Source organism: Mangifera indica, chromosome 4 (assembly GCF_011075055.1).
Source record: "Mangifera indica cultivar Alphonso chromosome 4, CATAS_Mindica_2.1, whole genome shotgun sequence".
Taxonomy (NCBI): domain Eukaryota; kingdom Viridiplantae; phylum Streptophyta; class Magnoliopsida; order Sapindales; family Anacardiaceae; genus Mangifera; species Mangifera indica.
Genome location: NC_058140.1, coordinates 9,395,354 through 9,467,442, shown reverse-complemented (window position 1 = coordinate 9,467,442; position 72,089 = coordinate 9,395,354). Strand labels below are relative to the sequence as shown.

The following is a 72,089-nucleotide window of genomic DNA, read 5'->3' as shown; positions in this document are numbered from 1 at the left end:
ATGTATGCAACATTTGTTGCTTACTATAAAGTAGTCATATAAGCAATGTGGTTGAAGGATTATATTGTTGAGTTTCAAGTAGTTGAATTCTTCTTTAGGCCTTTAATGATTTACTGTGGTAATAATGCAATTATATTTTTTTTCAAAGAATAACAAAATTAGTAGTAAATCAAAACATATAAAAACAAAGTATTTCACAGTTAGGGACTTAGTCAAGAAATATGGATGTCTTAAAATTTTTTAATATCTTAAGTTAGTGGGAAGAGTCATTACTGTTGTTATTTTCATAAAGTTTATTGCAATTAAGCATTCATGCAAATTTATTGTATGATGTTCATTGATTGATATAGATATATACACATATATTTATATATACGATTTTATTCAACATGTATCTCAAGAATAAAGTTCATCTTGAGTATGATTATTGTATGGGTGATGATATTTTAGTATAAATACAACATATGTCTCAAGAATAAAGTTTATCTTATGTATAATAGTTGTATGGGCCTTTCTTTTATATATATCTCAAGATTATTGGTGAAATGTGCAGATTTCATGGGAAGTTGTTAACTTCGTTTAGAGTTGGAATATTTCTCTTGTTTCTTTTGAAACATAAAAGTTAAAAAAAATCATAAAGAGAACCGATATGTAATAGCATATATTTATTATAATCACATTTGGATATTGTTTATGTCATACTTAAAGATTCATATGATATGAGTGCAAACAATTGTAAATATGGATATTTTGTGTTGTTATTAAAACACAAAGATTATCTTAATTTATTATTGACAATTATATTGATAGAATTGTTTTAGATTAAACTGTTGTTTCTAAACTATGTTTTTTCTTAGAAACTAGTAGCCACTTTAAAAAGAATAAGATGTCATTAATCTGGAAATTTTCTTTAAAGGATTATTTTCTTGAAATATACCTATATGTGTGTGTATAATTTAATCAATGTTGCTCAAGTGGGAGAATGTTGTAATAATGTGGGTATACATTGATTAAACCTTTTTATTGTTTAATAAAACCAAGTAAATATACAGTTCAAAAAGATTTTATTTTATGGACCTAATGTAATCATCCAAAAATAGGTTGATATACTTCATGGTATAATTATTAATATTAGGGTTACAAATGTGGGTTGATGTAAAGTTATTGGGCTTTTGATAGGAAAGCCTAATTGACTTTTTTGCCCTTTTAATAATTAAAAAAAAAAAAAGACTAGGTCCTCTCCCCAAATAATATAGTAACGAGCAACTTTAGTTAGCACCTATTCTACAATGCGTTCTATAAAACTTGAGAAGGATTTTGCTTTGAGATTAACAATCAATCTTCATTAGATCAATAAGATGGCACAAATAGGTTTTTCTATATTATTAATCTTCCAATTATAATGTTTCATGGTTTGATATGTTAAAATTAGGAATTTGGATAGAAGTTTAATGTTTTGTAATTTTACTATTAATAGTAAATATTGTTTATCTGCCTACAATAAGATCTACCAAAATTATCTCTTGGAGAAGCCGTGTTGATTTTGATTGTTTCTTCTAAAATTATTAATTGGGGAATTCAACGAGTCGCCTTTTTCAATATTTAAGGGAAAGAAATAGTCAAACATATTACAATTTTATTTTTAAATTCCAGGTCCAAATAAATCAATTAGAAAGACATAAATTCACATGAAAAAAAAGGGGGAAAATTAGAATTACGAAACATTAGTCTATTAATTCAATGCAAATGATGAGATTAAGTAATATTTATAATCAAGTAATACCCAAATTTTTTCCATATTAATCAAGATTCGTGAATATTTCAATTCCTCTTATTATATCATCAACATATATCTAAGAAATTCTCAAAAGCACCCCTTAGAATAAGAAAAAAGATCGTAAATATGTAATCGTTTCCACATATACAAATAAAGTGCATACGACAAATAAATATATGTGGACTACACTGATGCTCATGAATCAAACACACTAATTGATACCAAACACAAACAGCATAAAAAGGCGCCCCCATTAAGATCAGATGACAGGAGCACCAAAGCCAGGAAGCTGCTGTTGAAATGGATCTTCATAATTTTATTTTTATATCACTGCACGTACATAATAAGTAATAACGATAATTATAGCATAAAAGTACTGCTTGAACTGATAATCATGAATATCTCAAGGATTTGTGGGTGGTGGGAAAAATGGGATTGAGGGAAAAGGAGTTGGCTCAATGGGCAGTGAGGGGACAAGTGGAAGTGGTGGCAATCTGACTTCTGGAAATGGTGCATTTGGAAGAGGAGGAAAATTCAGTCCAGGAATGTTGCCCATGAAAGGATCAGGAGCAGGATTCTGCAACAAGCGACGAGCCCCTAAAGCTCCATTGATGCCAGTAAATGATAGAATGATCAACAAAGCGAAAGCAGTGAAATGAGAATTAGCCATCACAAAGATCAGGTCTATTTTTTGTTAAGGAAAGGAATTACGAAATGTTTTGTTTGGTGGAGAAATGAGGATCCGAGTCTTGGCTTTTATAGAGTATGGGAATATGCAGATTGTACATTCAAAGCTTTTTATCCAAATTTTCTTTATGTTTGATTAGGTTTAACTAAATAAAATAACATGTACATATTTTCTACTAAATAATTAAGTATATAAATAATATATTACCATATAATTAAATGATTTTGAATTAATGGTAAAATAATATTTAATTATGCAATGACATATCATCTGTATACTTATTTATATGTTCAAAGTTGTATATACACATAAAAATTAAAATAAAACTATATGCAAAATAATAAGTATTAATTTATACATTAATAATTACATATTATTATGTAATTAAGTGATTTTAAATTAGAGATAATGTTTAATTATACAATAACACACTATAATTTTATTGTTAATGCACATGATTTTATTCTAAAATTCATTTGATATTCATAAGGAGAGAAGCTTTAAGCTTACTTATAATTTTATACATACATGCATACATACATATATATGTATATGTGTGTGTCATTTTACTTATTTTTTTGTATTTTCCTAATATTAATGTAAGTGTTGACAAAAATAAATTCTTTTTTGAGCCTTTCCCTTCCCCACACCCAGCGTCTTCCCCCCTCCCCCCGGGAAACTAGAAAAAAGGGTTTTTAATGGTAATAAATTTCTGCCATTTAAGTTTAAAAAGTCAAATCTTTACCCTAGATAAAACCCCACCCCACCCCAACCCACCCCCAAAAAAGTTTTCAATGATAAGAAATTTCTACCCTTTAAGTTTAAAAAGTCAAATTTTTACCCTTTATTCACTTTCATTAGTAAATTTTATTAAATGAAAGGTCATTTTATAAAAAAAAATTTCTATTTTTTTTCCCTCTTATCCATTTTAATTTTCTTTTCCCTTTTATATGTTTTTATTTTTCCTTTTCAAAACTTAAGCAAAAAAACTTAACTTTTTAAAAATATTAGAAGTATTAGTAAAATTTTCAAGAATTTTTAAAAAATGTGTTTTTTAAATTTTTAAAAATTTAATATATCTTTTAATAATTTCAGAAATGACAATTTCACACTTAAAAACTAACTAAAATGCAATAAGTGAGAATATATTAGTTAAGGTTTTGATATTTTAAAAAAAATAAACACATATTAGTAATTTGATATTTATATTAATTATTAATAATAGTTTTATAATTTTAATTAAAAAAAGAAAATAGCCATTTTCAGGAAAATACAACTGAATCATTAACAAAAATGTATGACAAGTGTAAATTTGGGTTTTTAAAATTTAAAAAATAAAAATTTGTAGTTTTATTAAATCTTGGATAGAAAATAGTGATTTAGCCTATAAAGTTAATGTTTTACAAACTTTAGATTTATTATTATTACTAATATGAGAAACAATATGTAATTATTTTTAAACAATCAGAGATGGGTTTAAATGGTTTGTTTGGTAAGCCGCTAATTTCATGAACAGCTGTAGTACCCTACTTCATTTAGCTTTGGATTTAAATAGCTTCAGATGCTGTTGCAGCCGTCACTACAATTCTAAGTATTGTACGAGTTTATTATTATTAAACCACGACAATGAAGATTATACAGCCATTTGTCCAAAATATGGCCGCGTGAAATAACTACTATTTAAATTCTCCCATCAATTAATTCGTTGCAAAGAAAGTCCTTGGGACTCCTTTTCAATGCTAGTTCTGACATGGCCCTCACCCTACTTCTCCCTTTTTACGGGACATGTGTCCTCAAACTCTTCTATACAACTGTTTATAAACACGCCAGTCAGTCATATCAAATTAAATCCAATGCAATAATCTGCCGTGTCAAAACCCTTGCGTTGGTAGGTTTTATAGCCCATAATGATAGTTAGGCATTCATTTGCACTTATTAGGCGCATAGCACAGGATTAATTCACCGAAAGCAGTGAACAGTGTTAAGACCAAAGGTTGATTTATGCAAGTAGTAAGAAGAGAAAATAGAGGAATTACAAAAGTTACAGATGTTGAAGATAAATTAAACTGAATCTATTATTCAAATAAAATACATTCTGTTCAGGTCGAATAGAGTCAGTTTACATGACTCACGGTGGTTAAGTTTTCCATTAGAAACTCTTTTCAAAACTAGCCATTTTGATGTTACTACTAAATTCATCATTTTTGGGCTGCTGCTATTTTTCTTCCTCAATCGTTGAACTGGAAAACTAAAGGGCAATGGATTTCTGCAATTCCCTTCTTCAACCCAAGTCTCTATCCAACGGGTGAAATTTTTTATTTGTGTTTATTTGTAATCAGTATTGGACAATGTAAATTTGTTTCACTTGAATTGTCACCGTGCACATAATCCTTTTATAAAAATATAATTGTTTTTGTTGATTGAACGAACAAAGCCAGTTGTTCTCAAAGCCAGTTCTAGCTTAATTTCTTTAAATAGTATCAAAGCTTGATTGACTAACGTCAATGGATAATTTCTTCTCTTTCCCGATGCTTCATCAACTCCAGAGGAGATGAATTTTGGCGATCCTGTATTCAGATCCCAAGTTTATTCAGTTCACAACATTTCCAATTCTGGACAACAGACAGAAAACCTTAAGCTAAATGAAAGGAAAGGAGATCTCATGTTTTGTTTTCAATAGGTGCACACGATCTTGAAGAACACTTAACAAGACCAAACTCAACATTTATTCAAACTTCAGTTTTTCATTTGAATTCAAAATTCAATATTAAAAAGGCCAAAGAACTATTTCCCACCCAAGGTATGCTGTTTTTCAAAAATTTCCCCCATTAACTTTGAAAATCTTTTTTACTCACCTGTGGACAGTTAAAATTAACAGTTTCAAAGATAAAATCATCATTTTGTCTATATTATTAAAAATAAACTTAAATTTTATTTTATTTTCCCCCTTAAACCCTAAAAACTAATAATTTCACCCTAATCCAAGTTTTAAAAAACAGCATTTTCCCCCCTAGGGTTTCCAATTTTTGGATTCAATTTTCTAACGTCGTTTCTTCCTGTCCGATGTGGGCCCCTTCCGATGGCTCTCTTGGGAATGGTCGTCGACGAAGACGAGGTCTTCGTCAATGACAAAGACTCGGTCTTCGTCAATGACAAAGACTCCTCGTCGACGAAGACCTCGTCTTCATCTCAGGACAAAGACGATTCGTCAACGACTCGGTTATTAGTTTTTAAGGTTGAGGAGAGAAAATGATATAACTAACGGACTCGGTTAATTTTAATAGTCTATGAGTGGGTAGATGGGATTTTCAAAGTTACTGGGGGGAAACTTGAAAATACACATACTTTGGGTGGAAAATAGTCCTTTGGCCTATTAAAAACCTAGGTGAACTGAGTTATTTCCTAGGTTTTGAAGCTCACAAAAACCAGTATTAATTTACATATTAGTAAATCTCGTCCCTCTACCTTCTTCAAAAAGGTCTAAAGGGTAAGCTACATAACATATATATTGATTTTCTTCTCTAGCAGCGAGCTCAATGTTGTAGCATCATCCTTTGTAACGATCAAGGTTGGTAAGCCCATCGGTCCACACAGTTGTCCATGTACCAGTAGAAGATTCTACAGCTACCATAGCCCCTGCTTCTTCAGGTGGAACTCCAGGTTGAGGAATGCTGCCAAGACATCTTATTTCCTAGGTTTTGAAGCTCATAAAAACCAGTAATAATTTACATCTTAGTAAATTCAATCTCTCTAAATATGTCTGGGATTTGTTAGTAAAAACTCAAATGCAAGATGCAAAAGCTTTTACTGCACCTACGGCTATAAGGACAAAACTATATGTTAAAGTTAATTAATTGCATGAAAATGCTACCATGTATAGAAGTGTCATCAGAGTTGTAACACCCTCCTCTAGAAATATTATCTTTTAGACAAAGATGTCACTACCTAGGTTAATTGAACATTCATTTCACATATAAACTTGAATAATACATCGTTCATTAATAAATAATTACAAAAATATCTTTAGAATAAAAACATCAAAAACATGTCAAAGGATGTCCAAAACATTATAAAACATTATTTATAATGTCACACAATGTGTAGCAAAATACATCATATAGACCTTTAATAAGCAAACTGAACATTCACATGAATGATAGAAATGTCTTTAGCTATTCTACGCTCGTTGATCATCGCTCGCCTTGCAACCATCATGATCACTTGTAACTGCACACATAAACGTAGGTGAGTGAGTAATAAAGCACCTAATAAATAGAAGATTATACTACTAATTTTTACATAATTTCCAAAATGTCCTTGACTTTATCCATGCTAACTCTTTCAATTGGAATATGTCACTAAACTCACATTAAAAAGATAACATCCATGGAAAAATGTTTCTACTTCAACTCAAGCACATTTAAAGGTTGAAAAAATTTTGATGGTCTCTAGTAGTCAACCTTAACCTGCTGGTTGGTGAGACACTCGATAACATACTTACCTACATCTTTCTTCATACCCAACCATTAGAAACTCCTTCTCAAATCCTAATACATCTTTACACCCCAAAGGTGGGCAGTGTAAAGAGAACTATGAATCTCTGAAAGAATCTTCTACCTCAACTTATTAACTAGTGGAACACATAACTTATCTCTGAATTTGAGAACTTCATCATTACTCTAGAAATCTGTTTCAAGACTATCCTAAACTTTTTGAACTTTCTGCTTACACCAATCATCAATTAAATAAGTAGCCTTGATCTCCTCCACCAATGTGGCTTGATCTCCAATATAGTTATAACCCTAATCACAAACTCAATCTACTTTCAGTCTAGATCTATTTGAATCTCTCTCTGAATCATCAATTGTGATATAAACATTTTCTATTGAGGGTATCTACTATTACATCTACCTTGCTTAGATGATGCTTGATATCAAAAGAATAATTCTTCACTAACTTGAGTCATGTTTTCTATCTCATGTTTAGCTCTTTTTGAGAGAAAAAATATCTAAGGCTCTTATGATCAGTGTAAATATTACACCTTACCTCATATAGGCAGCACTTCCAAATCTTAAGAGCAAATACTACTGTTGTCAACTTTAAGCAGAAGTGAGGTATCTAGTCTCGAAATCTTTCAATTGTCTTCAGGCATATGCCATCACTTTGCTTCGTTTTATTTACATTGTTCTTAAACCACTATGAGAAACAAAGTGTACAAACCATATTGGGATGGGGATAAAGATTGCTAAAACACAGTTAACATGTTTTTTTAAAACTGCCAATTTGTAACCACACACACGCATATGTTTTCCACACACATGACCGTGTGTCACTTTAATTCAAATTGTCATGACACTTATCCATTATGGCCAGTATGGCAACCAACACTCGGACTTCACCATCCCATGCATGACTATCCCTTATTTAAATTTCATAATTTATCATATAATTCTAGCTAACTCAATTATACATCAATGATAATTATGAAAAATGATAATAATGTCCTTGAGATATATTTGTGGGTGTTGTGATTCATTCTTTCTTATTAGAATTCCATCCTCAAAATTTGTTGGAAATAGTTCATGATAATGTTCTCTCATATATTTCTTCATCTCTTAGGTAGCTTCCTTAACTTTATAATTCCTCTAAAGCACCTTGACCAAGGGAAATTTGTTGGTTCCTAAACTACTTGATCCTCTTATCCAAATCTAAACCAGTCTCTTCTTATAATTAAAGTATATAATAAATGAATCTTCTTGATTCTCAATGCATATGAAAGATCATGAATATACTTATGCGACGACAAAACATGAAATACATTATAAATATACTTGCCGACAACGTAAGCTTATAAACTACCTTACCAAACCACTTTACTTTTCCATAAAGGTCGATATAAATGGGGGCTAACTTACCTTTTCTCCTAAACCATATCATATGCATGTAAATGGCTCTCTGATAAAGACTCTATCACCTATACTAAATTCCAAATCTCTATGTCTTTGATCGACATAGCTTTTCTGTCAATCTTAGGCTTGTTTCATTATTTGTTTGATTAACTAGACATCTTCAATCATCTTTTAAGTCCACTTTGGTCCAAAAGATTGTACTAAGACATCTTTCTTACCAAACTCATCCTAGTGTAGAAGAGAATGACACCTCTTAGAGTAAAGTTTCTCATAGGGTGTCATCTGAATCATCATCTAATAGCTATTATTATAAAGGAATTCTACTAAAGGTAGCATATCCACCTATCTTGTCCTATGATCTAAACAACAAGCTCTTAGCATGTCTTATAACAATTGATTATTTTTTTTTGTTTGACCATTGTTCCACAGGTGATAAACTCTACTAAAAGGCAAATTTGTGTCTAATGATCTATACAGACTCCTCCAAAAGGTTGACACAAACTTAATGTCTCTATTAGATACAATTGACTTAGGCATTCTATGTAGTTTAACAATCTCTCTTACATATAACTTCCCTAACTGATCTGTAAGAGTGGTGTCCTTAATAGATAGGAAATGCATTAATTTAGTTACTATAAGCCATAACACATTATATCCACAATGAACCCTTGGGGACACTAAGTAACATATTCACCTATATATCCCATCATATCCAACCACCAGAAACTTCATCTGAAAATTTGATACATCTTTACACCCTAAGGGTGGATAATGTAAAAAGAACTATGAATCTCTAAAAAAAACATCTGCCTCAACTTGTCTACTAGTGGAAAACATAACCTACTTTTGAATTTGAGAACACCATTATTACTCTAGAAATTTATTTCAAGACTATCCTGAACTTTCTGAACTTTCTACTTACACCAATCATCAATTAATTAAGTATCCTTGATCTCCTCCACCAATATGGACTTGATCTTCAATATTGCTATAACCCTAATCACAAATTCAATCTACTTTTAGTTTAGATCTGTTTGAATCTCTCTCTGAATTATCAATTATGATATAAACATTTTTTCCACTGAAGGTATCTACTATTACATTTGTCTTGCCTGAATGATACTTGATATCACAATAATAACCCTTCACTAACTCGAGCCATTTTTTTGTCTCATGTTTAGCTATTTTTGAGTGAAGAAATATCTGAGGCTCTTGTGATTAGTGTAAATATTACACCTTGCACCATATAGGTAGTGTTTCCAAATCTTAAGAGCAAATACTATCGTTGCCAACTGTAAGTATGAGTAGGATATCTAGTCTCGAAATCTTTCAATTGTCTCGAGGCATATATTATCACCTTGTTTCATTGCAACAATATTATTCCCAACCACTATATGAAACATATGTGTACAAATCATACTTGATGTTATCTCTTATACGACCAAAATAATAGCAGAAATCAACCTTTTTTTTAACTTTTGGAAACTCTCCTTGTAGATATCTGACTACTAAAATTGAGTTTCCTTCCTTGTAAGAGTTGTGAGAGGTCTTGCCAGCCTAGTAAACCTCTCTATAAATCTCCTATGGTACCCAACTAAACCTAGAAAACTCTAAACCTTTTTTATAGTATTCGACTTCCTCTAATCCAATACTAACTCTATTATATATTAAGCTGATCAGACTAGATCAAATATAAGGATTTGGCACCTTGGCTATGTGAGCACTCGATGTGCAGTCCACTTGCCTTCACCACTATTGAACTACTGAACATCATTATAAATAGACTCTATTGTTAGCTAGTACCTTATTATAGTTATAATGTCCTACTGTAGATATACCCTTCTATGGGTAGTATTGGGAATGCTTACTCACAGTGCCCTCTTGTAATAACCCTATGATGACTAGCATATATGCATCTTGAGCCTCAGATGATTTCAAACTCGTTTTAGCTTTCACTTTAAATAAATTCATGCCTTAATATAATATTATCTTTTAGAAACATTGGATAATGTTATGTACCCAAAACCTTTATGTTGTCTCTTGGGACAACCCATAAACCTTTATCCCAATTCCTATTTTCTTTCTTTAACTTACCCCTTTTAGATGGACATCCCTCTTGGGATACACAGGCATTTATCTTTCTCTTGTGCATGAGAAATGATTATCCCCTTAAGGGTGTGTCTAAGGATGACAATTTGAGCCCGACTTTAGGGGCTTCGACCTTCCTTGACCTTAATAGGGAGGGTATTCCTAGATAGAAACAGGGGAAGGGACGAGGATTAAAAAAATCTCCGCAATCGAGGATGGGTCGGAGATGGGGATACATGTGTCCCGTCCCTGCCTTGACCTTTCCACGACCCACCCCCATCCCCGTCCCTTGATATTAATATATTTATTTAAAATACTAATATATTTTTATAGTTTTAAATTATTTATGTTTTTCAAATTTATTTAGGTTTTTGTTGTGCATATTAAAGTAGATTATATATTATATTTATGATATTTGAAATAGTAGGTTAATTTTAATTTTGCTTAATTTTGTTATTTAATATATTTATATTGTATTTAGAATGTATAAAGAAGATATTTTTTTTATAGGTATGGAGAGGGGATTTTTCCCCTTGGGGTTGAGGAGAGGATTGGGAGGGGATTTTTCTTTGCGGGGAGGGGATGGGGAATTATTTTTATTCTTGTAGTGGGGAACGGCCGGGGACGGGGATGGGGACAGGGACGAGGATTAAGATCCCCTCCCCACCCCTCCCTATTGTCATCCCTAGGTGTGTCATTTATGTGTTATAGGGATAGAAGTGATCCTTTCTAACATGGGCACCCCTCTTATTCATCTCATGCATAACCCTCGTTCACCTTGGAAACTTCCCATGTTTTTCTCTAAACATACATATTGGCGTGTTACTTTTAGAACACAGGCGTGTTACTTCTTCATGCCATTCATGGTCTTCATTCACCGCGAAACCTCCATGTTTTCATTTTTAAACACACACAGGCATGCATCCTTCTAGGGACAAGCATCTACCCACTTACATACTCATACTTTTCTCAACTTAACTTTACTTTGACCTATGAACTTCTTAAAGGTATTCTAGTCTTTTTAGCTTACACATGATCGTACATATAACATAGATAGGTAAACTTCATATGTTAGTTGACCATTCATCAATCAATAATATCCAATAGTTGTTAGAATGATGGATTAAAAGCTTAATCTAAAATCTAGGTTTTGTACATATAGGCATGTATCTTATAGCACAAGATTGTGTCTCGAGCCCAAAAAACATAAAAGAGTTTTGGATCACACCCTAATTGTTTTTATAAGATTTTGATTCTTCCATACAACAATTACTAATAATTTAACACCACCATATCATCCCTGAACATGCATTTTAGTATCAATATCATCAATTGTGCAAAAGAATTAGCGTTTTTACATAATTTTCAGCATAACTATAGAATACTATCTTTTAGCTAAAACTATACTATCTTTCACCAATAAGATTGACACAAATTTCAATCATCCCCTCAATTCTTTTTGGCAACACATTAACCTAATAAAAAATATAGAGGAAGATTTGGCTGCTTTTGGCAAATATACTTTATCACAACAATCAATATATTATCTTTATAAATCGTTGCAATCAACCACAAATCATCACTTTCATAACACAATAACATCAATCAACATATAAATTGTCAAATTGGTAGAGGCAAAAACCTCAATCCACTATATAACAACTCAAAGAAGAGAGGAATAGTTCCCACTTACCTTTCTAATAGTTTAAAGGTTTAAGGCTGCCTTGCTTCTTTTCACCTTTGTTGCTTCCTCTTTTACTAGAAAATGTCACCAGAATTACCATAAAAATGCTGGGATAATTAACTCAATCACTTACTTTTCCCTTTACATAAAAACATACATTAAGATAAGGATAAAGATTGTTAAAACATAGTTAACATGTCTTTTTTAAAACTGCCAATATACAACACCGCATATATGCATGTGTTTTCCACACAAACCATGTGTCATTTAAATTTAAATTGTCTCAATGCTTATCCATTCTGGCTAATGTGGCAACCAAAATTTAACCTTGGCTATCCCATGCATAACCACCACTTATTTAAATTTCATATTTTATCATATAATTCAAGTTAACTCAATTATACATCAACGATAATTATGAAAAATGATAATAATGTCCATGATTCATTCTTTCTTATTAGAATTCCATCCTCAAAATTTGTTGGAAATAGTTCATGATACTTTTATCTTATATCTTGCTCCATCTCTCAGGTAACTTCCTCAACTTTATAGTTCCTCTAAAGCATCTTGACCAAGGGAAATTTGTCGGTTCCTAAGCTACTTTTTGTCTATCCAAAATCTATACCGTCTTTCCTCATAACTTAAGTAATCTAATAACTAAATCTCCTTAATTTTCAATGTATGTGAAAGATCATAAACATATTTATGTAGCGATGAAACATGAAACACATTGTGAATACGATCTATGCTCGCCGACAATGTAAGCTTATAAACTACCTTACTAACCCACTTCATTCTTCTATAAGGCTCGATGTACATGAGAGCTAACTTACCATTTCTCTTAAACCTTATCATATGCTTGTAGGAAGCATTATGATAAAAACTGTATCACTTACACTAAATTATGAATCTTTACATCTCTGATCGATGTAACTCTTCTATCAATCCTAGACTTGTTTCATCATTTGCTTGATTAAATGGATATCTTCAATCATCTTTTAAGTCCATTCTAGTCCAAGAAATTGTACTAAGACATTTTTCTCACTAAAGTCATCCCAGTGTAGAAAAGAATGACACCTTTTAGCGTAAAGTGCCTCATAGAGTGTCATTTGAATCATCGTTTGATAGCTATTATTGTAGGGGAATTCTATTAGGGGTATCATATCCACATAACTTGCCCTATGATTTTAACAACAAGCTTTTAGCATGTCTAATAACATTTGATTGGTTCTTTTTGTCTAACCATTGTTTTGTGGGTGATAAGCTCTACTAAAAGCCAAATTTGTGCCACTGATCTATGTAGACTCTTCCAAAAGTTGACACAAACCTTATGTCTCTATCTGATCTAATTAACTTGGGTATTCCATGTAGTCTAACAATCTTTCTTACATGTAACTTTCCTAACTAATCTGTAATGGTGGTGTCCTTAATAAGTAAAAAATGCATTGATTTAGTCTAACTATCTACTATAACCATAACACATTATATCCACTACGAACCCTTGGAAGCCCAACTATAAAGTCCATAGAAATATGCTTCTACTTTTACTCAGGCACACTTAAAGGCTGAAAAAATTTAGATGGTCTCTAGTGCTCAACTTTAACTTATTGGTAGGTAAGACACCCGGTAACATACTTACCTATATCTTTCTCTATACCTAACCATTAAAAATGTCGTTCCAATTCTAATACATTTTTACACCCTATGAGTAGGCAGTGTAAAGAGAACTATAAATCTTTAAAAGAATGCTCTGCCTTAACTCGTCTACTAGTGGAACATAAAACCTGCCTCTAAATTTGAGAACACCATTATTACTCTAGAAATTTGATTCAAAACTATCTTGAACTCTCTGAACTTTCTACTTACACCAATAATAAATTAATTAAGTAGCTTTGTTCTTCTCTACCAATGTGGTTATCACCTTAATCACAAACTCAATCTAGTCTCACTCTAGATCTATTTGAATCTCTCTCTAAATCATTAATTGTGATATAAACACTTTTCTATTGAAGTTATCTACTATTACATTTGCCTTGCCTGGATAATACTTGATATCACTATGATAATCCTTTATTAGCTCGAGCTATTTTTTTTGTCTCATGTTTAGCTTTTTTTAATGAAGAAATATCTAAAGTTTTTATGATTAGTGTAAATATTACACCTTACCCCATATAGATAGTGCTTCCAAATCTTTAAAGCAAACATTATCTTTGCCAACTTTAAGCATGAGTAAAGCATCTAGTCTTGAAAAATTTCATTTGTCACGAGGCATATGTTATCACCTTGCTTCATCACATCAACACTATTCCTAAACCACTATGAGAAACATATATATGTAAAAATTATACTTAACCCAATCTTTGATAAGGCTAGCATAAGAACAGAAATAAATCTTTTTTTAACTTTTGGAAACTCTCTTTTTAGGTATTTGACCACTAAAATTGAGGTTGCCAGTCTAGCAAACCCCTCGATGAATCTCCTATAGTACCCAGCTAAACTAAGAAAACTCTAAATCTTTTTTATAGTATTTAACCTTTGCCAATATAATACTACTTCTACCTTGCTCGGATAAACTAATATACCCTTTACTTATACTACATAAACCAGGAACACAACTCTTTCTAACCAAAACTCACATTTTTAAAACTTTGCATAAAGTTGTTTCTCCTTCAACCTCTATAAAGTAAATTTCAAGTGTTCTTTATGATACTTAAAGTACACCAAAATATTGTTAATGAATACTACAACATACTTACATAAGTAGTCTTAGAATAACTTGTTCATCAAATCCATAAGCACTACAAGGGTATTCATTAGTTTAAATGATATCATAACAAATTCAAAATGCTCATACCTTATCTATAAAGTTGTCTTAGGTCTATACTTAACCACTTTTACTTAATGGTAGCTCGATCTCAGATCAATCTTTGAGAATACTATTGCTCCTCTCAATTGATCAAAAAATTCATCAATTCTAGGTATAGCGTATTTGTTCTTCATTATCACTTTATTCAGCTCTTAATAATCAATGCATATTCTCGTAGATCTATCTTTCTTCTTGACAAATAGGATGAAAGCTCCCCATGAAGAATGACTTGGTCTTATAAACCCATTATCAAGTAACTCTTAGAGTTATTTTTTGATAATTAAGGACCCTACCTGTACTAGTTAGATAGGTAAACTCGAGGCATAATAATCAGACTTATAATCATTATACTAGATAAGTAAACGTTTCACAAGCATGATAAAAGCTCAAACGTAGACTTTCTGTCTTGAAGTTCTAATGTTCCACCAATTTTGTTAACCCCTAGGGTCAAGTAACTTTTAGAGTTGCTTTTTTAATTCTTGAAATTTAGCTAGAGCCATTTTGTAAGGTGTCTTTGATAAAAGTGTTATGTTTGGCGGTAGCTCTATACTAAATTTAACCTCTCACTTAAAAGTTAAACCCAGTAACTCTTTTAAGAAAACATCTAGAAACTTTTGAACTATTAATGTCTTATCAATACGGGGGTCTAACTCCACTTTACTCAACACTTGAGCAAGAAAACCTATGCACCCTTTATTTAGCATTTTTCTAACCTTTGTAAAATTGATCATTATACTTTTGATGCATCCTCATCGAAGGCAATTTAATCTCCATCCTCAAGTCTAAACTAAAATTTTTTATGTCAACACTTAATCTCAATTCTATAACTCCCTAAAAAATTTATCCTTAAAATCATATCAAAATTTGGCATGTCAAAGATTGTCAGATTCACTAACAATTGTCTTCTTTTAACTTCAATAGTTTGTCCTAGAAACATCTCATCAATAATCTTTAACCTACTATTTGGTAACTCTACCTTAATTTTTTGAGCCACTTTTGCTAGTTGTATCCTTAATCTCTTAACTATACTCTTGGCTACAAAATAACAAGTAGTGTGACAATCAATTAAAATTTTTAAAGGGGTATTGAGATAAGAAATTTGACCACTCACTATTAATAGGTTAGTTTCAGTAAGTCTTTGAGTGATTGTGTATGCTCTGGTAGTGACTTCCCTCATTGGTTGCTTGGTTTGTGTTAAAGCCTTGGGACAGAATCTGGTTATATATCTTGGTTATTGGCATCGAAAGCATACTTCCTATCTAGTCATACACTCTCCTCTGTAGTGCTTGTCATATCTTTGACATACTATAATATATGGTCTTCTTTATTTGTGTTACTCTTCTAACCCTTCTTGTTACTCTTAAGTTGGAATGGTCTTTTCCTTTTCTATTTGAGGAAATATCTACTTGTGCACTGATATTGCCTAACTGGGCTTTGGAGCTGGTGAAAGCTCTACTCAAGGCTTCACTATAAGTCTAAGGTAGTTGATTTCTCATTGTCACATCTGAGGCTATAGCTAGATCTAGCCCATAAATAAATTTCTTTATCTGTTTGTTCTCTGTGTTAGTTATCCTTAGAGAATGCCTTATCAAATTATTAAACTTGTTGGTATACTCATTCATTGTATTTGTGCCCTGACATAGTGATATAAACTCTTGAGCCCTGATACAGGTCACATTTGTACCTTTTGTACTCTATTCAAATCTTTTTCTAAAATCAGTCCAAGTCATCTTCGATTTCTTAATCATTTCCCTGGCCAAGTTCCACCATACCCTAACATTTGACTTGAATAGGTAAGTGACATATCTAATTCTCTCTCAGTTAGTCATGTGATTATGATACTCTCAACTAACTTCAACCACTCTTTAGTTGCAATTGGATACTTAGCACCTACGAATTTCTTAGGTTGGTGCATAATTGGCAAATTATAAATGGGAATCTCATCAGCTAAACTCTGTGTATGTATCAATAGTGCCTCAACCAGAGAACTTTTATAATCAACTCTCTAATGTCATTGGCATTTAAACCTACTTAGGAAACTAAGGGAATTACCCTCTCACTCTATGTCCTTTATGGGCTTCTTGTCTGATCAAATTTGGTGATTCCTCTTGTTCGCCCATTTTTTAAATAATATATAACTATTATAATACCCCTTTCCAAATTCATACCTTACTAGAATAGATATCCAAAGAGACGTGCTAACTTGAGACTTCTTCACTTAGACATGCAACAGAGATAATAAGCATGCATGATAAAAAATTCTCTCTCATAATCCCAAAAGTGAAATGAATTATATTAAATATAATACCAATCCTAGTGTCTGAAATCCAAAATCGTAAAATAGAGTATACAAATGTTATAAATAAACTCAAATACATAAATATGGCTTAATTTGTAAAATAACCAAAATGCCTCTACCTTATATGTTACCTTAAGCTAACCTGCTATCTTCTTACTAATCTATAATTTTACCTACAAAACCATAAAGGAAGATGATAAGCAAAACACACTTAGTAAGAAGGTGACTTGATAATAATCAATGATGTATAATATATCACAATTAATCCCAATCTTGTATGTATCCTTTGATTAATTTCTTTATTGTATCACAAATATTTTTCTAGCATCCCAGATACCCATTTGAATCATCTTAGTGCCTAATGCCCAATCATCAATAATGGTGTTGTCTTGGAAGACTAGTGCCAAATAATATGCATTAGCATCCTAGATACCTAGTGAGAGCATGAAACATCACAGATACTATATCACATGAAATAAGATGTCAAGTCTCTCCTAATATTACACCTATATCTCGATGTTAAGATGCCAATATAGGTGCATGCACATGTATCCTAGATGCTAAGATGTCTTACGCCAGTGTATAATCATCCAAAGGTATCAAAGTTATACAGACTAACTTTATTGATTTTACGACCACATTACATATAACTTTATGGCATGATCATACTGTATATAGCTAGGTGATACATCATACTATGCACAACTCAATGACAAGTCACAAGATCATAATACATTATTTCTAGTTTTTTACTCGAAACTACTTTAGTCAGATTTGTGTCATCATCCACATAGTTAATCACACCCTGCCCATCTCTCATGCCATTTTCCATATAGTCCAAAAAACTTATCCATTTTCCATCTTGTACGCCTTCGTTAAGGTCTTATATCGTATTTCTTTATAATCCTCCTTTATAGGGGTAAACTAGTCATTTTTAAACTTATATACCCAGATCGAAACTATTAAGGTAGATGCCCTAGAGCAAATTGATTTGACATTTGTAATTACAATTTATCCCATTAATTATTAAAAGAATTCATAGTTATTCAATTCATATGCTTTTCTACTAGATGATTGTGCAAATAACATGCCTTTAGAATAGTATAATTGTGATGAAGGGATCAGATGATTGATCATGGAAACCTTATGCACACATTAGATGGTTATTCTAAAAATGTTCATAATCCAGACATTACAATGACTAAGGGCACATGTAATGGTGATGAGATTATTATAGTATTTAGCGACCCTATTAAAAGGTTGTAATAGTTCTCACATGTCAAAATTGTTTGTTGACAGATTGGTGCAACATATGGGTGTACATTGTAAATGTGTTCATTAGATTGACCTTACCATAAGATATCTATATGGATGACTGCTGCAGTATCTATGGAACAAATCCTCTAAACACCATGGGTGAATGTGATCATTTGACTTAAGGTTTTCAAACTATCTTATGTAAAAATCGATATGGTTTGGCATTATATAACATATTATCATAATAGAGGTATCATAAAGATAGTGAATAGTCATATCGTGAGATACATGAGAGCTATAGTTGATCAATAAAAAACTCATCACTTCTGAGCATAGGAGAAGATATCTCATATGTGAATGCTAAAAGACATTCATAACTGCTTGAATATGTGGCTATAGTGGGATAAGATTTTAGCCTAATTTATGTAAGTTATTAATATGTATCAACTCATATAGAGAAACTACACTAAGATAGACGTATTTTTATGTCTCAGTCTCGAGAGATATTGGATGACGAAAGAATTGAATTACACATAATTATGATGTTGTAAAAGCTTATAAAGATATGCACTAAAACTCTATCATTCGGGGTGGCCATAATGCTTTGCTAAAGGTCAATCTTGGTCTGTGTCTAAATTCAGTTTGAATTTAGACATTATTAATTCGATAAAGAGTTGATAGGTCACATACACTAAGAGGCTGATATGAACCAAGAGGTAAGAATCATTTGACAACAATCTTGAGATCATGGAAAGAAATAAATGTATGGATGTGTTTTGATTAGAATCATTTCATGTGCACATTGTCACATGGCATCATGCAAATGCACTGCATGGTTTTGGCTGGACCTACTTAAGAGTCCAACCAAGCAAGCTCAAATGATGGATACTAGTCAACTGGTTGAGTTAACTCATAAGTAAGATGTTTTAGTTAAATAGGGATTCTTCAAAGTCTTTGTTTGATAGAAAGTTTAGGTTGAGTTGGAATCCTAATTTAATTAGCATTGTTACACATTAAAACTTTCAATAAATTAATAGTCTTAATTTAATAACTCTTAGACACTTGATCACCTAAATAGTTAAAATCTTAACTAACTTAGGATTCATACACACTTTATAAATAAAAGTGTTTAGTTTGAAACAAATTTTTTTAACACAACAATCTAAAACACATACATCCTAAACAAACATCTTTATGTCTAGAATCTTGTTGATGCAAGCTTTTATTATCATGATCTAATTTTCGAGATTAGTAATCTTATTTCTAGATCGCCTCATATTCTTGCTCCACATGGATACTAAGGCATAGCCTGAAAAGGGTTAGATATCGATGTTTATATAGCCATGTGAAGTCTGAGAGAAACAAACAACGTAGTTATAATTGTTAAACACCTTATGTGTGTTTAACATGTTCATGAATCTATGCATTCAAATGGGTATCCTGGATGAGTTTTAGGATTTTTGATTTTTTTTAATTTATAATTTTGTTATGCTGCTAGTTAACGAAACCCTAAAACCTTACTACGGTATCAGAGCCACCGTTTTGGCATACTTTCATGCAAATATACTTACAAATTTTGGTTATTTTTACATGTTGTTTCATGTAATTGATAAATAATCAAAACTCTAAAATTGGTAAAATTGATTACAATCGTGTTGTTGTACGATTTGTTGAGTTCAAGAACAATGTAAAGATGTGTTAAATTTATTGAATGGATAGTCCTATAATTTTCTTGAGTTTAATTATTGATGCAGGATTAAATTCAAGGTTAATAGTTGGTTTGTCACGCAAGCATGGTTTATGCTCCATCGTTGCTCACATGATGATTGGCTTGCCTTTGCATGATGACTCTTAGATTTCTCATCACTAGAAAGTCCAAAAACTGAGGTTGGAAACATCACCCTACATGGTTGGAACAAAAACTAAATAGGGTGGCATCGTACATAGCAAAGGTTTTCTATGCTATAAAGCGCACTTGGATAGAATCGATTATATGAGTTAATAAGGGTAAAGGCCACTTAGACGTGGTAGGGCAACCTTTACCCTATGTCGTTCCTTAGGTTTGAGCTGATGTGTCATCAAAAGGTATTTGTTTGGGTAGTTTTATTTAAGCTACATGCTACTACTGGTGTACTTGCTACACGTTGAACTTGTGCATGGTTGGGCAGTTTTTTTGCCAAAATTATGATTGTTTTTTGTGCAAACCATGTATTGTGGTCCTCTATCATGCCTTCTGAGATGTCTACATGCCCTTCAAGATTGGGATTAGATTTTGGTTCGAGTTTTGTTGAATTGGAATCAAAACTTAAATTTCCTTAAGTTTTGGGGTTGAACAATTATTTTGCAAAGTTTTAGAGATAAAAATGTAATTTAATACTTGGCTAATTAATAATTAAAATTTAATTTTAATTAGATGTGTATATATGGATGTATGTATGAATGGTGCCCAATACACAACCAATAAACCGATTGAATGTTTTTATTCTATTTATTTTATTTTCTTTGGGTTATAATTCTCAAACTGGGCATGTGCCCTGCCTTAATTCCCCCTCTTTTTTAGTTTAGGTTGTTATTTTATTTCTTAGAATAATGTAACTAGAAAATAAAGTTATGTAATTATTGAAGACTGAAGACAAAAATGACAAGTATAAAGATGAAGACCCAAAGACAAAATATTCACCTAAGTTAACTAATCAAACCTCTCTTGGCTTGAGAGGTTTGACGTTAGTTATGGTTGTGTACTAATAAGTTTTAATTTTATGTTGTTAAATAGATGTGAATGGTTATATTTTTTCAAATATTACCTTACATGCGACATAAAATTTGATGCGACCAATTAATTAAAAACCCTCAATTTAAATATAAAGTCTAAGATTAAATTGTTATCTTCTAATATGATGCTCTAATTAAGCCTCTGTTCGTTGGAACCTTATTCATCAAAACGGAGGGTACCTTTTACAAGGTGGAAAATTATGAGATGTTCATATTGGATCTGATTTAACTAGTTTACTTTGCTTGTTCATCAAAGCAAAAGTGAAATATATTAGAGGTATGAGTAGGGAATGCATTTGTCAATGCAAGATAATATGTAGTATCTACCTTGCTAATACCAAGAGTCACATTTGAGGCTGTATGATTTATTGGGCCAAAACTTGATTTGAAATCATGAGCTTTTGGTGATTAATTTAAAATTTATCTATTTGATTATTCAAACTTGTTCGCCAAAGCAAAGAGGAGAATTAATGTAATGGAGTCTTAGTCCACTAGAAAGTTTATCGGAACTTTCTTAGTATAATAGTGAGGGCTATTAACTTGAGAAAAATAGTGTGAGTATTTTAATTAATTAATTCTATAATTAAAATGAATATTAATTATGAATAAAATTACTAATTATCTTTATCTGTAAATTATAGATCAAATTATCAACATATCAAACCTTATATATCGATCAATTTTCGAAAAAGAAAATAGGTTCATTAGAAGCAACTTTGTTGTTTGATATAAAAATCTTTAAATTATTCTGTGTTAGGAAAAGAGGTTGTACATCCTTGAGGGCTTATTGGTCGTGAGTCTAGTCCCAATGCCACCTAGGAGGAAAAAGATATTTCTAGTAAGTATCTTAATAACTCCATGAAATTCAGTTCCTTATGCTAACTTTCATGCCACTTAAGCTTCAAAAACAACATGAGGAAATGGATGTTTTATCCATATTTACACACCTTTAAGAGTTGTATGTCACTCATATAAAAACTAGACGATATAAAGTGTCAAGTGTATTGTTTGGTTGCAAACTCTTTGAGGGAAGACAAGTTGGACCTTATGTGGTCAAGATGATAGGTTATATTGAGCGGATAGCAAGTTTGGGTTTTATCATGGACAATAAGCTTGCCATTGACCTAATGTTGAAATCCTTTCCTAGATCATCGACTAATTTCATCATGAACTTTAACCTAAACGAAAAGGAGAAAACCCTTAAGGAATTGTTATTTATGCTTAGACAAATTGAACAAAAGGTATGAAAGATAGCTTCAACTAATATGTTTGTAGTTGAATCTCATGCACCTAAATCTAAGGCTAAGGGCAAAGGTAAAGCCAAGGCTAAGTCCAAGTCCAAAGCAAAAACGCAAACAGATATTGTTGATCAGCCAACATATGGTGTAGGAAAGAGAAAAGTTGTCTACTTCTATTATGGAAAAATTGGTCACTAAAGGAGAAATTGTAAGACCTTCCTAGAAAACAAAAAAAAAAAGGTAGCTTATGCCTCTACTTCAGGTATGTTTGTCTTTAAGATAAACTATTCTCTTTGTTCATCCTAGGTTATACATATAAGATATGGTACTTATATTTGTTCTGATATATAAAAACTATGGCACAATAGATTGTTTGCCAAAAGAGAGGTTAACCTATAAGTTATAAATAGAGCATGTGTTGTTGCATTAATCATAAAAATTTATTATCTTAAGTTACCCACTGGGCTTGTTTTAGAATTAAATAAATGTTATTATGTTTCTTCTGTTTCTAGAAATTTAATTATATATGTGTTTTAGATAAGGAAAGGTATTCATTTTTTATTGCTGGTGGTATTATAACTATTAACTTTAATAATATTCTTTATGGAATGGCTAATTTGCATAATGGTTTGTATATTCTAAAATTGGATAGTGAAATTCTCAATATGCAAAATAATAAATGTTTGAAAGCAAACGAACTAAATACCATATATCTATGGCATTGTAGGCTAGGCCATATAAGACCGAAATGTATATCAAGACTTCTTAAACAAATAGTCTTGCAATCATTTTACTTCCAATCTTATGATGAATATGAATCATGCCTATTAGGTAAGATGGTGAAAACGCCTTTCACTATGTAGTGAAAGGGCGACTATACTATAAAGGATCATTTATAGTAATGTGTGTGGGTCATGACAGTGCATACTAGATATAAGGAAGTCTACTTTGTCACATTTACTGATGACCTTAGTAGATATGACTATGTATTTTTATTGAAACACAAGTCTGAATACTTTGATAAATTCAAAGAATTCAAAAACAAGGTAGAAAAGAAACTTATGAAGCAAATTAAAATCCTTCACAATGACTGTAGAAATGAATACTTAAGTGTTGAATTAAGAGGATACCTGAAATAACATAGAATAGTCTTTCAACTCACTCCTCTTGCTACATCACAATATAATAGTGTATCTAAACGGAGGAATAGAACCTTGATGGAAATAGTTAGGTTCATGATAAGTTTTATTGATTTACCTATGTCTTTCTAGGGATATGCCCTAGAAACTATTGTCTATACACTCAACTATGTCCTATCTAAATTTTTGGATAAAACTCTATATGAGTTATGGATTAGGTGAAAGTCCAATCTAGAACACTTAAGGATTTGGGACTGTGAATCTTATGTTAAGAAATTGACTTCAAACAAGTTGAACGCTAAGTTTGAAAAATGTATCTTTATGAGGTACTTGAAAGAAACTAAGGGGTACTACTTCTACCACCCATGAGAGAAGGTAGAATCGATGAAGTTCTTATACCATAAGATACCATAGAGTTTAGACAGGACGATGTTTTATCACAGATGGTTGATCATAAGGAAGTTCCTCAACCTCAAGAGAAACAACCTTAAAACATACAAAAGCTACATAGATCTATACGAGTATATCACGAGCCAAAACGATTTGGTTTTCTTATGACACATCACAGTGAAGTATTGTTCATATTTGATGACAAACCTAAGACTTATGATGATGTTGGCTTAAGTCTAAATTATGATAAATGGTTAGATGTCATGAAATGCAAAATAGACTTTATATATCAAAACCAAATATGGACTTTGGTTGATGCATCCAAAAGAGTAAAACTCATAAAACGAAAATGAGTTTTCAAAATGAAAACTAACATAGAAGGTAATGTACATACTTATAAAGCATATTAACTATGATGAAACTTTTTTACTAGTCGTTACACTTAAATCTATTAGGATTATGATTGTTATTGTTGTATACCATGACTATGAAATCTTTCAAATGGATGTCAAAATTGTCTTCCTGAATAATAACTTGTAGAAAACATCTATATGGCATAACCTGATGGATTCATTCTTGCTGGACATACTAATAAAATATGCAAGCTGTAAAAGTCCATTTATAGGCTTAAACAGACTTCTAGAAGCTAGAGTATTCGTTTTGATAAGCTATATGAGAGTTCAGTTTTATCAAAAACGAAGATAAGCCATATTTGTATAAGAAGGTCAATGGGAACATAATTGTACTTCTAGTATTGTATGTCAATGACATTTTGATTATTGGAAATGACATGCAAATTTGTAATTAGTAAAGGTTTGGTTATCCAAGTGTTTCTTTATGAAACCATAAAAGACTTAGGAGAAACAACTTACATTCTTAGGATTAAAACTTACAGAGATAGAAAACATAGAATGATTGGTCTAAACCAAAACATGTACATAGATAAAGTGTTGATGAGATTCTTTATAAAAGAATCCAAGAAAGGATTTATGTCTATGTCCTATATGTATATCTTTTAAAGGAGATGTGTTCATCGTTACAATTTGAAATAGATAAGATGAGTAGGATCTTATATGCCTTAACTATAGCATCAATTATATATGTCATGCTTTGTACAAGATTTAATGTCTCATACACCTTAAGCATTAGTAGTAGATATTAATCTTATCTAAGTTAAAAACACTGGATGGTTGTTAAGAACATCCTAAAGTACCTGAAAAGAACTAAGGATGTGTTTTTGGTTTATGGAGTGGATTTTGAACTCACTGTTAGAAGCTATAGTGATGCCAGTTTCCAAATTGACCAAGATGACTTTAAATCATAATCTAGGTTTATGTTTTGCTTGAATGGTGCCCTTTTAGAAGCAATAAAAGAGGTAGTATAGATTAAAAAGTTCATGACAAAACTTGGAGATTCTAAGCATTGTTGAGCTAATTGAGCTCTATGTGACAATAATGGAACAATTGCTCAAGCCAAAAAACCATAGTCTCATCAGAGGTCCAAGCACATACTTGCTACAATCTACCAACCAATTACAGATAGGATAAAGTTGTCACTTGCTACCATCCATAATAACTATCCTCTATATCTCCTTACCCACACTCTCCAATAGGGGTGGCTTGTCCACAAATAATGGTTGCTTATTAATAGGAAAAACCTCAATTGGGTGTTTCACATTCTCAAGTACCTTATGGTTCTCCCAAAGAACCTTTTTAACTATCTATTTTATTACTAAGCTTACAATTTATGGCACTACATCTACACCAAATACCTATCCTTTCATCTCTCTTTTTAACTCCCCTTTCCCTGAGGTAAGGACATTTTAGTCATAACTCATTGCCTTTTATGTCTTCTCATACAAAAATCAATATTCAAGCTAAGGCAAACAAACCACAATTTAAATATAGGTTAAATTAATACTTACAGCAGTCAGTGAGTAAGAGCGATTAACATCTCATAAGGGGCTACTTAAACATTTATGCACATTCAAACACTTAACACTTTCAAGTTCCCAAAATAATTCTTTGATACCATAAAATATAACACCTCTTTTCGGATACATACCTTTGCTTGAAATAGGCATCTGAAGAAATGTGCTAACTTAAGACTTCTTCACTTAAACTCGTAGTGAGATAATAAACATGCATAATAAATAATTCTCTCATGTAATCCCAAAAGTGAGATGAATCATATTAAACATAATACCAATCCCAGTGTCTAAAATCAAAATCATATAATAAAGTACATAAACATCACAAGTAAAGTCAAATAAATAAATATGACCTAACATGTAAAATAACCTAAATGCCCTTACCTCATGTTTTGCCTTGAGTTGCCCTATGAGCTCCCCACTGCTACCTTACTACTCCACAATCCTACCTACAAAACCACAAAGCAAGATAGTGAGTGAAACACACTCAGTAAGTAGGTAACCTTATAATATTCAATGATGTATACGTATCACAATTAATCTCAATCTCATATGTGTCCTTTGATCAATTTTTTTGTGGTATCATGAATGTTTTTCCAGCATCCTAAATGTCTATCTGAATCATCTCAGTGCCTTATATCCAATCCTTAATAACGGTGTCACCTTGGATGATTAATGCCAAACGATGTACATTAGCATCCCAGATGCTTGGTGAAAACATGAGATATCTCAAATGTCTATCATATGATGTACCTAGACATCTCAATTAGGTTAGGCCAAATAGAGGCTCGATCTAACACTGTAGCTTGTCAGGTTGAAATATAAAAAATAAAATAAAATAAACTGGCTTCTACTCTAGCAGACTGACAGAGCAAAAACCTTCTGTTTATGGCAGAAACTTTTTCTACCATAAACAAAAGTGGCAGAAGCCATTGTTTTATTATTTTTTTAATTTTTTAATTTTTTTCTTCTATATAAACAACTCAAATCTTCTCTATTTTCTAATTTTATTTACAAATCTTTTAATCTCCATTCTTTCATTATATTTCTAGTCTCATTTTCTCTCGTCAACTCTTTTTCAGAAACTGTCTAAATTCGTAAAAAAAAATTCTTTATGTTTATAATTTCGTTTTCATTTCAATTTTATCATTATAAAATATTATAAATGAATCAAATTTCAAATGAAATCAATCTATTGGAATATTATCAAGCTAGAGCTAATGATATTATTGATGATGCACAAGGTGGAATTGGCAGAGCATCAATAGGTGAAAGTGGTACAAACATAGCTTCATATTTGACAGAGAGAATAAAAAAACAAACATCAATGGTATGAGACTTCAATAAAATAAAGGAAACGATCGAAAGAAAATTAATTCTCTATGTTGTATGTAAACATTATGGTTCTTGTTTAACATGTGCAAGTATGAGTGGCACGGGACATCTTCACCGACATACTACTAATTATTATAAAAAAATTTCACACTAGCTCAGAGGGCAAAAACATAGTTAATATGCCTTTTTTAAGCTGCCAACATATAACGCTACACACAAGCGTACGTCTTCCCCATATATGGTCGTATGTCACTTAAATTCAAACTATCACGATACTTATCCATTCCGACTAATATGGTAACTGACACCCGGGATTAACCAAAACGTGCATGACCACCCTTTACTTAAATTTCACAATTTATCATATAATTCAAGCCAACTCAATCATACATCAATGGTAATTATTGAAAATGACCATAATATCCTTAAGGCATACCTATAGGTGTTATAGGAGCTTTACAACATTTGACAATGAAAATTCCAAATATTTCTTTTAAAATAAATAAGTTAAGTCAATTTTTAAATGCCCCAATAATCTTTCAATGGCAAGTTTATAAAAGGGCTTTAAGATATATTAAAGAGTCATTTCAACATAGATCACTACTTAAATCAAGTTTATTACTTAAACTTTAGATGTTGATTAGATTGAAAATATATGGGATAAAAGGTTCATAAGTGATCATTATGTTTATCTTGGTGGTAATCTCATTTAGCATAGTTCCTAGAAAACAAAGAGTGCACCTTTTTCCTTTATTAAAAATGAATATAAGGCACTTAGTCCAGTATCCATTGAACTTGATAATTGCAAAATTTGTTTAAAAAGTTAAAGGTTGCCTATGCAAGACAAACTATTATTTGGTGTTATAACCAAAGTGTTGGTTCTTTGGTCTGCATTCTAATGTTTCGCAATCGTACAAAACAAATTAAGATTAATATTCATTATATTAAAGAGCTAAAAGTTAAAAATTTTATGACAATGTAATATATACCTACTAAATTTCAAAATGTATATATCTTGAAAAAGACCATGTTAACTTCAACGTTTAAACTTTTAAGAGAAAATCTTAAAGTTGTAGGTTGGTCAAGAGTTAAGGGAAAATTTCAACATTTTAATGACATTCTAATTGACATATTATTGAAGCCAGAGTTAGATTCAAGCTCAATCTCAACTCGACTTAAGAAGAGCTGAGCTAAGTTTTGAACTCAGTTCAATACAAGTACAAAGGAAAAAATAACTAAAACGATATCATTTTGATGCGTAGTGATCAAAATAATATTGTTTTATTTGATTCATACTGAATTTTTTTGAGCTTGTGAGCTTGGCAAATCAAACATCCCTCAAACTTGAGCTTAACCTTGAACTCAAAAATATATAACTCTCAAGCTTGAGGTTGAGTTCAAATTCACTTGAGTCAAGCTCATTTTCAAGCTTAAATAAGCTCGATTCGAATAACAATAAAAATTGTTCAATAAAAAGAATACAAGTAATATCCTAAGAAAGATATCTAGATTTGTTCTAGGGAGGAGTTATGAACTTACTTTTAATTGTTGAAGCAATAAAGATTGTCTGATGAAGAGAACAAAAGTAATATATAAAGGAGTATTTATAGGTTTGTTATAGTAAATTTTATTCCCTAATGAGAGAAGATTTTCATCTTGTATCAATTCAACTTATAATTTTGCAAGTCAATCATTTTGTTCAAGGGAAGATGTGAAGACAAAGGAATCACTCCCCCTAAAAAAAAAAAAGAGAAGGAGAACTAAAGGAAAAATGAGCAAAAGAAAAGCAAATATACAAGTGTCTGGATTTTGACTGAAATAAAAGAACTATGTGTTTGAGAACATAATTCCCTATTGAGTTTATTCAAAACCAAGCACTCTTTGGCCATGTCCCAACCATAAGACAGACATGATTAATTTCTTGAACGTATAAGACCTACATTAGTAGAGATTAGGAGTATAGTCTTACTTATAGGTTTAGGGTTACAATAATACATAAAGGTTATGATAGGGAACAAGGTGTACATATGCTTAATCTAAAGTGCAATAAAACTTAATATAGAGGTTGTGTGAGAAAGCTTTTGGTTCTAATTAAGATAGTCAAGCAAATAACCAAGTTGTGATCAAGTGTTGGAAAGTCTAGGGCTTTATGGGAAAATCTTTTAAAATTCATATTTTTATTGATTGCATAAATAATTAAGCTCAAGGGGGACCATAAGCTATGCAATTTACATATTCTCCTTATGTTTCAATTTTTAACTTGCTTGAGGACAAACAAAGGTTTAAGTGTGGGAGAATTTGTTACATCCAAAATATATACCTGCATACAATGTCTAAAAGCATATTTATTTGCATTTTAGTAATAAATTTATTTAAAATTTCAATTAGATTTTAATAATGTTCCTAAATATTTTATTATTTAATTATTCTATTTTTGTTTATAGGAAAATAAAATGGAAATCAAGAAAAAATTGTAGAAAAAGAATGGAGAAACAGAATAAATTACAAAGGTTTCCTAATTGTGTTAGGAAAAGAATAGGAAAGAATCAGGAAAGGAATCCAGTAGTCTTGATCACATGAGGAGAAAGAACATATATAAAGTTGTTCAACTCATTAGAGACACTTTCTCTCTTCCTCTAGAGTTCATAGCAAAAGCCTCGAGCAATTCATTACTCGCAATTCGTGAGCCATGAGAAATACTAGTTTTAATGCACGATAACAAGAAATAGTGATAATTATACATTTGGAGCATGCATACACATCTATATATGATCTTTTCATCTTTTTTACTCTGAGTCTAATGTTTTTTATACATTTGCTATTGCGCATCTATCTTTAGTATGAATGACTAATTTTCTTTTATTCTAGGAACTAAGGGGAATCCAACAATCCCTACAAGTTTATAGTACATTATTTTATATTCTTATAAATTGTTATGTTTTGATTCAATGAATGGTTATTTTTTGCTTGTAATAAAGATAAGGAACCATCTTTGCACATGTTAGTAAACTCACATAGACTATGGAAAGGTAGATACTAAGTTAGTATATGCATTTATTAAACCTAGAAAACTGATACTAGAGATAGGTCAATTTTTTGCAAAGTAATTGGAATCACAGAATGTAATGGGTAGTAATCATCTAAGTAATAACGAAAGTATAGGCTCATTTGATATCTACACAATTAGTCAACCTCATAAGGGAAACTAGGTTAATATAGGATATCCAATCGGAAATCACAATTTGATTAATTTAGTAGTTTTATCCAAACTATAGATCTTTGTAGAGATTATTGATGAACCTGAAGTCCTAAAAGTCCTTACTTATATGAATCTCAATAGTTGCATTTTGATCATATTTCATTTATTATTTTAGTCACATATTAGATTGAGCAGTTTTAGTATTAGTAATACTTGCATTCGTATATATTACAATCTTTTATTATGACCCTTTAGCTAATACAGGCTTAAAAAAAAATTAATAATTAGTTTCCCAATCCATATGGAATCGATATCTATTATATTATTTGATGACTCGTGTACTTGTGAGTAAGACACAACATCCCTTAAGTTAAGGTAATAAATTCTTTGGCCTTGATGTAACCACTTATGCACCTCGAATATCTTTCTGAACTCTTACCATGTCATTTTTGAAATTTTGACTATCTTTCAAACCAGGTTCCACTATGCTCTTACACTAGACTTGAAGAAATATGTGACATACCTAATCCTCTCCTAGTATGTCATCTCATACAGGGTCATAACACTTTCAACTGACTCTAGTCACTTCTAAATTATAACTAGATTTTTAGCACCATCAAATTTTTTAGGTTAGCCATGCTAGGCAAATTAAAAATAAGACACATCTAAGTTTTGGTTGTCCCTTGTAACTATGTAGATGTTTCTTCCACTGAGCCTTATGCTTGCAGTGTCGGTGCCTAAACTAACTTATTAACCTGAGTTAGAGCACTTCTCTACTCCCTCAACACTTTTAAAATCAAATTTCTAATATCTTCAACATTCAAGCCTACTTAAAGAACAAAAGGAACTGTCTTTTCACTCTAAGTCCCCTATAGGTTTGTCACTCTATCATCTATAGTGTTTCTCTTGGTATGCCTCATTTTCCTAAAAACCTACAACCAAAGTCTCCATTTAAACTTAACAGGTATTATAAAATTTTACTTATAGTGATCGACTGCGAGTGTGGTCAGCATAACATGAAAGACTTACATTCTTACTTTATTTAGCTACACACATTCTTATAACATCTTTTAGGTGCAACAATCATGCTTTAGTACTAACTTATAATACCACTTTTAGAAATACTATCTTTTAGAGGAAGATGTCATTACTTAGGTCATTTAAGCATAGATTCATTTTTAAACCATAAATAAATCATATAAAACCTTGAATAAAATCATTATTTATGAATCAAGTAAATTACAAAAATACCTTTTTGAAAACATAAGTGTTGAAAACATACAAAAAATGTCTTCAACATAAAATCGTTAACAATATCCATAAAATGTGTAGCCAAAACATAAAAATAACTAAATACATAAACTGGTAAGATCGTGTAATGATAATAATTCCTTCTATTTCTTTATGCCCTTTAATCATCGCTCACCTTACAGCCATCACAACCATAAGTACCTACACACATGAAAGTAAAGGAGTGAGTGATATAACACTTAATAAGTAGGAGACTTTACTGCTAATTTTTAGTTATCCCCAAAATGCCCTTGACTTATCCCATACTAACTCTGTTATTGGAGTTTATCACTAAACTCTTATTTAGATGATGTTGGGTCCCATATCTCATATCTATACTCATACTAATCTTGGGAACATTTAGGTTACACTTTATAACTCTTGAGTTGAATTATGTCTTATTTGATCATTAACAAACCACTTTTTGGAGTCTCACTGCTGTGACCATATCATCTCTAGGTGAAAATACTATTATATACAAGTTACATCCCATACTTGTATACTAGGTTAATCAGACTAGACTGAATACAAGGATTTGACATCTTAGCCATGTGAGCATTTGTTATGCAGTCTACTCACCTACACCACTATTAGATTGTCAAACATCACTATAAATGGGTTATACTGCATGTACGATGTCCTATTTTAGACATGCCCTACTACAGATGGTATAGGAAGTTTACACTTATGGTGCCTCCTTGTAATGACCTTATGGCGTCTAGCATACATGCATTTCAAGTCTTAAACCACCTTAGGCTCATCTTAGCTTTCTCTATAATCATACCTCGTGCTTATATGTCTCCAAACAAGGGGGCCTATTCTTTTTCCTATACTAAGTATAATTTTCAAACTTAAACTCATTTTAACCGTTTTACTTTCCAAGGGTATTTTGATCATTTCACCATACATACAGTTGTGCAAAAATCATACATGAGGAAACTTTATGCCTTAGTTGACCATTAAACGGTCATCAACGTCCAATGGTCATTGCATTGCCAGAAAACCTAATCTAATTTACAAGTTTTAGATACATGAGTATGTGTCCTATACTACAAAACTATGTGTCAAACCCAAAAAATGACAGATCAAACCTAATTTGCACTTTAATATATCTTTATGCATCTTCACATACTAATTTAGCTTTTACCATCCTAACTCGATTTCAAACATTCTCATAAAAAACGTATCATCATAGAACCACTAAAATATCAACTAAGTTAACAACATCATCATATCGATCATTTGATACATAGAATTAACCTTAATTCAACCTAACCATCATACAAAACCTGAGAATTTAAATCATTGCATTCAGGACTTTAAACAAGCCAACATAATCAAGCATCTTAACAAGGTATCAATATTGATCATAACATAACTATTCTAGAATCATAAACACTAATCACATATACCATTGCAACGACTCGATCAAACATGATATGGTTTACAAATCAATATGAACTTTCCTTTTAATTTATTTCACATAATATCCATATATCATGGTAAAGAAAACTCTTCTTTTTATTAAAACTTATATTATATAGAGATAGCAAGAGTCCCACTTACCTTTCTTCCAAATGCAATAGTTACAGATGATTAACAACCTCTCTTATCTCAATGATTACCAATGTCTCCCTTATTGGAATTGCCAAAATCAAGCTTGGAAATCTTTCTCAAAGCCTATCTTTATTTTTGGTAACAATACATGCATTTACTTTTAGGATGAAGATCCTTAAAATGCAACAACATGTCAAATATAAATTGAATCCATGTAATGCCACACATGGGTATATGTTTCACCACACACAATCTGTATCACTTAATTCAAATTTAACGCAATGATCACCTTATCCGACTAACTTGCTAATGCGACACATGGGCATGGCCTCTCCATACATGGTCATAGTCATTTGTCACTCAAACTTCAAAATTCAACATTTATTTCACTTTAATTTATTCATATAACCATATACATATACAAAAAGACTATTATGCCATTAAGACATACCTGTAGGTGTTACACTCAGTGTACCTATTCTAGTAACCACTTTTTAGACTCTTTCTTTTTAATCCTTATTGTCTAATCTCATTGCCAATTGACAGACTCACACTTCTAGCTAATCAATCCAAGGACCCCAATTGTCAGTCTATTTATGTCATGGTAAGTCCAAGTCAATCGACAAACACGTGGTTATAGCAAATATCTCTCAATCTAAGGACACCGATCTACGAGTTGTTTAGGTTACAGGTTCTCTTTTAATCAACTTATAATTTCAATATTTATGTCTCGTAGGTATCGTCTAATCTCATATCTCATCAAGATACTTATTTCTTATGAATACCTAATCTCTTAGAACTCTTTTAGACTTATATTTAGTCTATTCTATCTTTATCTAGGTTTCCCTCAATCATATCTAATTGTTCCTTTAGGTATCTCTCATCACTTCAGTAGACCTTAAATCTTAATCAAAATCATAAAAGTCTATTCTAGGTATGATAATGATATATACATAATCAAGTCACAAATGTATTTTTTTCTTTTATGTATCGACATATGTATGGTTATGTTGACGCACGATCACTCCTAGGTCAAGTCCTAGGCATGCATCTCACATTCAATGAAGGCACGTACATATATAATCTATATAAGAGGATTTGCCTCTTCAAAGGTTACATATATGGTCACTCTCATGAAAGGCTCACAAACGTACATCTATTAAGGGAAGGCATACGAGTGATGTCGCTTATATTCTATTATTCCTCCTCTTTAAAATTTATTTTGAATTTGTGAAGGGACATACGAACATGCATGAATCCAAGCATGGGTGCATGCTTGCAAATTACTTTACTTTTGCAACCCACATGCACTCGTGATTCTTCGAGTCCCAACCATGCATGACATCCTAGAGGCAAATTTTTGGCCAATCTTGGTTGAATTTCAATAAACAACTATGACTCTAACATCCTAGCATTAATCTTAACATTTATAGGCCATAATATTTGATCATATCAACACTTATAAATCATAGTATAACAATTTATCAATAATCAAGATTTATTTCTTGAAAAAAATTTAACAATTCCACAATATCAAACATAAGCATTCGACAACATGTAATCCAACAACATGCCAAGAAATCCATGCAAAATCAAGTAATTCGACTAAAAAGATTGTCTCTTACTTACCTAGAATCTTGCAAAAGAATCAACGTTGATCACTTTCTTTTTTTCTTGGTTGTAAACCACCTTAGCTTCATCGAGATTCCTCTCTAATGTCATTGGAAGTTTTTCTTCTCTCAAATGACCTCTCCCTTATTGTTAGAGTGGAAGAGTAATGACAGAATTGGGGTTTCAGAAAGAGAAAACATGTAATTTATATCTTTTTTTCTCTTGGACTATAACTCTAATTGGGTAAGATCTTACATGGCAAGATGTATGGTCATACAACCACTTTAGTAATGTATGAGTGTGCTTCAATTGGGGGCATGACCATACATCAAGCCAAAACAACATTTCACTTATGATTTTAGCTTAATTTGGCCTATGGCTAGAAACAAGCCTAGTCAAGCCCAAACAAGGCTCAACTTATTTTCGAATAATTTTGGATGGTTAAAGCTCAGACTCAGGCTTGGGCTTAGGCTTAGGCTCGAGCTCGAGCTCAAGCTCGAGTTCGAGTTTAGGCTTATTGAGCTGATTTAATCATGTGTTTAGATTCAACTTGTTTGGTAATTTTACTATTCGTGACTGGCTTGTATTAGCTCAGAATCATGTGCAGTCACTCAAGTTCGCATGAGATATTCTACTCAGCTCAATTATCAAGCTTGGCTCGATTATCAGGCTCGCATTTAAGCCCGTTTTAAATTTTAGATTATTTCAAATGTATAATGATCTATATCATATGCAACCTACTTATTTAGAGAAACTTATTTAAAGAACTTAACACCAAAAAATTGAACATGATAAAATCATTATTGTAAATTACGTTATTCTATGTGTGTGTGTGTGTATATATATATTATGCTGGAACTTCAAAATTAAGTAAAGCAATTTTGATGTCATTTCAAGCCATTGTCATCCATTTGAAATTGGCAACTATGTCTTTTTATTTTTTAGTAAATAAACTATATCAATGACTCAATAATATTGAAGTATGTAAACCCATTTAATATGAGATACTTCCACAGTTGATGAATATTAGATAATGTACTTACAGAAATATTTATTTGAATATTTTAAACTAAAACTTCTGTAATTGAAAGAAGTATAAGAGGAGTGATATTCTGAAGTAGAATTTTTTTTTTTTTGTTGTGGTTAAATATGGACAAAGGCATATGAATTTTTCAACATTCTTTGTTTAAACAACTTGTATCTTCAAGGCTTTGTACTAAAATTCCCTTTGAACAAATGCTTTTCAAAACTCTCAAAGCTATAAATATAGAGATGACTCATTACAATATACAAAACGTGGAATCATCATAACTCATACATACCTCATCACCCCAACCATAAAATTAATCCAAAAAGAAGGGAACAATTATCATAATAACTGAGTCATAGATTCTAGTTCTTCATTCCTAAAATTTTATTTTATTTTATTTTATTTTTAAGGTATTATTGATCTTTCTAAAAGTTTCATATAGGACTTACATTTGAATTGTAACCTTTCTATGACTTTAAATTAAGGTTGGTTGAATTCAATCCAAATATGTAAAAGTAGTATAACCAAATAATAATATGTAGAAACAGTAGAACCAAACATACAAAAACAGTAGAACCCAATAGATAGAAAAATGCAATGTATATAAGCCATACAAGATGCAGAACCGCCAAATGCTTAGTTTTTTAAAGTCATCAAACAGTAAAAGTTTGCTGAAGAATCGATGGAAAAAACGTAGGAGAAATGCCAAAAGTGAGATAAAGTTGTAAACAAGCGAAAATGCAACATAAAACGTTGGAGTTGCGATAGCTAAATAGAGGCACTGTCGACTATTGATGAGTGATTATGAACAATTGTTTGGTTTGGATGGATTGTGCAATAGCGAATAGAGGCACTTAGGTTTAAGGTTTAGGTTTTTTTAAAAATTGTATCAAGAGAAGTCTTTGAAAGTGAAAGAAAAGAAAATGCATAGGTGACCTACATATAGTGTCGTTTCTTCCAAAGTTAAAAAAATTAACCATTTAAGCAGTCATGATTGGCTCACGAGATGAGCCTGATTCGCTCAACTCATGGGTGGGTTCAGGATCATGTTCGTTTTTCGCTTAAAACCTAAACTTGCATTCATGCTCATGTTCTTTAGGGTAGACTCGATTCCAACTCCTTTCGAGCCTGAATAAGTTTGCTTCGAATTCAACCCTAATTTGATCCAAACTCAAATTGAATCATATGGAAAGAATTTAAGGCCCTTAGAGTGTGCCTAAGAGTGTTACATATTGTATGGAAAGATGCCTATTGGGTCATATATTAAGGACTAATGATGTATTTGGTTTAAATAATATTTTATTACAAAAAATGAAATACTACTACCATATAGATTACTTAAAAATCAGGGGGACATTTAGTTAAAGGGCATTAAAGATTACTTTGTTAATCTATCTTTTATTATTTTGTTTGGTTTATAAGTAATAAAAGATTTCGGTAATGTTCTATTACTTATGGTGATGTGATAAGTAATATAAAAGGTAATTTGATTATCACTTCCACCTTAGGTATTAAAAGATTATCAAAGTAATTTTAATTTTGTTATAATTATATCTTTATTTATTAGTTTTTTTAGGGAAAAAATAATTTAATTTTCAATTAATATAATAAATAAGATAAAAAAATATTTTAGAATAATTATACTCAAGGGTATTTAAGTAAAATAATATATCAATATTCTTTTATTACTTTCAACCAAATACAATAATTATTTATATCTATCAAGTTTATCAAATTTTATTAAATATAGTAATCTTTAAGGTAGTCCTCCAATTTTAATAATAAAACATTCTTCAAACCAAACACCTCTTAATAGATATAAATTATTACTATATTTGATAAAAATTTGTAGGTATAAATAATTAGTATGTTTGTTTGAATATAGTAAAAAAAATACTATAATATTATTTTGCTTAAATTACTTTAAAGATTATTAGGTATAATTATTCTAAAATATTTTTTATTTTACATGTTAAATTAATTGAAAATGAAGATATTTTTGTCTTAATAAATTAATAATAATGGATAAAATTGTAATAAAATCAAGATTACCTTAATAATTTTTTTGGATATTAATTCAAATACCCACAATTAACCTAATCTAAACACAAGTAACCAATTTTATTCACATTAAACCAATATATCCAATTAATGTGCAATGACTAAAATGCCCATTTAAAAGCCAAACTTAAAATGTCCCTAAAATGTAGCAAAATCATGAAATCGCGTGGAGAAATTTTTCGAAAACACGAATTCATAAACCTTTACAGTATGACATTCCACCAATGATTTCTCTAGTTTTTTTATGATGAAAATGGCAAAAGATGTTAGTCAATCATTCTTTGTCATGTTTTTTGCATTTTAGTGTGCAGATTTTGGTTGCCTTTAGGCCTAGGGTTTCAGTTTTGAACATTTAATTAAATAGCTTGAATCCTTCGTGTTTTGGATGAATTTTGTTATAGGTTTTCTATTAGAATATGTGTAGATTTGATTTTTTATGAAATCATATCCAAAATTTTGATTTTAAGGGTAGTATGGCCACTTGTGAGATAGGTTGGAGACGGAGAGGAATTTGTGAGTTTTTAAATAGTATGACCCATACGATTTAGTGTTGTACGGGGCAAAAAGTGAGTTTTTAAATAATTGAGCACACAATCATGTGTAGTGGGAGCAAACTATGTTTTTCACATAGTTCATCATGCGAATACATATGGTGGGGGCAAAATGCGATTTTTCAAATAGTTCTTGCCATGCGAGATCACTGGTGGTGGGTGAGGAGGTTGATATTTTCTATTTTAGGGGGAAAATTAAAAATTGTTTCATTGTAGGGTTTTTGGACATATAGAATTCAAACTTTTGGTTTTTTTTTTTTTTAATAATGCAGTTTATCTTGAAAATTGACCTCATTTTGATTATTTTAAATATTTTTTTATTCCACTTAATGGTAGTTTTCAAATTTTCAGTCTATTTTTCTAAATAAAACATTTATTATGAAAATTGACCTAGCTTAAATTTTTTTGATATTTTCCTTGTAATGGTTTTTATAATGAACTTTTTCAAATTTTGGTTTGTTATTCAAAAGTAAAGCATTTCAAAATTTTCATTTTGAGGGCTATTTTGATATTTTTCTTTTTAACGAGTAAATTAAAATTTTTTTCATTCTAAGGTTTTTTATGTGTAGAATTCAAATTTTTAGTTAATATTTCTAAATAAAGCATTTATTATAAAAATTGACCTAATTTTAATATTTTCTTATAGAGACCAACATAAAAAACAAAATAAGATTCCCTATTAAGAGGCACTTTAATACGCAAGTCGGCACACGCAGGCACAGAGATGTAATGTCCAAGATTAAGGCTTTCTTTCCAGATATCATGTTTTGGACAATTCCTTCACCTCAGGGATAATTGATTTAATGAAATTTTGATACATTACATCCTAAAAGAGATGATGAGGGTGAACTCGATAGATGAGGGTTGACATCAAGTTTAGCCCCTACGAGTTCACCATTATTATAGGTCTTCACTTTAGCCGTTTGATGGCTATTGACCTATATCTTCAGCCCGTTGTTAGACATAGGCTTCAAGATACATATTTTGACAAGAAGCAATCAGTTAGATATGGTGATTTATTTTGTGCATTCTAATAGAAGACATGAGGGGAGAACGACAACAATGCAATGAAGTTAGCTTTGCTCTATTATATTCACTTGGGTTATTGGGAAGCGATAATAGGAAATTACTTTTCTGTTATTCTAACTAGTTAATCATGTGGATGGATTCAATGCACATTTATAGGGAGCATGAGTGTGATAGATGACTTACCATTCGATCTATGACTACATTGACCATATGTGTGGAGTCTGACCCCTACAAGAACAAAGTTACCACTATGAAATAGTATGGTATCATAGGTTTCTCGCTAGCTTTCTAGATAAGTATATCATTTAATTGTTTAAAGAGGTTTTTTTATTGAAATTTGTGAAAAAATACATTGAAGTTGATATTGCAGTATTTGATATACGAGACGCTAGACATATTGGAGAGTTGGGTGTATTGCATGTCACTTTCCAATAGCTAACAACTGCATTGAATTACTTAACGACATTGTTAGTCATTATATTATACTTATGGAGTGGGAAAGATGCCCTTGTGTATCAATCAAAACCCACCTCATGTAATTAAGCTCCTGCATTAGGATGCATACTATACAATGCCCACATTGTCTTTTGAAACTCAGACATTTTATATGCCTTTGCTGTTTTCCAATACAACCATACAACTTTTGCATTTCTCTTGTACTTCAATCACATGTTGTAGTGAAGTTGATGACAACAACATCCATGGTGTACATCTAAGATGACTTTTGCCATTACAGGGATGATATTGACATGTTAACTTGAAATTATTGGCAACTCTTGTACCTCACTAATACATCCTTAAGCTTTGTCAAAAACCAAGACCACATTTCATTATCTTCCTTGCCTTCCACGTCGAAAGCCATTATGTAGATTTGATTATTACCTTTCAATGCTACAATGATAATAAATGACTTAGATATTTACTCTTTAATAAGACAACATCAATGTAAATAATTGGGTGAATGTGTTGTTGGAATGCATGGATACTACAACCCAAGGCTATGAAAAGCATTCAAATCATTGTTGCTCATCCATTTCTATATGTGTCACAGTCCTTAGATTATAATACACTAAAACATAAATGACTTTTCTAATGTGCCCCATTAACGCTTGTAATGCCCAATTTTTTGCCTGTTATGCTTGCATATATGATATATTGATTTTATTACTGTAGGTGATACGATAATAATATCTTTAAGTCGATACACATAATAAACCAATACAAATCTCATCCTTAATATTTGGCCTAAAGTTTCAACCCCAACTTGCCTATGATGTGATATTATCTGTTTTCCATCTTTATTGTTTGTGCACACCATTTACATTGCTTATGGAGATATAAACCCTCATATCTAGCTTTGTCTAACTTGTAAATCTATACTAATATCCATTCTCAATAACATGTCGACTAAATGCATCAATCAAACGATTTTTACCTTGAAATAAGTCACCAACTTTAAGATAATTCCCATCTCTTTACACTCCTCAACTAGTGGATATGGATAGTTGGTCGGGGAATTTGGGTAAACAATGAAATGCGTCAATTGAAACATTCTCGACATTTGGTTCTAGATTACCGATGATACCATATGGAGGATTTGAATGTTGGAAACTACTTGTACCTTTTGTATTATAATTAACAAGTGTCTTCTTCTTGAATTTCGATTTCTTTATAGGAATATCATCCATTTCGTTCCAATCAAGGCACCCCAATATGAAACTTTCTCTTTGTTGCCACAACCCCATTCCTCTGCACTACATAATACATCAACATCGACATCATGTAAATATGCAAAGTTTTTCTCACCAATTTCTCTTTTTGGGTTGAACTTGACATTTTGAACCCCTACTAAGCCATAATTATGATCTTACATATAACTACTTGACTCATCTCTTTATAAACCATCATTGTGTTATACCTCATAATCTTGCTCCAACCCTTGTACACCATCATGTGCTTGTTGAACATCATAGCTACTAATTTATGCTGATATATGTACAAATTTATAGGTAATTTTCACTAAAACTAGAACACATTTGCTAAAAAGGTTAGATAGGCCATTAAGACACTTGTCATCTTCATCATTTTCGATATTGATATGGTTGTTGTAGAAGAGATGTCTTGGTTTCATGTTTAGTTTAGCTTCTAATCAATATGACACTTGTTGGACAACATTTGAATTAATCTCTCAACTATCGTGTTTTCTAGAACTTTAATCACTTTTCTATTGCCCTTTAATATATTTCATTATTTTTCATCACTTTCTATCAACTCTCGTTCATATTGAACTAAAACATATCCTACTATTTTGATCAATCTTACAATGGTCAATACTGATACAAAAATTTATTAGAAAATTTCATAACAAAGTAGACAAATATAATCATTAAATATCATGACTGAAAAATCAATTAAATAGTTTTCGAGTAATAAGGATTGTATAATTTTAGGGTATTCGGTTTTAAGGAGGTTTGGGTTACATGGTTTTTGGGATTTAAAGTTTCATGGTAAAATATTTATTACACCTATTCTAGTTATACCTATTCCAAAATTCTACTAGATATCATTATTAGTACTATACTCTTAACAATCCAATACAAATTTCAAAAAATATCAATTTAACCCACATATAAAATATCACTTAATCCCCCACGTCATAAATTTTCAATTTACCCCTTACTTTATATCTATTACATTTATTTGAATCATAATCTATGTTTTTGTAACTGATAGTATCTCAACTGAAAAACATACTAAATTTGACAAGTATCAACTTAGCCTCCAATTTTCGTGTAAAATATCTACGTATCATTTACATTGTCAAAGATAAAATAATCTCACATTGTAAAATATCAATTCATCCAATGTATGGTCTAATATTTAATAATACCCTCACATTGTTATCACAATCATTTCAGCTTATACATAGTCTAAGATATGATAACAGTTTACATTATTAACTATTATTTCACCCCCTATAGTTATAATGTCGAAATACTCTTTATATTTTTCAATCATTTTAATTTTTAAATACAATTTTAGGTTATTATTTAATATACCACATATTATTGTATAATCAATAAATAAATAAAGTTTTAAGTCATTGTTCATATGTATATTTCAATATCATGAATCTATTTCCTTTATATTGAAATTATAATCACAAACTTATTTCTTTTAGATTGAAATCATGATATCAAATATTTGAGTAAAATTATAAATGTGAATGCATTTTTTCTTGTGTCAGCCTAGAGTTTATAGTGCATTTTCGCTAACTCCTACGAATTTTGGACAATTTTGTTTAACTTTATAAAATGAGGACACTTTGTTGTGGTACATAAAATATGTGTACTTTATTTGAATCCCTAATTTTTTAATAATACTAATCACGTCATCCTGTATTACCTCGCGAACTTAAAGGCTTCAATGTAATATATCATAAAAAGTTGGTCTTCTCCTTTATACTAAGAGCTGAGAGCCTAAGATGACGAGGAGAACGTCGCTTTTTCTTAAAACTTTACTTCTGTTTCCACCGCCATCAAATTCGCCGGCGTGTCGTTTCATTCCTCTACATATATCAGTAAAAAATTCATAATCTATCTCTGCAGCCTCACTACTCACACGTCCTCTCTGTCGATGTCTTCTTCTTCTTCTTCAATTACTGCAACTCCTGCACTCTTCTTCTTTGTTAATAACTCATCTATTACAGGACGAGGATTTCTTTGTTTGCATGTGGAATGAGGAAATATTTTTAATTTTTTAGGTTTGTTTGGAATTCTTTTTTTCTTTATTTGTATTAATATAAAAATTTCCGCTCATTTAGTTTTCTTGCATATCATAGTTTAGGGTTTCAGGTATTTTTGCCCAACAATTTCAGTTAAGGAATGATTTTTTTAATTGAAAATTGGCGTTTTAGCTAGGGTTTTTTTTTGTTTTATTCTGTAGATGGTAGAATCAGTAACTTCTACCCGATTTTTCAAGTGGATGAGATTGATGGAGGGGTGTTGAGAATATATATAAAAAAATTGATAATCAATTAAGATTAATCAATGTCGGAAACTAATTAGCCAAAGCCGAGGTTGGACATAGAAATATCTCTGCCCTCATGGTTCTCAAGTCTAGAGTGTTTATCTTGTTTCCTGCTAGAGTCTCAAGAGTGTTTGCAGACTTATAGGGTTGCATTTGTGAGTCAAGTTTTATAATCTATGGGTTGGAATTCAAATTGGCCTGGTAGTTAACTCGCAGATAGAATTTCTCTCTCAAAGTGTTCGTAACTTAGGGAATGCTGTCTGATTGCTTTAGTTAATATGATTTTGTTCGTTCTAGGGTTTGATTAGTTGAGAATTGATTGTACCCTCAAATTAGAGAGATTTGACAAATTTAAAACTGTTTTTTAATTCTCATTTTGGATTCTAAGCAAAATGTTTAAAGTCCTGTCTTTTGTTAATCATGTGTTTCACTGTTACTGTTATTGTTGTGCAGAGCTTTTGTTATAATAAATGGGTGGTTCTGAGTCTGGCAGTGGTTCGAAGGATGGCCGGGATGAAGGTGAGTTGATTGCCCCAAGTACTAAAATATTTAAATGTTATCTAGTATATTATGCCACTTTCTTGTTAGCTTGATGGTAGGCATGAAGTTCAAAGTAATGAGGGGAAATAAGTAGAGGAATGGAAAACTAAGTTTAGAGTAAAATTTATGATTCTATGGCATGGGTGCATAATTCTGTGATCTGGCCATCAAAAGTTTGGCATTTTTATGCATTGTAATTTTGTGCATGTTAGGAAACCTATAGTAATTTTCTTTTATTTGATATAGTGCTTGTTTTTAAACCTTATGTATATTTTTAAATTGGCAGATGATGAGGAGGAATATGAAGACGTTAATGGGGGTAACCGGCTGTTGGGGTTTATGTTTGGCAATGTTGACAATTCGGGTGATCTGGATGTTGATTACCTTGATGAGGTGATTTTTAACCTTTCCTTGCATGCATTTTATCATGATATGTTAAAATAAATGGTGGTAATAACTTTCCTGATGTATACAAGCTTTGATATTAACATAACACACTCAGTCATCTTATGTGTCTTTCAAGTTGTTGGTGGCGGTAAATTTATTGCAAATTGGGATCCAGTGTTTCTTTTAAAGTTGATTTTCTATGTTTTTTGTTTTTTTATCTGTGTGATTGCACTAATTATTAGAATACAATTACCTTTGCAGGATGCAAAGGAGCATCTTGCTGCATTGGCTGACAAGCTGGGTTCATCTCTCACAGATATAGATGTATGGAAATCATATTCTTGTGTTTTGGCTTTATTGTTCTCTATATTTTACAGAACTTCTAATGGATGCCCTTGATTTTTTTATTGGTGTTACACTTAATGAGGTTGTTTAATTTTTGCAGTTGTCAGTAAATTCACCTCAAACTCCAGCTGATCCTGCTGATCAAGGTGATGTTGTCTGCCAGGAAAATCTCTCTCATGCAATGTTTGATGTTGTTAGTATCTTTGTTTCCACTGCTAACTAGCAATTTGTTTTTGTTGTTTTCAACATTTAATTATTTTGAAACACATTTAGTGGTTATTGCTTGTTGTACCCTGTTTCACTCGACGAACTGAGTTCAGTAAACGCAAAAGACTGCTTTTATTTGGATATCCTCTGGATGGCCACCTTTTTGCTAATGTTTTTATTCGGTTCTGTTCTGTTGCCGTTTTAGAAGTGATTGGGGACTCAGGTGCTTATTATATATATAAAGGAAATTTAAGTCAAACTAACGCTTTCCTGCTTGTATTATTTTAATGGTCTGTTGTGCTAGAATGACTTGGATATCAGCAGACTTGAAGTTATGTTGCTCGTTACAACATGATTGGATACTGTTAGGTCCTGGATATGTCACCCGAAAGAAGAGAGCACAGGGGAGTGGGACACATGGCAACAGCAGGCTCAACAACAAATTAGTGCATGCAGATACACCTGGCAGTACAAGATTGGAGCAGATGTTTTTCCACACAATCCCTCCCCCTTTTTGTTGTTACCCAGTGCCTTGCTTTCTGTTGGTGGTCCTGGAAGCTGTGTGCATGCTATCTGCTCCTATCTTGTACTGCCAGGTGTATCTGCATGCACTAATTTGTTGTTGAGCCTGCTGTTGCCATGTGTCCCACTCCCTTCAGCTCTCTTCTTTCGGGTGATGTATATCTGGGACCTAACAGATGCATACTGGAAATTTTACTAAGCAATAAAAAAATTGTATGGCTTGCCATTCCATAACCTTATACATTGGTGTTGATGCTTAAAAGTGAAGTTACCATTTTTAAAACAATTTTTTGTGGACAGTGTTTAAGGCAACCGTTAAACACCAGGGTCTAAAGATGAATCCAAAGAGTGAGAGAACCATTGACCTTTTAGTTGATACCAAGGGCTTCTGTAAACAGAATTACCATCCATTGAATAAAGCATGGCGTTACAAATGCCAGAATATGCTTGTGAAGAATCACCTGATCGACAATTTGCACCAATAGGAAAGAGATAATGAGAGTTTAATGACATTGGTTGCACACCTTTCATTGTTTCGTCCATCAACTAACATCAAGAAACCCTAGTCTTAACCAAAGAGTTGAAGGACTATGTGATCACAATTTTAATTGAAGGTCAAAGGTGATTGATGTTCAACTACTATATTGTAATTGTATTGTTCGAGCCTTAAAGAGCTTTATGAAGAAGCATTCCCTGATTACTGCTATTTTCCTAGCCCATTTTGACTGTAATTTTTCCATTTTTCTTCCACCTTCTATTTGTAATCCTTGCTTTTTATATTTACTTATCAATTAAAAAAATTAAATCTACTTTTACAATTTTACATGTCTGATTTTCTTTTGGCTGGAGAGATGAGGTAATTAGCCTTTAGATTATTGAACATTGCATTAATTCATAGCTTTAAGTGTCATCTGTATGTGGCCTTATATTCTGATTACAAGTTAAATTTGGGTTTTTACTGCTAGATTATGATGAAAAAGCTGAAGATGCCATTGATTATGAAGATATTGATGAGCAGTATGAGGGACCAGAGACTGAAGCTGTCAGTGAGGAGGACCACTTGTTACCAAAAAAGGAATACTTTTCTGCTGAAGTTTCTCTGGCTACTTTGAAGCCTACAACTTCTCTGTTTGATGATGAAAATTATGATGAGGATGATGAAGCTGAAAATGAACAGGAGGTGGTGGATAGAGAAACTGAAGTTTCTACCATATCTTTGTCAGGTTAATTGATATTTTCCTGGTTTGTCATTTTTAATTTTAGTTTTTGGGTTGACTGCTAGAATTTGATGTATATATTGGTTATAAAAAAGAAAACTATATCATTATCAGGTTTAATATGGGATAAAACAAATTTTAACTCCATATCTTCACTTTGTTAGTTGGGGGGCTTTTATTGTATTACAGTGGTCTGATATTAGATATTTTCTTCGTCTAAACCTCATCAAGATTTTGACATATGTTGTCCTGTCTTAAAAATTGATAGTCTATTGTTCATCTTTTAACTTCTGTTGTTTCACAGGGTTCACTTACATCCCGATTATTATTATGAATTTTTGTTGCTGGTCATTGTTATTATTGCTGCAGTACCATGATGCTGATAGTTTCCACATACAACCATCTTCAAATATCCTTAATGAATTATAAGATCATAACTGATAATCAGTGCTAATATATATTTTCATTCACAACTTGAGCTAACCGGATTAACCATATAAGGTAGGTTTATTTAGATTTTCAGTTCAGACAAACTACTCCTGTTTTCATGTGCTGTATCTTTCTATGGAGTGATTAGCTTCCAGGGCCTCCAAGTCATCCCATTATATGTTAGTTGAGTTGGGTTACAAACACATTTACTAATTTTCAAATCTATAACATAATTCAACATAGATCATATTTTATGCTCTATGTTTATTTTCAAACACACTGCTTGAACAGATTGTTTGACTTGTCAAATTGCTCAAGCCTATGTATAGCATTTAATTTGGGATACTTGGTTTGTTTGGGTCTGAAAGGAATGTCATTCATCTTTTCTTGAACCTAATATTGTTCAGATTGAAATGCATGAGTGGTGTGAAACGACTCAACAAAATTTTCATCCTTACAGTAAATATTAAGTTGGGGATTGTTATATAGGAGTTGGTTCAACAAATATAATTTTTTCTCATGCATACTAGAATCATTGGCTGGCTGGTTAGGTTGTTACATTGCCGAATGTTTAAAGTGATTTCCACTCCACATTTTTAAGTATGCTTGCTGCTTGTTTTTTATTTCTTAAAATCATTATATTATTTAAATATTTATAGATAATGTACTTAAGCAAGTTCATTTAAGTGGAATAAAGAATTTGACTTGATTGGGAGCAGAAGACAGGGGGACAAGCTGCTTAAGGTTTTGGCTGTGAATTTTCTGTGCAGATCAGGGTTCCATGGTTTTTGAACATTCAATAATCATTACATTTAGAACACTTGGTTGTTTTACAATGCAACCTTTTATATCTTGCCAGTTTGATTTTGAAAAAGTTCAGGATCACCCTTTCAGGTGAGCAGGATGAGTGTGTTAAAGCAGTTCCAGAAGGAGAAAAATCTCCTGAGGATGATCTTCAAGTTGGATCTTTTGATACCGAAGAAGCTATGGTGGACAGGGTAGAAGATCATTACGAGGTCAGTTTGTTATGTGTTTTCCTTTAATTATTACTATTATTTTATTTTTTTTCCTTTTCTACCTTTTCATTTTGTTATTCGTAAAAACTAGCAGGAGGTGGCCGATATTTTGGAAGAGTCATTGGATGGCCAAGGTTCTGCACCACTGCCAGTTTTGTGTGTAGAAGATGGAATGGTTATCTTACGGTTCTCTGAAATATTTGGTATTCATGAGCCTTTGAAGAAACGGGAGAAAAAAGAACAAAGATATTCCATTCATAAAGGTATGTTGTCATATTTCCTCACTGTAAGTTTCCAGGCCTCAATCGTCTGTTGAAGGTGGAGTTTTTTTTTTTGGTTAGTTACTGTTCTAATTTCTGGTATTCCATTCTTTCCTTTGATCATTCCAGACAAATATAGTGCTTTGGATATTTCCAATCTTGTTGAAGAGGATGAAGAGACATATTTAAAGGGCTCAACTCAAGGTGTTTCATTTATCAAACAGGCTCATGCTGTCCAACATGATGCCTCCTTACATGATAATGATGTTTCAGAATCAGTAAAATTTGGTATGGTGCAAGATGTTACCCCTTTATCTGGACAACTTGATGAGCGAAGAAAGGATTCTTGTATTAGTGCAGAACCAATGAAAGAGGACTTAAAATTAAATCTTTCTGCAGGATGGCAGTCAATGTTGAATCCTAATTGTTTTCCTCTTGATCAGCACAACTGGGAGGACGACATCCTTTGGGACAGTTCTCCTGCAGCAAGTGAAAATTCTTTTGAGAGTTGTGATATCACTGACTTTGAAACTGCTCTTAATGGGGAACCAAGACTTGAGCCTAGGCAACGTATGCTTCATTCAGAGGGCTCTATGAAGGCTGAGGAGGATCATAGTATTCTTTTGCATAATTGTCATGTTCTGTTGGAGTCCCTTGGATCAGGAAATTTTTCAAATCATACAAATAATGGATTTCCAGGAAGCAAATACCATCCCCAAATTTTGAGGCTAGAGTCTCAATTGGACCTGGACAACGCTAATCACGGGGATCATAGAAGGGAAAATATCTCTTTAGAGCCTTGCCAAACTGATGCTGTAAAACGCTTCAGTGAACTTTCTTTGCAAAACAGAGATATGATGGATGGAACTTGGTTAGACAATATTATGTGGGACCCGCAAGACACTGTAACAAAGCCTAAGCTAATTCTTGATCTTCAAGATGAGCAAATGCTTTTTGAGATTCTGGATAACAAGGACAGTAATGATCTTCAGCTTCATGCTGGGGCTATGATTGTTACTCGATCTGATAAATCAAGCAGTTTGGATTCTTTTGAGCTAGCTGGTCATAAATATCAACGTGACTGGAAGTTTAACATTGCAAATGACAAATTCTACATGAATGGGAAAATATCGCAGCAGCTGCAAACAAATTCTAATAAGCGTATACCGCATGGTATCAGAGTTCATCATTCTGCTCCTGCACTTAAGCTGCAGACAATGAAACTGAAGTTGAGCAAGTATGGGTGAATGCCATATCATCTGCTGTTCTTTTATTATATTGCATGGTTATAGATTTCTTTGATGCAATTCTTTGTGCTACATTGGTTTATTTTATTCTGTAGATGCCATATTATTAACCTGTTAAGTGAGGGTTTTACTTCAAAAAGTTTTGGAGTTTCCTCCACTATGTTGAACTGTTCCCACTTCAGATTTCTTTAGCCCAAGCAAAAAATTATTTTTTTCAATTTTTTTTCTTGAAAATCATTGGAGAACAGTGTTGAATCATCCTGTCCTTAGAAGTAAGAATATTTAGATATAAATGAGATTCTGACCACTGGACCCGATGAATGAAGATTGAGGATTTTGTTAACACATGAACATTCACAAGGATATTGAAGAAAATGTTCTAATGTTTCATTTTTTAAACTGTTTTATCATAACTGGTTCTTTTCTCACAAACTTCCCTACTATCTTTATGACATTGCTATATTCCTCGAGATATTGGGTATCTGGCATTCTGAGATTTGATACTTGAATAAATTCTTGAATTTGCATTGTTTCAAGTGAATCTTGAAAATTAAGAATATTACTTAATGCATGTGGTGTTTGTAAGTTATTGAATGGAAATATGTGATATTGGTAATCTGGAAACCAAGAATAATGGGTGACCTGGCCATGCTGTTGTCTTTCTGGAAGATGATAAATGCTTCTATTTTTTTCTTGCTTGTCTTATTCATATATATACAAATCTCTTGTATTCTCTCATACTTTTTCTCACATGGTTCTATATCCAGTAAAAAGCTTTTAAACATTGTACAACTGCTTCCAATTTTTTCTGTAATTACTGTTAACATTATAAACTCCATAGTCAGGGAGAAATACAACTAGTTTGAATGTACCTTAACCAGTAATTGGACTCCTTTTTGATAGGCAAGAAATTGGACTACTGCTGTTCTTCATTCTGAGTAATTAAGGATTTCCTCAATTCTTGTAGCTTACAAAATTTGAGAATTGATAGCAAATGCATTTTTAGGAAAATTAATAAGGCGGCGTGCCTTTAGGTACCTCTCCACTTTGTGTAACTGGAAGAGCTAGTAACTTTAATATACCGGTAGAATCCTGTGGTTGGCCAATTGTATGCTTATGTGTTTTTAATATTGATGGTTTTCCTATGAATATGAGAACATAGGTCCTTAGATAGATTTGTTTCATAAATATTTAAGTTATTTTTGTATTTAGTAATAAACTAATTGGCCATTGATTCAGTCCATCCAAACCTGCGTCCTTAATCATTTAGTTTCATCAGCCTTAGATCCATTACCATCTTAGTTTATGTGCTTGGAGGATCAGCCCGTTCCACAGGGGCAATGTTTCTTGGTTGTCACTCTTATTGGTCTGTTGTGGCGTTTCTTAACTCGCAAGTGGTAAACTTGTTACTCTTTATGTTTGGATGGGCCCACTAAATTGGCCCTGGATTGGAAACTTTTATTGTTCTCCTATGAAAGTGAACCTAATTCTCATCAATGGCATGTTATCTAGCTGTTATTCTGATGTATGATTTTGAATTTTTTTCTGTGATTTGGTATATTCTTAGTCATATGGAAAAACTTCTTTTAATATTTTACACATGATTTGTGATGGTGTTCATTCTGTTCATGACTTAGTAATTTTGTGCTTGTTAAGCAGTATCATGCAGCTATTGATTCTTACCAACTGTTATGCAGTAAAGATATATCTAATTTTCACCGCCCGAAAGCATTATGGTATCCCCATGATAGTGAGGTGGCAGTCAAAGAACAAGGGAAACTGCCTACTCAAGGACCCATGAAGATTATCATAAAGAGCTTAGGAGGCAAAGGAAGTAAACTGCATGTGGATGCTGACGAAACCGTTTCTTCTATTAAAGCAAAGGCTTCAAAGAAGCTAGGTTGTCATTATTCTTCGGCATGTGTTTTTCCCGTTTCTATGTGACTATTTTTTGGCATAATAAATCAGTTGGTGATTTTACATTGTGAAGGCTAATAATGTTCTAATTTCCCAAGGAGAGAGATTAATGATTACTATTGTTTTTATAGATTTCAAGCCAGCAGAAACAGTAAAATTATTTTATTTGGGCAAGGGGCTTGAAGACCATAAAACTCTTGGTGAGGAAAATGTTCAACCAAACTCTTTGCTTCATCTTGTTCGTACAAAAGTACATTTGTTGCCAAGGGCACAAAAGCTTCCTGGGGAGAATAAGTCTTTGCGCCCTCCTGGAGCCTTTAAGAAGAAATCTGATCTCTCTGTAAAAGATGGCCATGTCTTTTTAATGGAGTGAGTTATCTCTTCTTTCTAGCATCTTTTTTTTTTTTTTTTTGGTTTTTGGTTTTTCTCTTCAAATTTTTTGCTTATGAATCTGTTATTGCTTATATAATTCCCTTGATGGGTTTTTTCTATGCCATTTACAGAACTGATGTGTAATTTTTCAAGTTATTTTCCTGGCATCTTGTCATTGAACTATGAATGGATCCTGGATCTTCCGTGAAATGTTTGTTATTTTACATGTTATTTGATGAGCCTTCCATGGGAGTGTAATATTTTTTGGTTTGATGTGGAGTATCTTAGCAACCCTAATATTATTTTACCAGGTCTTGGAAATATTTTGGTTGGATTGTCTTGGTTACATCTGCTTTCTAAATTCATAGTTATTAGTACTACAATGCATGTTGTTCTTATTCTGTCTTTGCCTCCACATATTCTTTGATAGAATGCTCTGTATATGTCCTCTCTGTGAATGGGTGTTTTTTCATTTTTTGCATGTTAGACTCTTTTACTGACCCTCTGCCATGCAGCCATTATCATACATATGAGGTATGTATTCTTGGATTGCTGAACTAGGGATAGTTGATGACACTGAACACTAAGCAACGAAATTGATTAGAGAAAGGAAACATCATATGTGAAGTTAGCAAAGCACTAGATTGAAAACTGTATTATAGCTTTGCAGAAAAAAAAAAGAACCCTGAACTGGGTTCTTAAAAATGCACTTCTAAGGCCGATGCATGCTATAGGTTGGTTCTTGGAGGAGGTGAAGTGAAAAAAAGGATACTATAGAAATCAAGAAGTTATCGAAATAGACAATAAAGAAGAGTAAAATTAAGTAGAAAGAATAGGAAAAGGGAGAAATCCAAGAACAAAGAGAGAAATTGTTCGACCACTGGGTAATTTAGGATATTAGGATAATTATGACTGATTAAGGCGGTTTAAGATATAAGTAAATAATTAGGAATATTAGTATATTAGAGTATATTAGGAATTAGTTTATTAAGATTCTTACTTGGAATTAAATTGAATAATTAATATTGCCAATTAGGGTTAGGTCTTAATTGGCAAGTGGAGCACCACTGGAGTCTTTTGGTGGAACCCTGAGATTTTATCTTTTTAATTGTAATCTCTATTTTTTTCCTTTAATAAAAAATCATTACATTCAGTAATAAAATTTTGAATTCCAATCATACAATCTAGGGTTAGCAACAATTGGTGTTAGAGTATTGTTTCAAGCCTATGGTTAACACAAGGATGGAGAATAGAGTGGAATTTGTGGAGAAAATTAAGGAGTTAAAGGAGTAGATCCAAAAGATGGAAAAACTACTATCAAAATTTCCATTCCAGAAATTGAAAGAGAAATTCTAGGAGATTTCGACGATTAAAGACATGTTGGTTGCAATGGGAAGGAAACAAGCCAAGGTTGAAGAACAAATTGCATCCTATTTGGAATCACCATTCTACACCACCATCAATCATCACAAACATTGAATTCTCAATCAATTTCACAATCAGTTCTACCCTTAAGCCTAGCACCAAACTCAACCTTTATTCACTTACACTTCCTCACCATCCATTCTACGCCAAATTCCACAGGAATCACCATCCACTTATACTAGACATTCACACCTACCCTTATCAATCAATTGTTGTGTTGAGCCACAAATTCATTTGCACCCAATTTCCCTATTAATTGATTTCCCATATCAACCTGCCAACTCTACCATTTCAATTATCAAATATGTGGCACAATCTGTAAATTTTGAACTTGTTGTAAAAAAATATGAATAGAATTGTATTTCCCTTATTTGCAATTATCTCAATGGTACATAATTTATCTATGTTCTAAATCCAAAATAAGGTAACAAAAATTAAATTAATTAATATACAATATTACATAATAGGAAAACATATATTTAGAACATATGCTAACCTTGGAAGCTAAATCACTTAAAGAAAAGGAAACAAAATAAATGAGATCACACCAAATATGAGCTCTAGGTAGCAATCCTAGAATTATTCCACATTCCCCCTCAAGTTGATTATAGATATTTATTAAACCGAACTTGGAACTTAATTCTTTGAAGTTGATACATAGCAGTGGCTTTGTTAGGATGTCAACAATTTGATGGCTTGTTGGTGTGTATGACAGAGTGATTAAATTTGAGTCAATCTTCTCCTTGAGGAAATGACTGTCTATCTTGATATGTTTGGTATGATCATGAAGTACAGGATTTCTAACAATGCTTATTGTTGCTTGGTTATCGCGAAGAACACTTGTGGAGTTTCCACATGGTGGTTTCAATTATGAGAGTAACCGATTTAGCCACATAACCTTACAGATGCTTAGGATCATAGCTCTAAATTCAACTTCTACACTACTTACTACTACCGATTGCTTCTTACACTACTAAGTCACTAAGTTCCTCCAAACATTGGAGTAGCATCTACTTGTTGACCTTTTATTAGTGGGAAATTTGGCCCAATTAGCGTTGGTGTATATACTGATTTTTCTGCTCTTTGACTTGACCAAAAGTCCCTCTCTTGGTGTCATCTTGAGATATTTGAGGATGCTATACATTGCTTTAAGATGATTTTATGTCGAATTGTACATAAATTGACTCATAATACTAACAGAGAAAACTATATCAGGTCGAGTGTGAGAAAGGTAGATCAGTTTTCCCACAAATCGTAGATATCTTCCTTTATCAACTGGAGGAGTATCTTTATCCCAAACTCTTTGTAGAGTCTGTAGGTGTCTTAGTAGGTTTGCAACGAAGCATTCTTGTCTCCTTAAACAAGTCTAAATGCATTTATGTTGAGAAACACAAATACATTTTCTTGACCAAGGAATCTCTATTCTTAGAAAACACTTGAGAAATCCCAAGTCCTTTATTTTGAATTCTGTAGCCAAAACTTTCTTTAGTTTGATAATTTCTTCCTAAAAGTCACTTGTCATAACAATGTCATCAACATACACAATCATAATAACTTTTTTACCTTTATTGGATTCTTTGAGGAGCAAAGTATGATTTGTTTAGCATTGAGTTTATTCGAACTTTTCCATGGCTTTTGAGAATCTGTCAAACCATGCTCTAGAAGATTGTTTTACTTCATAGAGTGACTTCTTGAGCTTACATACTTTTCTCAACCTTTCAAGACCAAGGGGCAAGTCCATGTACACCTCTTCTCAAGGTTTCCGTTAAGGAATGCATTCTTGACATCTAATTGGTACAAGGGCCAGTCGAGTTTAACAACCACAAAAAGAAGTGTTCTGATTGTGTTGAGCTTTGCAACAAGGCAAAAGTCTCTTGATAATCGATCCCATAGGATTGAGTAAAACCTTGAGCAACCAATCTAGCCTTGTATCTTTCTATACTATTATTGGCATTGTGCTTAATGGTGAAAATCCATTTGCCCCCCATGGTTTTCTTGTTATCTAGTAAGGTAGTCATTTTCCAAGTTCCTTCTCAAGTGCTCTAATTTCCTCTTCCATTGTTACTTTCCACTTCATTTTTTTCAAAGCTTTATGGATATTATTAGGTATCTCTGTGGAGATAAGCTCAAGTGTGAATGCTTTAAAAGTTGGAGACAAGCCTTCATAGGAAACAAAGCATGAAATAAGGTGATTGGTGTATGAGTGAACACCTTTCGGAGAGCAATAGGCCACCCAAGATCATCTGGTAACTCAACAATATTTTGGTCAGAAATAACTTCGCTGTTACTTAGTATTTCATAAGCCTTGGGGTTTGGTTCTAAGTCAAGGTTTTGCAAAGGATGAGTATTTGTCTCTGACTCATCTTGAGAAGTTGGAGAATTTGAAGGAACAACACCCGATTTTGGTTCAATTTCAGACTTTATAGACTAAGTTTTTGCATGAGTTAGTAAGTTTGAAATTGGAGGGACATTTTCTGGTGGAACAATCGAAGGAGAAGTAGAAGATGCCAAAGGGACTGAGGGACTTGTGTAGGGATTAAATTCAAATGTGGTGGAGTCATTTTTATCCCAAAAATGATATTCTTCAATTGTCGCACTCTTCCCTTGAATATTAGATTTTGGGTAAAAAAGTTGATTTTCTATGAAGGTAACATCCATCGAAACAAAAATTTGACCTTTTTGAAGAAAATAACACTTATACCTGTTTTGTGTATAAGAATACCCAAGGAAGCATTTTTCAAATTTTGGGTCCAATTTACTTTGGTGGGGTTGATTTATGTGAACAAAGGCTGAACAACCGAATACCTTCAAGGGAATGGTAGGGATGAGGTGAGAATTTGGAAAGAACTCAAGGACTTGACTCAGTGTTTTTAAATTTAAAACTCATGATGACATTTTGTTTATGAGATATGTAGATAGAAGGATAGGTTCCCTCCAAAAGAATTTTGGAACATTGGAGGTGAACATAAGAGATCTAGTTACTTCCAACAAGTGTCTATTTTTCCGTTTTGAGACTCCATTTTGTTGTGGAGTTTCAACACAAGAACTTTGTTGGACAATTCCCAAATCAAGGAGATATTTTTCTAGGTGAAAAGAAAAATATTCTTTGGCATTATTACTTCAAAGGATTTGAATCTTGCCATTAAACTGGGTATTGACCATTATGTTGAAATTTTATAAAATTTTTCCTACTTCGGATTTCTCCCTCATAAGAAATAACTTTGTGACTTGAGTATGATCATCGATAAATAGAACAAACCATCTAGATATTTTTTACTTTGGATGAACGCCCACACGTTGCTATAAATAAGAGCAAAAGGACGAGATGATTTGTATGGAATACTTTGATATGAATTTCGAATATGTTTTGACGATTGACAAATCTCACAATGAAAGAAATTTGAATTTTTATTCAAAAATAAAGATGAGAACAATTTCGCAAGGTGTGGAAAACTTGGATGACCTAATCGATATCTCTATTTTGAGAAGACATTGAAGATGACAAAAGACTTTGGGGTACACACTTAGTATGATGGGGGACCGAGATATTCAATTTATGGAGGGAAACCGAGGCTATAATATGGAAGGAAAAAAGGTCAAAAGAAGACCTGAGGTAAGAGAAAGATTAGGTGGAAAAGGAGAATGAAGAGTAGAATGACATTAAAAACTTATGAAAAGAGGGTGATAGGGTGGAAAACATAAAAACATGGAAGGAACAAGTCAAACACAAGAAAATGACATGGTACATGATGTGGACATGTATGATAATGTGGGAGTGTCATTAGCCTATATAAAAGGCTTAAGTATCCAACAGTCTTGCAGCGCATAGAGATGAACATGCATCTCTGTGCTTGATTTGTTTGTACAAAATTGCAGCACGTAGAGATGAACATGCGACTCCATACATGTCCTTCATTTTTGCAGTCGTATATAAAGGGCTTAAGTGTCCAACAAAATTGCAGCACATAGACATTTAATAAGTTTTAACTTGCTTGATTTATGATGTGGCACATGATGTGGTCACCATCGTTATTGTTTGAGGAGATTGTGAAAAGAGAGGCAATTGAGGAGGAAGACAATGAGATCTAAGTTTAGCCACCATTGTCATTGTTTGAGGAGGAATATGCAAAAATAACGGTGATTAACTAGGAAGACGACAAGATTGAGGTTGGATTTGGAGTTCTTGGTGCATTCTCAATGGTGGACAATGTCAAATTTCTCAAGAAAAAGGTCATGAGGTTGGGATTTGGGAGATATGTGTCAGGACATAGGACAAACAATGTTAGTGTGGTGTTTCTGGTTATGGTGGATGAGACTTTTTCGACCACTAGCAGTATTTCTACTACTGGCAAAACGGGTGAAATTTTTTCAAAATGGGCAGGAATAAATGTAAAAAAAAGAAAAGTCATCAAAATGTGTGTAAATAAAAGTTAAAATAAAAAGAGACTTTCCAATCTTTCCACCTTGAGGACAAGGTGGTTTTCAAAAAGATGAGTAATGTTAGAATTTAATAATAATAATAATTATAATAATAAATAAATTAATTAAGAGAATATTTGATTTGAATAAAATATTTGAGATTAGGATAAAATTTTTGAGATTAGGATAATATATTTGAGATTAAGATAATATATATTTTTATTAGGATAAGATATTTGAGATTAACTTAAAATATTTGATTTAGATAAATTTGAATTTTAAAATTAGAATATTGATAGAATAAATAGAAGTAATTGGATTGATGAGAGGGAGGAGAATATTATTATTAGGGTATTTTGGGTAGCTTTTGGTTGATTTGGGAGGGAGGCTATGACATTTCGGAAGGAGCTACCTCTTGTTGTTAGTATTGTTTTATTTTAATATTAATAATATTTGTGTTAGGTCCTTATTAGTGATCAAGTAGTATTTATGCCTGTCTAATGACATTTGTACAAAACACATTAAAATTGTATAGGTTAGAATGGCTTATAAAAGTTCTAAGATTAATTTTATTTATGTCGCTTTAGATAGCCATATGTACAGGTGGACCTCTTTATGTCTGAAAATTATGTGGGGAACTTACTTCCTGGACAGGTTTTATTATATTAAACTTTATGGAACTCCAGGGGAGGTCACAAGAATTTCAATTTTCAGGACAGCTATATGATATTTCTCAAATTAGACTGACCTGTAAATTGCATAAAACTTTAAGGAGGTCAATAGAACTTGCCAAAAATCAATGGTAATTGTAGGTTAATGAGTTATTAGTCAATCTAGGAATCAGAATCTTCTAACGTACCTTTGGTATAACTAACGAGCTACTTTGTTGTTTATTTCTCTTTTCTTGGCCTTACTTTTCTTTTCTATTATTCCTTGGGCTTGTAATGTCTCTTTTTTCTGATTAGTTTTCTAATATTTGAAATCTAACAAAGGAAATTGGTGGTAATCTTTCTAACAAGTATAGTACAATCTGGTCCATGAATGTCTATGAATTCTGATATTATGATCTGGATTGTGATTCTATAGGGTTTTACAGTTCAAAGAAACTAATATGTGTAAAGACACCCTCTCTAGACCAATACATGTAGTAGATGTGCATATGTGGTTTTCATTCTTATATCTGGATTTTGGATGGTTGCTGTGTAAAGACCTTGTCAAGGTCAAGATAGATGCTCAAGCAATAAAGCCTTGCATATGGGTGCAGTTTTCCCAGGCAGCTTTTTAGAGCTGCACCTGGCAGTAACGTGTCTGTTTCTAGAAATTTCAGGAAACTGTGTTTTTACATCTCTCTTTCTTTTGCATTTGTATACTTGCAGATAGGTTTGTAACTCAGAAAGCTATTTCTGTCAACCATTGCTTCCAGCTCAAAATACATAGTCTGTGAAAGGGGAAGAGAGTAAATTTTGATAAAACATAAGCAAACGTAATCATGGTTGCTTTGTATCCATTAGAAATTATTGCTTGAGTTATATAATTGTTTGAAATTAAACCTTATGTCCTGGAATTTTAGAGAGGAAAGAGGAAGGCTTATTGTTCGTTTATAATGTAATACTATCGCACTACTGAACTAGCTAGCTGTCTTTTGGTTTTGATTGTGATAAACCATCTTTGTTCTTAGATAGAGTTTCAGAGAGAACTTCAATATATTTGTCTATGCAGGTATTGTGAGGAAAGGCCTTTACTACTGAGCAATGCAGGAATGGGAGCTAATCTGTGCACTTATTATCAAAAATCAGCCCCAGGCGATCAAGCTAGCACCCTATTGTGCAAAGGAAACAGCAGCTTGGGAAATGTTCTGACACTGGAACCTGGTGATAAATCTCCCTTCCTTGGAGAAATAAAAGCTAGTTGTAGTCAGTCTTCTCTTGAAACAAACATGTATAGGGCACCCATATTTCCCCATAAGGTGCCATCAACTGATTTTTTGTTGGTCCGATCTGCAAAGGGAAAGATTTCCATAAGACGTATAGACAAGATAGCTGTTGTCGGCCAACAGGTTCGTATAGCTTTTGTCTTGTGGATAATTCCCTGTATGGCTATATCCTCATGAATTTTATTGTGATTGAGAAGTTTATCACAAGATGTGTTATTTAGTCTACAATATATAAGACAGAACAAAATAAAGAAGTACATGTCCTCTCAATTGGTGAATTCGGAGTTGATTTTAACACATTATGTCAAGATAAACTCCAAACTGATGATAATTTCCAGTAGTAAATAATTGCAATTCAACTAACATAATTGGTGGCAAGTGCTGAATTTGAGGGAGGGAAACTTTATGTACATATAGACAAGATGCTCTAGTTAAACAGAAAGAAACATGCCAAGATCATAATATCTCCCCGGACTACAGAACTAAAACAAGGGCTTTCTTAAATGGCCCTACAAAAGCAAAGGCCAAAATGATCCCCTCTGCCTTTCAATGGCTGGCACAAAAGCACATTTCAAATTTTAAAAATCTGCTTTCCAATTAGGATGATCGAAGAAACAAAGAATTCTCAGAAAAGCAACTACTGACATAAATTACTGAGTTGGCAATTTTGTTCAACTTTTCAAGTAATATGTCAAAATGTAAATAAAACCCTATGTATTTGAATATTCATCTACCTATTTGTGATGTAACCAAATTTTTGAAGTGGGTGCCTCATGTAGTTTTGACTTGGTCATGGTTTATATTGATTGACTTGTATCTATGAATGTGCACCTCCAACAATTGGCTATCCATACTGTAATAAGTGTTTCTTTACTTTTTCTTTGAAAAATTTTCCAGAAAGTATGAGTCATGTTTGATATTTTTTTTTTTGGTAAGTAGTCGTGTTTGATATTGCTATCTTATTATTTGTGAGAATCTATCTATACAATGTTCCACTTTGCATGTTTTCTTATTTTTTTGGGTCTCATTAACTGTTTTGAGTCTGAAACAATAATTGAAACACTGTACCATTGCCTTTTCTATTTTGTTAAAAACTTATTTATTTATTTCCTTCATTGAATATTATTGCCATTTATTATGCGGCTTTGTCAAATTTAGTCTAGAAATGAAACTTTTATGGCACTAAAATTATTATTTATGTTGATTGTCATTTTCAGGAGCCTCTTGTGGAGGTAATGTCCCCTTCATCGAAGAATCTTCAAACATATGGCATAAATAGGTTGTTGGTATATGTGTACCGTGAGTTTTCTGCTGCTGCAAAGCGTGGGTTGCTTCCTTGCATTGGGGTGGAAGAGTTGTTTGCACAGTTTCCTAATGTTTCCGAAGCAATTATTAGGAAGAAGATGAAAGAATGTGCCTTTTTGCGGGTAATCTTATATTTATATCTATTATTAGTATTTGTAACTTGTGTAATTTTTCAATTGCTTGAGTTTGTCTTTGTGCTTTGATGGATTATTGTTTATGTTAACTTATATTTTTCTGTTGGATTTATCTGCTAACCTGTTTGCTTTATCTGCATATGGAACCTACAGAGGGATGGTAGGGGAAAGCAGGTCTGGTCCATGAAGCGCACATTCCAAATTCCATCTGAGGGTGATTTGCGTAAATTGGTGTCTCCAGAGCATGTGAGTTCACCATATGTCAGATGCCCTTGTTTCTCTGCTGATGATAGCCATGATAATGATAGAACTATTATGTGAAGTTTAATGAAGTTGGAAATTTTTTCTCCACTTAAAAGTTGATGGAAAAATTTTGGGGATTCCATGATGAGAAAAGTCTTACAGAAAATTTTTATTGGCATGACCAAATTAGTAAATTATCACCATTTGCATTAAATGAAATTGGTTCCTTCTTTGTGGCTAATTATTGCCATTGCCTCTATTGTCTATAACTGGAATACTAGACTTTGGCATCTCCAAATGCTTTGTGTTGGACTAGTTTCGAATTTTTTTTTCTCAGTTCTTAAATCTTTCCTGTACATAGCTAGGAGAGCTTCAGAGCATCTGGAACATTCATGCTATTGTTTTTAAGTGTGGATCTGTGAAGCTACTGTAGCCACAAAGAAGCTGAGAAATATTAGTTGCCATGAATCTTTTTTATTCAGGCATGGCTACTATATTGTATCTGATATATATTAGAAAATATCTGAGGAAAACATTGAAAATCGGCTCTCTTGTTGATTATTATCCTGAAAATAGTTGTGTAAATAATTAGCAGTGACCAATGAGATGATGATTTATGATTCAACTTAGAAAAAGAGGCAAACCAGTTAGAAGTATTGTGCTTCTTCTGCTTATAATTTTATATAGTTTACTCATTATGCTCTTTCCATCTCCCTCTTTTTCCTTTTTGCCTTAGGTCTGTGCCTATGAAAGTATGCTGGCTGGCCTGTACCGGCTCAAACATTCAGGAATCACACAGTTAACTCTTCCTGCCAGCATCTCGTCTGCGATGAGTCAACTTCCTGATGAAGCAATTGCTCTGGCTGCTGCATCACACATTGAAAGGGAACTATTGATAACTCCATGGAACCTGAGTAGCAATTTTGTTGCCTGTACAAACCAGGTAAACTTTTCTTTCTGATTGATGAAAATTTGTCAGCCCAGTTGTAGGTGTATAGTTTTGTGATTCATCTTGTACTTGTTTATTCAGGACAGAGAAAATATTGAGCGTTTGGAAATAACTGGTGTTGGTGATCCATCTGGTCGGGGTCTAGGATTTAGCTATGTCCGTGCAACTCCAAAGGCACCAATGTCAAGCGCAATGGTGAAGAAAAAAGCTGCTGCTAGTCGGGGAGGCACCACTGTTACTGGAACAGATGCTGATCTTCGTAGATTGAGCATGGAGGCTGCCCGAGAGGTGTGTTATTATTCTTACTAAGATTACCATAGTATTTACTCAGAAGTCGTGTGTAAGGACACATTATAGCTTCAAAAATTCTTCTTATATTATATTTTTTAGCCAGCAAGTTTCTTCAATGACCCTTGTCAAAGCACTGGCCCTAGTTTGTATCTGCTGACTAAATGAAGTTTAGCAACATAAGGGCAGATGAGTTCAGTAAGAAGTTAGACAAGTGACCTGACGTCAATCTCCTTCATTAGGATCTAGGGGTTTTGTTGGCCAATTGATGTCTACTCTTTAATGAGTTATTTACTCTTCCCCTAGACCATTCAAAATAAATAAATAAATATGAAAAGTACAAGTTTTAATAGTTGCCTAAGTTCCTTCTTATTGAACTTGAGGTCATCGGATATGTGCTGTGTGGTGAAAGTTTATTGTATGAATGGCCCCTGCTTTATATGCTGGATCCCTTGGGTTTCTCTTAGCTAGAATAGATTGGGTTTGAATTGTTCAATGTGATAAAGGATATCTGAAGACTGACTAACCTTTAGGTACTTGGGAAGAATGTAGAAAAGGAAAGCACATAATAATAACCTTAAGCTTTTCTTGTAACCAGTGCAGTTCCTTTATTTATTTTACTGCCGATTGAGGGAGAAAAGGTTAAGATTGTAAAGGGTCAGCTGAAATATGTCAATATTTTTTAAAATGTTTTCCCCTGATCTCATATGATCAAAATCTATTTTCATAATAATAGCAGCTTGAACAATTCAGTCTCCCTTCAATGCAGTTGGCTGGAGAAGAGATTCATTTTAAGAACTTAATAAAAATGGTGGCAGTGTTGTTTGTATGGCTTTTAACTGCTCACTTATTTTCAGGTCCTTCTGAAGTTCAATGTTCCAGAGGAAGTGATTGCAAAACAGACCAGATGGCATCGAATTGCTATGATACGTAAGCTTTCAAGTGAGCAAGCGGCATCCGGGGTCCAGGTTGATCCAACAACAATCAGCAAGTATGCACGTGGCCAACGAATGTCCTTTCTTCAGCTGCAGCAACAGACAAGAGGAAAGTGCCAAGAAATTTGGGATCGACAAGTTCAATCTCTTTCAGCTGGTGATGATGATGACAATGGAAGTGACTCTGAAGCAAATAGTGATTTGGATTCCTTTGCTGGGGACCTAGAAAATTTGCTTGATGCGGAGGAGTTTGAAGAAGAAGGGGAAGAGAATAATTATGAATCAAAGCATGAAAAAGCAGAAGGTGTTAAGGGGCTCAAAATGCGAAGGCGTCCATCCCAAGCACAGGCGGAAGAGGAAATTGAAGATGAAGCAGCTGAAGCAGCAGAATTATGCAGGTTGCTCATGGATGGTATGATTTGTTGGGTTTCTAAATGCTTATTCTCTGCACTTATGAAGAACATTTCGTTATTGAAGTTTTGTTGTCTAAGCATTTATTCATATAAAGATACAGGTATTTGGGTGGGACTAAAGTAAATAAATTTTGGTGGATATTGTTATAGTTTCGGATCTTCATTTGTTCATGCTCTAGATTCTCTTTTTTGTCTTTTTTTTTTTTTTTTGGTTCTTTTGCACAGGTTCATGTTACTCTTTGTAAAGCTTAAGGCCCTTTTTAGGTGGGTTATTTTGTAGTGGTGGATCAGAGAAGCACAATATATATATATATATATATATATATATATATATATATATATATATATATATATATATATATATCAGTGATGTGTTTGTTTTCCTAGTCTGTACTGTTGGACACTCTTTTGATACTTCGGAAGTAGTGGACATGTGTTCGTGTTTAATATATTTTGGGCATTAATATTGAAAATTTAACCAAAGCTATTTCTTTACCTGCCTGATTTAGGTGAAAATGAACTCTTAAACAATGCCTAAAGTGAATTGCATTTGCAGTTCTTGGCCCTTAATTATATTTGTATATTTGCTATTGGCAAATATTGTCTGGTGAATGGAATTCTTGTCATCTGAGTTTTTGACTAATTTATTGAATGATGACCCTAAGGTTTAGCAAATCTCTTGTGCTAATATGGGGGTTTTCCACCATTTGTCTGTCCTGTCTATAAAATTTATTCCCTCTTAGATGATCTAAGGCAAATCTTCTGTTTAATTGAACAATTAACTAATTAGTTTATATCCTAGGTGACTGTATTATTGAGAGAATATTGTAATAGTAATGTCTAGTGTCTTATCATTAATCATACAATTGTTTTGCAGATGATGAGTCTGATCAGAAGAAAAAGAAGAAGAAAACAAAAGCTGTGGCAGAGGAACTTGGAGTTGCTCCTGCCATGAAATCTGTTTCTGGCCTTGAGATGGTTGAATGGGCTAAGAAGCCGAATAAAATAATCAAGCAAATTATTAATACGGTCCAACCAAATGGATCCTATACTGCAAACGAGAATATTAGAGATCCAAAAGAGGTGAGTTAACCAAGTTTTTTCATTTAATTTATTAATGGTTTCTCTGGTTCATTGCAATTTTCTTCTTGCTGCATGGGAAGGTACCTTTGGCAGCACTAGTAATTTCATTATCTTTTGATGGCAGGAGGAGAGGTTGATTATGAAAAGAACTATGTCTGGAAAGATGAAAACAATGAAAAAGAATGGTGTTGCACCAGTTGGCCAACTCAAAAAACTCAAAATATTGGGAGATAATGTGAAGGCAAGTGTTGCATCAGTAATCTTTTTCCTGGATTTTTTGCCCTATTTTAAAACAATGCAAATACTGCTACAAATATTGCACACGTCTTGTCACATGTCTGTTCTCCACTTCATACATTTTGTGGAGTATCCTTTGTGTTAGGATTATAATAATTCTCTGTGTTTTTTGGAAATTTGATTGGTGGGTGGAGATCATAAAATTGAATATAGGAGCACAGACACAGGAAGCTGCTAATTTTCACATAGCAAATGCTTCCTATTTGGATTTTAGTTTCTATTCTATGTTATCATGCTAGCTGGTCCCTTGTGATACTAAAGGGCCTGAAGTTGTACGAAGGACTGCATATTGGTGTAACTGCAAGCTTCTTGTATTTAAAAATCCTTATTGAGAATGATAACGACCCATTAATTCTGTGTTTAATTACTAGTGCATGGTTCTGCTAGAAATTACATGTAAGAGCTATCCAATGTTGTCCTTTTGTTACAGTGTAGTCAAATTATGGGAATTGGTTGATAACATTATTGAAGATTTAGTAAAACATTGAACTGAACTTTGCTAGACTGCATTTCATATGTCAGCTAATCATGAGATGGCATGTTCTGCTCCAATGGTTTTATTTTATAAACAGTGATGACCAACAATAGTTTACCCTGAGAAACATAAACATATGTACTAGGAAAGAATACTTTCAACCTGGGTTTTTGTTTTCTGGGCTGCCTCCACATTAGCAGGTTGTCATCCTTGTGTTTTAAAATATACTCCACTAGTATGTTAGATTTCCTATATTTGTTACTGTATACATCAGTAGTCTTATATCGAAATTAAAGACTTACCCTTTGACAACCTTATCAAGCCTTTAGCGAAATAAAAACCCTAAGAAAATTTGGATTATTGATATATCGTACTCTGTATATGATCCCTTGAGTTGAATTCATATTTGTCATATTAGTTATGAGATCATGGTTCTACAGTCTTTCATACAGATGTGGAAAATATGGGCAGGATTGTTTTGTTTGGATAGTCACCTGACACCCTTGGGTATAATAGCTAAATGCTTAAAATTACATGTACCGTAGAACTGTTACTATTGATTGCTAGATATACATATTTGGGTAGTTGGAAATAGATTTTCTCTTGTGACAAGCTTTGTCCTGTGGAGATAATCAGTTTCTTTTCTTTTCTCTTTTTCCCTCGCTTTATTCTACTCATAATGACCTAAACTGCATACTCTTACTCTAAATAGATGTATAAGGAGAAGAAGTCATCAAGGGAGAGTTTCGTCTGTGGAGCTTGCGGTCAGGTTAGACTTTCTTTAAATTAGCATAGAGTTTATTTATTCTTTAGAATATGTTATCAAGTTGATTGTATACCTTTTGATGAATCAGTTTGGACATATGAGGACCAACAAAAACTGTCCTAAGTATCGAGCAGATCCAGATACACAGCTTGAAACTGCAGATTCTGAAAAAGCTTCTGCTAAATCCAACTCTCTGGATCCTTCTCAGTCTCAACCAAAAAATCTTAAAAAGAAGCTCATATCCAAAAGTGCTACAAAAATTGCTGTTGTTGATGCTTCTGAGGATGAGAAATCTAGTTCAAAGGCGAAAGTTGTCCCTGTGAAATTCAAATGTGGCTCCAATGATAAGCTTTCAGATAAACTTGCTTTTTTACCCATGCCAAGTTCTGACCAACAGGTTACTTCTGATGTTGAAACTGCAAACAAGTCTGTTGCTAAGGTCAATAGAATAAAAATTTCTAATAAGCTAAAAGCTGAAGAAATGCAGGCTGAGATTCATAAACCCTCTATTGTAATACGGCCTCCAGCAGATACAGAAAGAGTTCAAGTTGATTTGCATAAGCCCTCAATTGTCATACGACCTCCAACAAATATTGACAGAGAACAAGAATCCCAGAAGCCCTCTATTGTCATTAGAGCCCCAGCTAATACAGATAGAGAACAAGTTGAATCTCATAGGCCTTCTATTGTGATACGTCCACCTGCAGAGAAAGATAGAGAGCTGCCCCAAAAGAAAATTGTTATCAAACAACCAAAAGAAGTTATTGACCTGGACCTCTTCAGTCAGGATGGAGCCACTCATATTGAGTACAGGAAAACTAAAAAAATAGTTGAATTGTCAAGTTTTGAGAAGCGTGGGAAGCAGGAAAACTCACAGTTGACTCATGGGTCATCAAAAAAGAAAGTTCAAGAGGAGAGGAGATGGTGGGAAGAGGAAGAGAAGAGGAGAAATGCTGCAAGGTTGAGAGAAGAGAGGGCAAGGAGGCTTTATGAGGAGGAAATGAGAGTGCAAGAAGAGCGAGAAAGGTTTGCTGAACTCAAAAAATATGAAGAATCCATCAGAAGGGAGAGAGAGGAAGAAGAGCGCCAAAAAGCAAAGAAGAAGAAAAAAAAGAAGAAGCCAGAATTAGGAGATGATTATTTAGAGGATTATAGGGCAAAAAGAAATGACAGACGAATACCAGAAAGAGACCGCAGTGCAAAGAGAAGACCTGTTTCTGATTTGGGAAAATATGGTGCAGATTCAGGGCCTCCAACAAAGCGGCGTAGAGGTTGGGAGGTACTCCACTCATTCTTAACTTTTTACCTACAGCTACATGTAGATTTTTATTTTCATTTATCAAATAATTCTAAATTGAGGTCCTTGTGAATCAAATCAACAAATTTAATTCTAGTCAAGAAACCTTAAGTTATTTGACTGACATCTCAATTTCAGCAATGGTTTTATTAGATGCCTCTTTATTGCCACTGCTAATAAGATGTCCAACCATACTGTAGTTAGTTTCCTTAGTATTCTCAATGAGGATAAAGCTGAGCTGAGTGGACCGATTGTTGAGGGAAAACTGTTAACATGAATTGTTTTCAGATGCAGGCTTGCCTTTTTTCCTTTGCTGGTTTCAAGAATACTAGACATACAGAGAGAACAGATTTTTAAATGCCTTGTCTTGGCTCGTTTGTTTAGGTTTTTCTCACTGATTTACCTTGCAGGTTGGTCTGTCAAACATATTAGAACGCATTGTGGAGACTCTCAGAGAAAATACTGAGGTATCATATCTTTTCCTAAAACCTGTGTCAAAGAAAGACGCTCCTGATTACCTTGATATTGTGGAACGTCCCATGGACTTGTCGACAATCAGGGATAAGGTAAGGAGGATGGAGTACAAGCACCACGAGGAATTCAGACATGACGTGTGGCAAATTGCCATGAATGCCCACCTTTACAATGATGGGCGCAACCCTGGTATTCCTCCTCTAGCTGATCAGCTTTTAGAACTTTGTGACTTCTTGCTGGATGAGTATGGTGCCAACCTTGCTGAAGTTGAAGCTGGCATTAAATCTAAGAATTTTTAGAGAAAAGGCTGATGTTAGAGAACAATCATTTATCTGATTGAAGCCAAAAATCGTAGAGCGTTTTGTTATACTTTCTTTTGGGGGAAATTTCCAGGTTTGTAAGTGGCCTGACAATTAAATAGTTGTTGGCATCCCGTTCGGTGTACATTAAGTTATGGTATAACTGTAAATAAAATTGTAGTATCCTGCTCATGTTCAGGAAAATATGGCCCATTGAAGCGTGGTAGGCCCTTGTATCTTCCGACTGTAGTGCATTTCCTTTTTTCACGAATAGATTGCAAAAAGGCCAAAGAACTGTTTTCCACCCAAAGTATGCTGTAATCTCAACTTTTCACTTGTTAAGTATGAAAATTTTATTTACTCACTTATGAGTTGTTAAAATTAACGGTTTAAAGAGTAAAATTGTTATTTTATTTATAATATTAAAAATAAATTAAAATTTAATCTAATTTTCTTCCCAACTCCTAAAAATTAATTATTTCTCCTTAGGTCAAGTTTTAAAAAATAACATTCCTTTTTAGAGTTTAACTTTCAATCCCTGGTGTGAAATCCGGTCTTATCGTCGAGGACGAAGTTTTTCAGAGTTATCATCATGCTTCGATTGTATTTCTTTTCTCCTTTGAAACATCGATCGATTGAGATCTCATTTGAAAAGTGGAAGAGATGAAGCTCTTCGACTTTTTAGGTCTGATCTCGATCGATTGGTGTTTCAGAGGAGAAAAGAGAGACGACTGGAGCATGGTGATGCCTCTGGAAAGCTTCGTCATTGGCGATGATGTCGGATTTGGTGTCGGGGATTGAAAACTAAACCTTAGGGGGGGAATGCTATTTTTTAAAACTTGGCCTAGGGAAAAATGATTAATTTTTAGGGGTTAGGGGGGAAAAAGAGATAAAATTTTAAGGGGTTAGATTTCTGTTAATATTAATCGTTCATGAATGGGTAAATGAGATTTTCAAAGTTAATAGAGGGAACTTTAAGATAATAACATACTTTGGGTGGGAAATAGTCCTTTGGCCTTGCAAAAAAGACCTGTGTATACGTGGACAAGCTCAAGGCTTATTTAGGAGTTTGCATGGTTTGATTTTATTTGGTTTAAAATAATTTTCAAATCAAGTTAAAAAAAATGGGTTGGCAAAATCTCAAATCAAGCCAAATTATTTGTGTTTTAAATCAAACATAACCAAATAAAAAAATTATGGTTTAATTTAATTTGGTTAATAGTTGTGATTAGAGGTGTTTATGGGTTTGATTAGCTCTGACACAACTCATTAGACTTAAGGTTTATTACAATAGTGGCCTTTGGGTTGGGTTGTTCACATGATGAATAGGATCCATGGTATGACCCAATATATAAGAGGTCGGATTGGACTTTAAACGAATGCCTATTAATTTTAAAAAATTAATTATTTTAATGTTATGTTAATAGTATCAGTTTGGGTTGGCCCACTGGCATTGTGTTTAGGCCCACGACCTGGCACATTACAGTATGGGTCGGGTCATTTTCTTAAGCTTCGATTTGATCCAATCGACAGCTCTAGTTTTGATGTATACAAACAATTATAGTATTATCAAAAAAAAAAAAAAAAACATATTATTAATTACATTTTTAACATTTCATTTATATTTATAAAGTTTTCTGAATTTTAATTATCTTTATTGTCAATGTAATTTTAAGCTCAATGCATTGAGAATTATAAATGTGTTGTCTACATAATTAAATGCATAGTAAATTGTGAATAAACAAAGTAAAGTGTTCGGTAATATATATGATAAAAATTTTAGATTTTGATTAATAGTAGTGTAATTTTTATATTTAATTTTGATTAATATTATATTGCTAATTGAGAAAAACTTATATTTCATTTTTTTTTGTAACAAGTATCTTATATTGTATTTTATTGTCATGTTTATATATTAAAATTAGAGATAATCTTGGTGTGTTTATTTGTAACTTTTTACCTGTTGATAAATTATTCTATTTTTAATATATAAATTTGTATTATGTCACACAATTTTTTAATTATTTTTTCTTTTAAATATATATATTTTAAATATTTTGTATATTTATGTTTTCAATATAGTTTATACATTTTCTAACAAAAACTTCCTGCATATAAATTATTAAAAAAGATATTGTTGGATAGAGTTTATATCTTTAATCTGTGTATGAGTGCAGATTGAGAACAATTTCTAAAACGTTTTATTGTTTCACGTTTTCTACAAAATAAAAAAATAATAACTTAAGTGTTCTAATTATCTTACTCCGTCCATACGTGCCACAAATTGGGATCCTTAAAGTATACTCAGAGAATACTTAGTCAGAGGGGGTGTCACAGTTTATAAACCTGTCAAATGGATCAGTTGGTTGGGTCAATACGGGTATAAATAAAAAACGAATTAAATTTTACAGGTGAAAATATGATACAGATAAAAGAATTAAAATTTTCTTACTAATTTTACAAAGAGTAATGTTATCTGTACGCAATGTGTATAACTTTATGCATAAACAATAACATAGTATTATATGATTGAGTAGTTTTAAATTAAAAATAAAATAACAATCAATATATAGTAATATTTAATTGTTTGTACACGTAATTTTATTATTTTATAAAACTTCATATGTAGAATACAAAATGAGAACTTGTTCAACATTTTTATCAAAATGAAACACCTTACCGAGAACTCTTTTCACCCATTTGTAGAATAAAATTTCATTCAACAAAGAAAGAGTATAGGCAAGAAAGTGGGAACAAGCAAAAAAAAAACCATAAAAAGAGAATGTACACATTCACAACCAAGAAAAGAGAAGAAAAGCATCAATAATTACTACATTTAAATCATTTAAATGAAATCCAATATATTTAAACTACCATCTAATATTTCTCTGAGCATGACTTGCAAGCTCTGATGAAGGTGCCTTAACCTTGGTATGAGTTATATCCAATGTATATAAATTCTTTAACTTTATATATAGAAAATTGAAAAGTAAATTATAAATGCAATGAAATATAAATAAGAGTGGATAATGTGATTGCTGCAAATAAAATTTAGTGTACAACTGTGATGTCAGAGGATTCCCTTGATTAAAAAAAAGCCGGATTAGTTAATGGTACAAAAAGGTCATCATCATCAATTTCATCATCTAAAGTGAAAAACAATTAT

The 72,089-nt window shown here is 32.4% G+C and overlaps 1 protein-coding gene across 3 annotated transcripts; it reads left to right on the top strand.

The window, feature by feature from the left end:
- Window positions 1-43,124: 43,124 nt before the first annotated feature.
- LOC123214783 (transcription initiation factor TFIID subunit 1-like) lies at window positions 43,125-69,233 on the top strand. Of its 3 annotated transcripts, XM_044634767.1 has the most exons (23): window positions 43,125-43,280; window positions 43,410-43,463; window positions 44,183-44,248; window positions 44,556-44,662; window positions 44,918-44,980; window positions 45,102-45,147; window positions 46,696-46,953; window positions 48,271-48,392; window positions 48,487-48,655; window positions 48,782-49,889; window positions 51,597-51,799; window positions 51,948-52,185; window positions 59,752-60,088; window positions 61,183-61,392; window positions 61,558-61,650; window positions 62,384-62,590; window positions 62,678-62,884; window positions 63,742-64,231; window positions 65,110-65,315; window positions 65,440-65,556; window positions 66,800-66,856; window positions 66,942-68,132; window positions 68,561-69,233. In XM_044634767.1, the coding sequence occupies exons 3-23, from the start codon at window positions 44,200-44,202 to the stop codon at window positions 68,921-68,923; spliced, it is 5,841 nt and encodes a 1,946-aa protein (XP_044490702.1). In that variant the 5' UTR covers window positions 43,125-43,280; window positions 43,410-43,463; window positions 44,183-44,199; the 3' UTR covers window positions 68,924-69,233. The 3 variants fall into 3 exon arrangements, with proteins under 3 accessions (XP_044490702.1, XP_044490700.1, XP_044490703.1); XM_044634765.1 differs by having other exon boundaries at window positions 43,134-43,463; XM_044634768.1 differs by lacking the exon at window positions 43,410-43,463 and having other exon boundaries at window positions 43,135-43,280.
- Window positions 69,234-72,089: the final 2,856 nt, after the last annotated feature.

Coding starts and splice junctions, on each gene's coding strand:
- LOC123214783 (XM_044634767.1), top strand. CDS start 44,200: ATGGGTGGTTCTGAGTCTGGCAGTGGTTCGAAGGATGGCCGGGATGAA. Junction 62,885..63,741: donor GCATGGAGGCTGCCCGAGAG/GTGTGTTATTAT, acceptor ACTTATTTTCAG/GTCCTTCTGAAGTTCAATGT. Junction 65,557..66,799: donor TATTGGGAGATAATGTGAAG/GCAAGTGTTGCA, acceptor TACTCTAAATAG/ATGTATAAGGAGAAGAAGTC.